General features: G+C 45.0%; 1 protein-coding gene across 1 annotated transcript; it reads right to left on the minus strand.

The window, feature by feature from the left end:
• Positions 1 to 3072: 3072 nt before the first annotated feature.
• Positions 3073 to 28495, minus strand: mxra5a (matrix-remodelling associated 5a; the record flags this gene model as incomplete). Its single annotated transcript, XM_084314341.1, has 7 exons — positions 3073 to 5738; positions 8611 to 8937; positions 10242 to 11172; positions 15070 to 19359; positions 19825 to 20215; positions 25844 to 25973; positions 28293 to 28495. 7 exons carry the CDS (start codon positions 28493 to 28495, stop codon positions 4145 to 4147), a joined length of 7866 nt encoding a protein of 2621 aa, XP_084170467.1. The 3' UTR covers positions 3073 to 4144.
• Positions 28496 to 72089: the final 43594 nt, after the last annotated feature.

A 72089-nucleotide genomic window follows, 5' to 3' on the forward strand; every position in this document is an offset into this window, starting at 1 on the left:
TTCGCAGTGAAAGGGTTAACCGTTTTGGTAGCACGGCAGTGAATGGGTTAAAGGAACATACCGCCATTATGGGAAATTTTTTTTATTTAAAAGAAGCACTGATGGACAAATACAGAACTGAGGAACTATAGACAGTTGCTCTCAGGGAATGTATTGATTCCTTAAAAAATTGAATGGTTGTCTTGTTATTTTTTAACCTTGTTTTATTTATAAAAATTTTTTCTCTCTTTTAGGTAGTAAGAGTTTTATCATGATATTGTAAGAAAGGGGCAGGACTAGATAAGCTGCTTCCTTCTGCCCCTTCTCAAACTCATCCATGTTTGTTTTTATATGGATGAAGACACTCATTTGTATGTTTACATTTAGTCTTTACTGTGATTTGATTTGTTTGTTGTGTGCGAGATGAATAAAGATCCACCGATCAAGTGTTTCCCGTGTCCCCAGAAGATACCAGCTGCTCTTTTTCTTCTTGCTTCAACACTTTGAAGAATGTGTTTCTGTTTGCTGGAAGAGAGAGGAGAGAGAAAGAGAAAGAGAGAGAGAGAGAGAAAGACACACAGAGACAGAGATACACATGCTCACACAGATAGACAAAGAGAGAGACAGAGAGACACACATAGAGAGACAGAAAGACAGATAAAGAGAGACACAGAGAGAGAAACACACAAATAGAGAGAGAGAGAGAGAGAGAGAGAGAGAGAGAGAGAGAGAGAGAGAGAGAGAGAGAGAGAGAGAGAGAGAGAGAGAGAGAGACAGTTAGTTGCTCTGGGTCAACTATATCCCATTCTTATTCTCACTATAAGTCAAAGAGAGAGACCATGCCTGCATAATAAATACAAAAATGCTTGCTTAATTTTTAAGGAACACATCTGACGTTATGTGAAATGTGCTTTACCGTCTTCTCCAGAGATACCGATCAGTATCTAATCTTCTTGTCTGAAGATTGACAGTCTCGTCTTGAACCCTCCCGGTCCTACGTGTCTTCTCTTTTGGCCGCTGTTATGTCTGTCTGCTTGAGTGTTTGGAGGCGTGTCTCCTTTGGCGTGGCTGCGGGTCCTGGGGCGGCCTGTTCCTCAAAATCTTTTCACTATCACTACCTCAGCGCAGGGGCGGACTGGTAACAAAAAGCAGCCCGGGAATTTGCGGTCCGCTAATTTACCTTTGTGTCAAGTTAATATGCAAAACAATGGGTCTCATTTTCAAATGTTTTTCTTTTCATATATTTGTGCGTACAGAACATATGCTGCAATTACTTACTCTGTTGTGCAGTGGCACTGGTTGGTCGTCACACACACCTCTTTCCATATTAGTCCCTGCAAAGGCTTCTCCCTCCTCAAACCTTTCCCTGTCTTTATCTGCCTCTGGTTCACCTGTTTCTTTAAATTGCATAAAAGTTTTTTTTGATAATGCGTTATCAGATCTACAACAATATGGGACCGCTATGCTATAAGGCCGATTGCGGCATCGTTACACTAACAGAGCTCAAAGAAAGTGTTACAAAAGAAATTGTTACAAAGTGGCGGAATAAATTCAACCACATCGTCTATGTTTGGATTCATTAAACTGGAGTCCACATATCATATTGCATGATGTAACAACAAACGTTAGATGACAGTCACAGTGTAACTCCTCTCGGTTCGACAAATAATGCAGACGTTCAGGTTGAGCTCAAGTGCATTTAAAACATCCTCTTCAAATCACAGAATAGACTGCCTTACAAAATGCTTTAAAAAAACGTATTGTTACCAAAAAGCATTTCAATAACAGCAGTGTGATCGTATAGTATGCCCATTACGGTGCCATCCATGCAATACAATGATAGCTCACACAAAAACACAGAATATATTTCAACAGCACAATCAAATACAAGGTAACGTTTTTGGATTAAAGTTACAAATCACAAGCCTTAATGAATCTGCAGAATATGCCCCCCAGTCAAGGCTAGCTAAATATCCTTCCTATCCCACCATGCCTATAACCATCAGTTTGAGTGAAGATGGAAGAAAACATAAAATAAACTGAGCTAAAGCACACAGGTGTGTGTGTGTGTGTTTAAACAAATTTCAATCACTCACCCCATCCTACTAAGAAGGAATGACATCCTTCTCTCTTTCAAAATAGCAAAATAACGTCCCTTGCTTAGCCGATCCAGTTAGCCATTCTGTTTGTAGAACTTTGTCCCTTACTCCCTCTCGTCTGAACAATACACAATTGCGGTGTTGGCCTTCCATTTTCTTTCATTTTAAATTGTTGTTCAAAATCTTAACTTTATGAAATCGTTCACTGTCAGAAACTCTACATCAGTACATCTCCGTCACCATCCATAGATTGGCTAGTTAGAACGATTGGTCTGAGGTCAAATCTCGTCTGCTTCCCTTGGTGGGCTTTTGATGTGCACTGGCGAGGCGGAGGCATTGGTGGAGGCGTTTCCTGTTTCATAATAAAAGTTCTCTGTACTACGAATTTCATAATAAAAGCGATTATTTTATTTTCCGCGTTTGATTAATAGAACCCCTGATATAGACACATCATACATAGTAACCACCAATAAATAATATGTCTGTCCACGGCCCTCGCAAGTGGAGATGGACCGGCCGGCCCACCGGGAATATTCCCGAATTTCCCGAGGGCCAGTCCGCGTCTGTCTCAGCGTAAGAAAATACATGTTAAAAAAAGAAGAAAGAAGACCACAAGCTTAAATGTAGGTAGAAAAATCTTTATTAAAATATGTCAAATTTCTCCTATACACCAAGTCTGTCAGAGACAAATAATTTACAAGATGAGGATATGGCAGAAAGGCCGCGTCAGCATGTGTAATAATCTGATCCAGAGATGACGCACACAGGGCCTGTGTAATAATCGCAGTTATTAAACAATGTGAAAATGACTGAAGCTGGGAGGTTTATGAACTGGTTATGAGATGCCAGGAAATGTTGTGATGAATTAGGCTCAGTAGAAGGAGGCCAAGCCCTTCATCAAGAGAGAGAGAGAGAGAGAGAGAGAGAGAGAGAGAGAGAGAGAGAGAGAGAGAGAGAGAGAGAGAGAGAGAGAGAGAGAGAGAGAGAGAGAGAGAGAGCAAGAAGAGAAAAAACGAATAAAAAATATAATTTGCAGTTTCTGCTTATTGGATCACTTAAAAATATCTCATCTCAGCAATATTATACATATTTCCAATCAAAATACAGTTTTGTATTATATAAATTAAAGAGAATATTTCCTTAATAAGAAATGGCAATGCAATGTAATGCAAATCTATACAGTTTGACATAGACTGTCATTGTCAAAAGAGAGGGAATGGAACACTGAACTGTAAGAGCAATGCACTCAACTCCTTGTATGTACAGTACGATACAGTCTTTATGAAGCTACCTATATGGTCTTTAGGAAGCTACCAGTATGGTCTTTAGGAAGCTACCAGTATGGTCTTTAGGAAGCTACCAGTATGGTCTTTAGGAAGCTACCAGTAGCCTATGGTCTTTAGGAAGCTGCCAGTATGGTCTTTAGGAAGCTACCAGTATGGTCTTTAGGAAGCTACCAGTAGCCTATGGTCTTTAGGAAGCTGCCAGTATGGTCTTTAGGAAGCTACCAGTAGCCTATGGTCTTTAGGAAGCTGCCAGTATGGTCTTTGGGAAGCTACCAGTATGGTCTTTAGGAAGCTACCAATGTGAGGCATAAGTTGTAAAACGCTTTGGATAAAAGTGCTACATAAATGCAGTCCATTTACCATTAACCATTTATAGCCCATAGATAGACACTCAGGCTGGGCTGGATGCAGCATGGCTGTAGCCCATAGATAGATACTCAGGCTGGGCTGGATGCAGCATGGCTGTAGCCCATAGATAGATACTGAGGCTGGGCTGGATGCAGCATGATTGTAGCCCATAGATAGACACTCAGGCTGGGCTGGATGCAGCATGTGATAGATACTCAGGCTGGGCTGGATGCAGCATGGCTGTAGCCCATAGGCTCGGTTATGAAAAAATAGCAACAGGGATACAATTTAACAATGTTAGATGAATATGTGCAAAACCGTTTACAGTTTCGGGGACGTGTGTGAGATCAGTTGAACTCTTTAAGCATGAGGGTGAACTTGGCAGTGCCTCTGGCTTATGACTGATGGGATATTTCTGAACGGATGTTCCCCTCAGAACACATTGAGGTATGTGGCTTTAGAGTCCATTCCTATGACGTTCCTCGCTGTGCATCGGTAGAGGCCGGCGTCCCGTTGCGTGGGGTTCTGGATGATGAGGGAACCTTGCGGGTGCAGGTACTTGTTCCCAAAAAGGCGCGGCTGCGCGCCAACGGCCAGACGGGTCCTATCGGGTGTTTCCCAGGCCATCTCCGCCCGGGGGATCCCGGTCGCCACACAGTTCAACTGGACGGCCACGCCGCGTCTGGCGTACGTCACGGAGGGAGGGGCGTTGGTGATCCGAGGCGGGTACGCAATCACGACGACGGGCACGGAGAGGAAAGCGCTGCCGTACTCGTTCGCCGCTTGGCAAACGTAGGAACCCCGGTCGTAGACTGAGGCCTGCTGGATGGCCAGGGTCCCGTTGGTCAGCACGGCGTAGCGCCCCGCCCTCTGCGGCCTGCCGAGGATGACCCCGCTGGGCAGCGTCCATGTGAGCCGGACAGGGTCGGCGCTCGAGAGGCAGTGGAGCAAGAGGGTCTCTCCGTTCATGATACTAACGGGGGAGTTGTACCTGTTGCTGATCTCCGGCTTCCTCCCCGGGGACAGTGTGATGGTGCGTTCAAGCAGCCCGGCGGCGCTGCGCCCCAAGCACCGGTACACACCGGCCTCCATCACGGAGGGGTTGCTGATGATCAAAGATCCATCCGGCCGGTGGAAGAACTTTGACAGCCGAGCGCCGCTCAGGAGCGGCGTGCCGTCGGGTAGGATCCAAGTCACGAGGGGTACCGCAAAGCCCTCCAACGAGCAGTTCAGAGTCATGGCATTCCCCACGGTCAGGGACACATTGTCCAGTTTGGGGTCTCTGATCGGTGGCCTCTCCACAACCTCTCTCACGTCCAGCTGAACCGCCAGCTTGGCCTCCCCTCCCTCGTTACGAGCGATACAAGTCAACTGGCCCGAGTCTGTTCTCTTGGGGAATCGGATATCTAGGGTCCCATTACGGTGGACAGTCATTCTACTACCGTAGTACGGGGCGGGGAGGATTACGTTTCCGGGTAGGACCCACATGATGCGGGGCGGCGGGGTTCCTGACACTTCACAGTCCAACAGCTTGCGCTGATCCCTGATCGCCGCCACCCTGATGGTGTTGTCCGCGCCACGAAACCCCTTGATGCTGGGAGGGGTGACCAGAACCTCCACCCTGGTGACTTTGCGATCCTGGCCCGCGTGGTTCCTGGCTGTGCAGGTGTAGTTCCCCCCGTCGTAGCGCTGCGCCTTATGAAGCACCAGCGTGCCATCGTTTAGGACCTGGTATTTATCGGAGGCGCTGGGGATGGCTCGGTTGTTCGGGGACATCCACGTGACGACGGGCGCTGGCTCCCCCTTGGCACGGCATTTTAGCGACGCCGTCTCACCATAGACGACCCTGACGACCTCGTTCAGGGATTTGTCCTGGATCAGCGGCGGCACGGCTGCGACCTTGACCTTCACCCTGACCTTCATCTCGTCCTTGCCCAGCTGGTTCTCAGCGTAGCAGGTGTAGTCGCCTTCCTCTCGCATGCCCACATCGTTGAAGTACAGCGTGCCATTGTCAAACACCACATACCTAAGAGCCATGCAAGCAAAGACAGGAGATAATTTATTTTGCACATAATCTCACACATATCCTGAGGCTCTAAACTGTTTTGCACAAATACATTTAGTTTGAATATCTCCTTCTGTGATGTCATCAGAGGACACTGAATCATTGTGTTGTGTTAAGTACAGCTCAATGAGATTATGTAGATGAAAAGATAGCAATCCCCCTAGGGAGGTGTAGTGGTTATGTCATTGCCGTTTTTTCCTGTTCCACCCTCTGTTCCACTTAATGTATTTCCCCATTGACCATTTCTAAATCGGCTCGTTTTAGATAAATAAAGCATTAACGTTGGCATGGTGTACCTTTCTGTGCGTATTCATCCACAATCTATAGCTTGACATGAAAATATTTGCAATCAATCGCAAAGGTAGCAAAATAACAACGCTTATGTTTTCGTTAGCTGGGAAACTACACTGCTATTTGGCGCTGCTGACTGACGTCACCACAGCGTAGCCTGCCTGTAGTACTAGTCACAGACCTAGGATCAGATTTCCCTTACATTCCATAAGCTTAACAATTCGTACAATGGGAAAATAACTGACCCTGAATCTGTGGCTAGTATCTCTCTGGTGGTCATAACCATTAATCTCTAAAGCCAACCACCATTTTTAAAAGCAATCAGGTTACCATATTTGTATTTATATTTTAAATCGTATAACGTTATTTCGCTGCATATTAACACTTTGGCTGCCGGAAAATGCCTAAACACGTCATTCCCGGCCATGCTCAAGTTGCCGAAGACGCTTTACAGCGTCTTTAATATCAATATTTCAAAAATCTGGGATCGGATTCATATTTCCCCTCCGCTGGCCTGAGATCCACCAGGAGGACCCACTGAGCTCTCTGGCGGTTCAGGAGCGCCATCTGGTGGCCGATCGGCGCAATCGCTTAACAGGAAGTGCTATGGAGATTGTGCTGGTCGGCCGTATTACTTACGGGCACTAGCTATAGGTTCCGGGACTCGATCTCGACACACTACATAGCGATCGATTGCCAATAACTCGATAAACAACATGATTTGGACGTATATACCATTATACAAGCTGGAGATGGACCGGGTAAATCGACATCCCATAATGGTAAAATTTCTACTCTACGATGATCGCCCAACAGCGTGCGGAGACTGGGGTGAGTTTTAGCATGTAAAGTTACCGTCTTCGATACTAACTGCTATTATCAACATTTGACCCACATTAGATGATTGGTATAACGCTGCCCACGGAATTATAAACGCCCCCTAGCCCATCCGGTCAACATCAGATGACGTGTAGTAACTTCTAGAAGTACGCGCTGATTGCCATAAAACTGTATTGCATCATCAATATAATGTATTTGGGGCTATAGATCACGTTCTGGAGAAAGCTGCAGAAAGAGATGAAAACATACTTATACATTAGACCATACTTTACTATGAATATGTGAATAAAAAAGTTTAACGTTGCTACACAATGAACAATACATATAGGACTTTGAATGGGCCCTAATAATGGCAATGTAGCAATAGAATTTAAAAAGTTATAGCCCTGCAAAGAAGGGGACTTTCTCTATAGACAAATAGAGCCGGCAACCTACGGTTGATAATGAATTTAACCCATGGCAGCCAAAGTGTTAAATCACTGTAAATACTCATGTAAATCATTGTTTCGTTGTACAAATTGTGTATAGTTTATAACGTTATTGTTTTTTTTACATGACGTTAGTAGCTAGCTAGCTTGCTAGCCGGCACCCGAAACTCTAATATGCCCAGAATTAAAATGGTTCTCTCCTCTTTGTATACATTTGTCCTCACAAACAAAGTATTCTGCCAGGGAACTTATGGACACGACAGTAGTAGTATAAGGTGTTTGAGCTTGTAATGTTAACGTTAGTTAGCTATCGTGGTAGCCCCTTTCGTGACTGTGATGCACCGAGTGCATCACAGTCATGAAAGGGGCTACTATCGTGCTATCAGCCGGCCGTGACATGTAGCTAGCTAGCTTGCTAGCCGGCATGATGCGTGTGCAGTACAGGTCTGAGAAGAGGACCTGCACATTTTACTCGTTCCCGAAACTCCTCTACATGCCCCGATTTCAAATGGTTCACGACAGTAGACATAATGCTAACGTTAGCGGGTAACGTTAACGTTAGCTAGCTAGCTTGGTACTATCAGCTGCCCTTGACGGGGAAAAGGCGACAGCCTAACAGACCAATAGCGGCTGTGTACTGAACAACAGGCTGCCTACTGGTAAGTGTAGTTCTTTATTTATGACAAATTAAAAACCTTATAACTACCTTTAATTCAACCAAAAATGCTTAAACAATCATGTTAGTGGTAGAAGGGAACTCATTTTGTGCAAAAATGGAAAGCTTGCCAATGTTCATGCGGCAGAATTGTTACAATAGCCGATAATCCATTTTCCCAATGATAAATCCCTATATGGGTGGAACAACCAGTGACGTCAGACTACACCTCCCTATTGCAATCCTTATCTCTATTATCTACATAATTTCATTGAGCTTGAATTAACACAAGGATTCAGTGTCATCAGTGTCAACTCTCAATCTCTGTGTGTTCTATTCGTCTGTGAGCTAGCATAGTTTAGCACAAATTAATGGAAGCGGATACGGACCAGCTAGCCTAGCTGTTTGCCAAAAAACACCTCTCCCGGAGTTTTAAGCTAGGCTAGTGGTCCATATCTGCTTCCATTGATCTGTGCTAAGCTAGGCTTGCTTGCAGCCGGATAGAACACACAGAGAGGAAATTGTTGGTGTGTTCCTTTAAGACTTGAGTGGACTTAAATGGGGCATTTGGCCCTGCCACCGTTCTCTGACAAATAAGAGCCACGCGGCCACACTGTACCTGCGACTGCGTCCCCTGCCGACCCAATCCGTCTGCTTGTCGGGGTTGACCATGGTTCCATCCGGCAGGGCCCAGCTGATCTCCGGGTCGGGGAGGCCGGACGCCACGCAGTCCACCTTCAGGTTTCCACCGTACGCCACCTCCTGGCTGGAGCGCGCCAGCTTCTGCTCGATCTTGGCCGGCCGGGTGAGCACGTTGACGCGCAGCAGCACGTAGTCGTCCCCCATCTTGTTCCGCGCCACGCACAGGTAGTCTCCGCCGTCCTTGTCCGTCATGGTGTGGACGGTCAGCGTGCCGTTGGTGAACACCTTTATTCTGGGATCGAAACTGTGAGAAGAAAAGCACAGAGAAGAGGTTGTGTTTAACGTGTGAATGATGTGCTCTAGTTGTTATTTCACTCTAAAATGAAATATTAAAAGGATAGTTTTTTGGAACCCCTTTTCTTACTTGTCAATCATGATGTTGATCGATAAAAGTCCTTTGGTAAATTAACTGCATTTATCCAAAGCGCTTTAAAGCGTATGCTTCACATTCACTCATACACCGACGGCGGAGGCAACAATGCACGGCTCATCTGGAGCAGTTACGGGTTAAGTGTCTCAAGGACACTTCGACACGCTGCCGGGAGGAGCCAATGAAATCTACTCCACGGTGCACACAAAGTAGATTTCAGTGAGCCTCAGTCAGCTTGCACAGACAGCTAGGAGTTCGACCCCCATTGACTTTGCATTGGTCTGTGGCTAACTATCCGGAGCTGGTATGAGGAACAGCATGGATTGTGCTGAGAAAGGACTCTACCATCAACATGTTCATTGGTAAATAGGAAATAGGTAAGTAAGAACTCAGAACTATCCCTTTAATAGTTCATCTATCTACCATCTACCGAGTAGTTGTATCATTCTCTTTCAAATTAGTGCTTTTCTCTTTTCTATTTCAAAAACTGGTTTTAATGCAATATGTTGTAGTATATACCTGCACACTGCCATGACTCACTCAGTAATATTATGAATGCAAAAGTATTTTTAATGCCTGAGATCCAAGATTGAAATGTTGCATTAAAGGCTAAATTCCGAATTCTGAGCCCTCTTTCCTACTATGAGGGCAGGGTGTGGAAGGGTAGAGTCATTTCTCAGCACAACCCATACTATGCTTCATACTGAATACCCAGTTCCTGCTGGTTAGCCACAAAAAAGGCACACATCAATGGAAGTGCATAACCACTCGGAATTACCCACTTCCATTAATTTGTGCTAAACTAGACTAGCTTGCAGCCGGATAGCTTTCTACTGAACACACACTGAGAGGAAATTGGTATCTATCTCCTTGTCTGACTCTGGAGAAGACGGTAAATGCATGTTCCTTTAAATAATATTATTATGGCCAATAAGTAGGTGTACTTTGTGTTTCTTGTTCCTTCAACACACAAGTCACAAAGTTATTCACGTGTGCAGGACACCTCTATCAACCATTAGTTATATGAATGTAAATAATGCTTTCAATTGTATTTTGACCATTTCTTTACCTGCCTAGTACCATGTCCTGGTCTCTATTATGTTTTCAGTTGCTTAAGTGAATGATGACCACATTGACCAACTGATTGAACCAGTAGAATCAAGCATCTACATCCACACCTGTACTGAGAGTCCACCAGCTTCTTGGACGGGGTCCTCCAGATGATCCGTGGCTCTGGGTCCCCCGTGGCGAGGCAGTCCAGCTGCAGCTTCGCCCCGTAGATCACGTCGGTCCGCTGGGGGGAGGAGGAGCCGATGTTGGCCTTGGTGGAGGACGGGCCCCTCCGCGCGCTCACGATGACCGTCCTCCGGACCGCTCCCACGGCGTTGCTGGCCGTGCACTCGTACCTCCCGGTGTCCGCCTGGCCCAGACTGCGTACGTAGAGCGTCCCGTTGGGGAAAACGAGAAGGTTGCGTCCGCTGACGAACTGCGAGGCCACGAGCTGGACGGCGTCGGGTGTGATCCAGCGGACGGCAGGCGGAGGGGCGCCCCTGGCGGTGCAGTGGACGTAGGCTGCGCTGCCCTCTGGGACGGTGATGTTCTCGTGGCGCGCCTGCTGGATCACAGGGGGCAACGCCGACACGTGGAGGCGGACCGAGACCGCGTCGGCCCCTGCTGCGCTGCTCCCGATGCACTTGTAAATCCCTCTGTCTGTGTAGCCGGTCCGAGTGATTCGGAGGGTGCCGTTAGCGAGGACCGCCACCCGCTCTTGAGATGCGAGAGAGGGAGGCGACGCCGGCGGGGCGGCGGCCATGTGAACTCGGTCAGGGAGCACCCATGTGACACGCGGGGTCGGGTGCCCCTGGACCTTGCAGTCCAGATGGATCTTGTCCCCCAGGTACACGCTGGCGTCTCGGTAGCGCGGCTGGAGCACTCGGGGGTGCTGAGACAGAACCACCAGATTGACCACCATCTTGTCGGTGCCGTACTGGTTCTGGACGGTGCAGAGGTATTGGCCACGGTCCATGGGCTGGGTGTTCCGGATGATGAACGTACCGTTGGGGTGGGCCTCGAACCTCTGGACCCTGGTGTTCTGGGCAACACTCGCCCCTGCGTACAGGAAGTAAACAAGACAGGTATATTTGAAAAACATAAAGGACTATTCTAGTTTTGTGTGTGTGTGTGTGTGTGTGTGTGTGTGTGTGTGTGTGTGTGTGTGTGTGTGTGTGTGTGTGTGTGTGTGTGTGTGTGTGTGTGTGTGTGTGTGTGTGTGTGTGTGTGTGTGTGTGTGTGTGTGTGTGTGTGTGTGTGTGTGTGTGTGTGTGTGTGTGTGTGTGTGTGTGTGTGTGTGTGTGTGTGTGTGTGTGTATTAGTCAGATGGCTCTTTCACCTGAGACGAATGTATGTATGGCCCACATTGTAACCGTCTTGTTATGGCCAGGGATAACTGGCCTGACAATTTATACAATACACAGTGATGTGTGGGGGATGAGTTACCTGTATGTGTTACTAATTGTAAAGCAGCATGATATACTGTGTATAAAGCACATAGATGAGGCATTCATATATAAAATATCCCCATAATCCAACATAACCTCATGACTATTATTAGGTCAAATCACTGCCATCATCACATGGGGGAAAAGGTCTTATTCTTGAAGACTTCAGGGTAAATGTTCCCAATGTCCACTCTCTCTTGCTATAGCAGTGTGATTCTCAACACACCCCAGGCAACACTGTCTCATCAGAAAACGTAAATAAAGTACTAATCAACCACAGGAAAAAGGGTACATAATGTACGTTATGTTAAAGTCACAAGTAATACATTTCCATTTCATATCAGCAAAAGTCCAAAACAAACCCCATGACCGGGAGACGAACCAACGATGATCATGGGTGAGTGCTCTCACCACTAGATTAAGCCACCCACCCTGATACAAACACAGCATTACTTTATTTCTCTTATTTTTTTTTTAATCCACTTTTTCTCCCATTTTCTATTTTTCTCCCATCCCAATTTCGTATCGTCCAATTCAACCCTCCCCTGTCTCGAACGCTGTTTCTTGCCTCCCACAAGCCGGCTGCAATGTGGACGAAGCCATATATACAGATACAGCACTCAAAACTCAAACCTCTCATGCCTCTCTACCACTCTCTACCACTCCTCTATTGTTCTTGACCGGGCCAGATTTCACACCTCCACTTCCTCCCACAGGCTGGGCAGATTTTCATCTTACATTTTTATTCGTCCCAAATGTCCCAGCCCCATCAGATTTCTTAGCTTTTTTCACTGTTTACTTATCATGCATTGCAACACTAATATATGGTCAGTACCCCAAGTCAGACTGCCCATATAAAAATTATTTTGGGGGTCTGAGGGCAGTAGCCCCCGACCCCCTCCCTGGGGAAGCACTTAAGTTAACTACCCTCCCTTTGTTCCCACAGCCAACACCCCCGGAAAATTAACACCTGAGTAGACTTAAGTGGCACACAAGCAGCAACAAGCAGCAGACAAGCAGCAGAATTGGTTTGATTTTTGAACGCTGCGTCTGTAGCACAAGTCGGAGTCCCCTCCGATACTCGAGGTAGCAGCCGTCGCATCTTTTCAACTGCGCGGCGCGATGTTTCAGCGTCAGGGGTCTGCGCTTTGGAGGGACGCCGCCCCCATCGCTTCTTGATTCTACTGCGCAGGCGCACCAACCGACCTGTAGGAGTCGCTGTCCACAACGTCCGATCCCCACCCCTCAGTTTACCCTCCCCTAATACTGCCAATTGTATTAGTACGGACGACCAGCCAAACTGAAAACAATGTGGAGAGCTGGGCTCGAACCCAGCGTCTCCAGCATTGGTGGTGAGTGCCTTGCCCACTGCACCACCTAGCCGCCCTACAAACACAGCATTACTATGATGATGGTTCGTTTTAATGTTTAATGGTTATGGTTAAGATTGATTTGTTCATTTTCATTTTCATAAAAAAAAAGAAAAAAGGGTTAAGAAAGATTTATGGCAGTTTTAATATAACAAGAAATTGGAGCAGAAATGTGAGAAAGTAATTGTTGCTGATTGGAGAGAAAGTAAACCAACACTGGTATTGGGACTCTAACTCTAACTCTATTTCAACGTTATTGAATTTCATGTCCATTTCATATTTTTCATAATAATTGGAACAAAGATTTGAGAAAGTAATTGCCACTGATTTAAGGGAGGATTTTTAGAATGAAACCAGCATTGGTTTTGGAACTAAGTAATTTCATGTCCTGATCCCATGTGTTTTCCTAGATAATACAGCTATGTCCTGTATAGGAGGTGATGAGGTAACAGAGGAGAGAGTGAAACCTGTGGCCAGAATGGCCATTCTTATATTCATTCCACTGTGCAAACGTACAGTGAATAAAACAGCAGTGAAATCAAACTATTCCTTATTTTGTAAGGACCCCTGGGGGTCCCCACTTTGAGAACCACAGATTTAAAGAATGTAGAATAATGTATTTCTAATATTAAAAAATATATATCAGTCATTACATCCATAATCTGTGAAGGGAATATCAAAACCTGAAGATATGGGTAGCCACATGAATGTGAAAGTACAGGATTTGATTTGTTCAAAGAGTGCGTAGATAAGAAAGCACACTCAAAAAAGCAACACATTTCAAGCCAAAAAGCTCTTCCTCAGGCAGCAGTTTGGAGTCTACTGCCTTTAAGCTGCTTCCTTATCAATTTTAGCAACAAAAGTCTTGTTGAATCATGTTGTTTCCCTCTTCAATCTTTTATATACTGTACATGTCTGGCCTCTTTGGAGCCTGTTTCTCTCTCACTGTTTACTAGTGGAGCCATAATCTCTGTGAAAAATGCTTCTTTCTTGTGAAATAATGAATATTTGTCGCCTCTAGACTTTGCACCGAAAACGAAACCCTTCAGACAAACCGTATCCTATCCATCCATTTAGAATGTTGAGTGATATATCATTATCTAAAGATTTGGAAGTCGGAGTAATGTGTGAAGTCGTTGTTAAAGACAGACTAGGTTGTGCTATGACATACACATTCCAAATCTCACAGGATGCCTGTACGGCTGTAAAGTAAACTGCGTGAGCGGACATGACTTGGTTATGTGTCAAAGGTGAGAAGCCTTAAAGGGGCACTTCACCAAAAAACAATGCCGATCTATTTTGCACATAATCTCACACACATCCAAAAACTCTGAACAGTCTTGCATACGTTAATTTAGTTTGACAGTTATTGAGAGAACATTTGTTTGGATATGGCCACCAGTGACGTCATCAGGGAAATTGAATCCTTGTGTTGTGTTAATTAATGATAAGGTAGCAGTCCCTATAAGACAAGGTATTGCTATTTTCTCATCTACATCATTTCATGGTGCTGTAATTAACACAACACAAGGATTCAATGTCCGATGACATCACTGATGGCCAGATTCAAACGTATTTACTCTCTATAACTTTCAAACAACTGAGTTTTTGAATGTGTGAGATTATGTGCAAAATAAATCTGCATTGTTTTTTGGTGAAGTGCCCCTTTAAGTTCACTGCACTGTATACACTGAGGTATAAATTACATCATAACCATAAACATGACAATATGTTAACCATATAATTAACCATATTGTAAACAAACAATGTAGGCTTTATAGAAATATAAAAAAAGATACGTATGATATGATGTTATAATAATAATAATAATAATAATAATAATAATAATAATAATAATAATAATAATAATAATAATAATAATAATAATAATAATAATAATAATAATAATAATAATGAACTCTTGAAGGGACTTGTAGTCCATAGTCCATTGTCTACAACTCTTGAACAATTTTATATTAATAAATAACCAATTTGATAACAAAAATACTACTTAGAAAATGACTATCAGACCATTTTCTCTCCAGAATTGTATACTGTATATGTTATGTTATGTTATACACACATGAAACTCTTCCAAATGGAAAACATATTGGTGAGATTGAGTGAGTCATACATACCAGTGGAGACTTTAGTCCATGACAGGAAGGGCATGGGACTCCCCTCAGCCTTGCAGGGAAGATGTGCATCTGCCTCCGCATTCACAGTGATCGTCTGGCCGTCCGTGTTAGTAATCCTTGGTCTCCCTCTCGGCGGTGCAGACACTACGCCGGGTAGCTGGGACCCTCCTGACACACCGTGAGTCCAAGTCCTTGTATTCTGTCCCTCTCTAGCAGGGATGTGAGCTCTGGATGCATCGGTCTGCAGCGTAGTCCTAGTTGTACTGCTGGTTTTGGGGGTGCTAGTTGTTTTCCGCTCCACTCTCTGCCCGTCGGGTGTCACCGGCGCTGGGGTGGTTAATTTGGCACCGCGGACTTGATCTGCATCTCGATGGAGTGTGTGTGTAGCAGGGCGAGAGGCTATCGCTGCTCTGTCGGGTTCTGATCTGCTGCTGATTATAATGAGGGGGTCTCTGTTTGGGGAGAAGGGACTCCTGTGGTATGGGCTGCGGGCTCTCTCACTTTGGCTGTCTGGGATGTGGTTGAACTTGGGACCATCTTGGGGGGTGGTCCTCGGTGGGGGTCCTACCCTTTCTCTTGTGGATGAGGTGTTGGGGACCGTGACATGAGGCCTCACTCTGGATGGACTGACGGCAGCGGTGGTGGCAGCTGTTGTTGTTGTAACAGCATTTGTACTGGGAGCAGCAGCATTTTCTCCTGTGACAGGAGTTTCTTTGTCTCCCTCTAAGGTAGCGCCCGCTGCTTCAGCATGACTGGATTCCTGATGAGAGCTTTCAGATGTCACAGGCCACTTTGTGGCAAGCCGTTCCGTCTCTGAAACTTCATCATGAAATGAGCCTGCTGCCGGTGTTGTTTTCCTCAAGGTGCTCAGCATGTGTGTGCCAGAGAGTGGGGTGATTTCATGCTGGGTTGAGGGAGAAAATGAGGAGGACAGCCGCGGTGGAAACTGCCCACTGATTTCTTTGAAAGGCACCTTTTCAGCCTTTCCTGCGGGCGTGTGCAGACGCCGCGATTGGTTCCGCTCAACATCTGGTTGCACTTGCTGCGGGCTGCCAGAACTCTCGTGGGACTTGTCAGAGTGTGGCACGGGTCCAAGGTCTCCCGTAACGCTTCCTCTTTGTGTCTCATCTAAGGGTTTAACAGGCGGAAGAGGGCTGCTCGTATACTCCTGCTGACTAGCTGACGCAGCCCTGTCCGAGTGCTCTGGAGGAGACGTACTCTCTGAGACTTCCGAGGCCGTCGTAGGACTTGTCTTTCTGTGGCCCGCTCCTGGAGAGCTCATTGGAAACGATGGTGCAGCTGATGTGCTTTCAAAAAGTGGTTTGGCGTGAGGTAGAGGACCGTCTTCCGATTTGGCGTGAGGTAGGGGACTGTCTTTTGTTTGGGGGAGAATGGTAGTTTGGGTGGGGAGTTTGGTGGCTGCCCTGTCGTCATGCCTGGAGACTGTACTCTCTTTGTGACTCAGTCTGCCTGATGACGTCACTTGGCCACCGGTGAATGGAACAGTGGTATTAAAGTTGGCTGCTGTGGCTCTTGCCTTTTCTGACAGTTCTATTTTTAGCAGCGTGGGAGCTGTTTCTGTCGTTGCTATGGGAGCATACACAGGTGTGTTGGAAACAGACTGGATGGTTTGATTCGGCCTATGTTTCCTCCTGTTGGGTCTCCTCCTCTTGCCCCCATTCTTCCTCCTGGAATTAGGGTTCCGAAGGCGAGGAGGCCCCTCGGTTCCCATCTGCTTTCTCACGCTTGCAGCGGTCAGAGGCGTCGTCACCGGAGACGGCATCGTGAGCAGCGCTTGAGAGTGTAAGATGTGGAGCGTTGTATGCTTTGGCCGAGTGTGCAGAGGCAAGGTCGTCACCGCGGCAGTCTCTGTGTGATATTTGTCACGTTCTTCTATGGCTGTTTCCGGTTTGGTTGCGGTTAGCCAAGGGTTAAGTTGAGTCCTGTCTACGGAGACTTCTCTCTCCTCGTTGGAGCCGTTCATGATGCCGGGGTCGTTCTCTCCCCGGTCCGTCTCAGATATCTGGGAGATGTCAGATGCTGCGACATCTGTAGTAGAGCTCTGGTTCTCTTGTAAAGAACTGTCACGCAAAGTGCTGCTACTCCCGCTCTGAGTGATGTGAGTGATGTGAGAAACAGATGTGGGCTGCGGGAGGGGAAGAGTACTTTGTGACATTTTGTCGTGAGTTGTGTCGTGAGTTGTGTCGTGAGTTGTGTCGCGAGTTGTGTCGTGAGTTGTGTCGCGAGTTGTGTCGTGAGTTGTGTCGTGAGTTGTGTCGTGAGTTGTGTCGTGGGTTGTGTCGTGAGTTGTGTCGTGAGTTGTGTCGCGAGTTGTGTCGCGAGTTGTGTCGTGAGTTGTGTCGCGAGTTGTGTCATGAGCTGTGTCGTGGGTTGTGTCATGAGTTGTGTCGTGAGCGCTGTGTGTCAACTGTGTGATGTGTGTGTTTGGCGTCATGCTGGCTTGTGAGTTAGTTGCCATGGGCGTGCTTTGTGTTGTGTCAGCGTGTTCAGCCAGGGTGAGCGGTGTTGTGATCCAGTGCACTGCTTCCTGTTCCCCCTCTGTCGTCCGGCCGTCTGACGATCCCTCCGGGTACGTTTCCACCCTCTGCCTCCTCTCTGTAGTGTGTTCCGCTGGCTTCGGCGTTGCGCTTGTCTGACCGCTTCTATCTCGGATTTTTGCCAAAATGTCTGCCCACTTCTCTGGGTCTATTTTATTGTTCAACACATTAATCCTCCTCCTGGTCTCGGGCGTGTTTTTCCTGTCACTGAATCGCGCTGCTGTGGGTTTCCTCCGCCATGTATTCCTAGAGGGATGGCCGCCTCTCCGGCCTGCGCTAGGGCCTCTCCTCCTCATGAGCTCCATGCGGCTCGTCGGAGCCTCCTTGTGAGCGTCTTCCTCGTCCCCAGACGCCTCCTCTGCGTCCTCCATGGGGACTTTTATTTGGGTATTAACCCCGGAGGCTGACTCAGGTCTTGCAGGAAACTTTCTCAATGGCCTCATCACTCCCGAGCGCCTAGTCAGGGTGACTTTGGTAGCCAGAGAATCCATGCCATGCTGATTTATGGCCACGCATTTGTAGTATCCACTGTCCGACAGCTGACCCTGCCGAATTCGCAGAGTGCCATTGGTGTAGACCAGCGCTCTGGAGGAGTTGGCCCTGAAGCTCACCACATCGCCATCGGGGAGGATCCAGTTGATCTCAGCGTCCGGGGAGCCGGACGCCACGCACGGCAGGGCAACAGGCTCTCCTGCAAAGCCCTCGACGGGGGGAGCAGACCCCTCGCCCCCGGGGGGGGGACTGGAGGAATCCTCTACGGTCAGACGGAATGGCAGAACGGCGAAGTCCCCGTGGGTCTTGGCAACACAGTAGTAGATTCCCGTGTCCGAGTGGCTGATGTCGTTAATTGCTATGTGTCCGTCGCTGGACACAGACATCCTGTTGTCCGGGCCGCTGTACGGTGCCTCCGCCCGGGAGCCGTCCGGCAGCATCCAGTAGATAACCGGATCGCCAGAACTCCGCACGTTACAATCCATTTGGACGTCGCTGCCCACTACAGCACTCAGCGCTGTTCGGGTAGCGTTTGTGGATTCAATCATGACCCAATCCCTCCCCTGTCTCCGCACCAGCTCGGCCTCCACGGTCTGCGAGAGGTGCGTGCTGAGAATCAACTTCACGCTCTTCCCCGTGGACTGGGGTCTGTTCAGCTGGAGGCCCACGGAGGTCTGCATGAGCCACGAAGGCCGGGCCACAATGTTGGCCTTGACGCCTGTGTAGTACAGGGCATCTCGCTCCAGGTCCTGTCTGTACCTGTAGCTGGGGTGAGGCTCCTTGGTCAGCATCATCTCCCTCTGTAAGTGTGCTGGTGCATCGCTGTAGTAAGCGATGAGCCTCCAGAGGCGCTCATAGTCGTCCCTGTCGATGGGACACTCCAGATCGACGGACAGAGTGAGGTTGGAGGCCAGCTGAAGCGAATTGAGCTGCTCCCAGGCCATCCTCCCGGTCTCCCTGGGCTCGCCCACGACGCACTCCAGGTCCACCTTGTTGCCGTGCTCGTCCGAGAGGCCCAGGGAGATGTTTCCCAGCGGGTCCCGGAACTCCTCCGGGGTCATGACCTCGCTCTCCGTGTCTGCCGTCGGGGCGGCCCTCTGAGGGGAGCGGATGACGGGGCCGCCGCAGGCCATGTTCTCTGCGCCCTGGAGCTCCTTCAGGCGCAGGCGCTGGGGGGAGGAGCACATGGCACACAGCTGCCCCCCGGGGTATGACCGGTCCTTCTTACACTTCACAACACCTGGAGGGAAAAAAGGCAAATGTTTATTAAAATATTGTTAGTTATTATTAATTTTATACAATGTTATTATTATCATTGATGTGAAGTTACTCAGGCTAAATTCAAAGAAAAAGATTATTATTGAAAAATGCATTTGATTGATTGTTGTTGGTCACAATTGACTCAAGAACAACAAAGACAAACAAAGATTTAATATAAAAAAATAAAAATAATAATAATAAAAATATAAAGATATTATTATTTCTTGCTGCTCCTTTAAATATAACTGATGGGCTCCCATTGCATTGCAGTCTGTGTGTGTTTTTTTTTTGTTCTTGTTTGTCTTATTTCTTTGTTTGGTTTGGTTTTGTAAAACTATAAAAAAAATTTAAACAAGGACACAAGGAACAAAAATAAATGTCTGAATGACTACGCTGCACAAAAAAAGTAAAGAAATAATAAGAAAAAAAAGAAAAGAAAAAACACCTGGCGAGTTTCCGTCCCAGTCGCGGAACCAGCTCATGCGACAGTCGCAGGTCCAGGGGTTCCCATGCAGGAAGAGGGTCTCCAGGTGAGGCGCGGTCGCCAGCAGCCGGGCGGGCAGCGACGTGAGCCCGTTCTCCGCCAGGTAGAGGTGCCTCAGGGTGGAGGCGTGGAAGTGCCCCGCCAGGGAGAAGGTGGCAAAGGTGGCCGGGTGGAGCTGCCGGAGACGGTTGCCCTCCAGCTGCAGCAGGCGGAGCGAGGTAAGGCCCTGGAAGGTGTCGGGGTGGATGAACTCCAGACGGTTGTGGTCCAGGTGGAGCCGAGCCAGAGACCACAGGCCCTGGAAGGTCTGCCTGTTGAGCTCCGTCAGCTTGTTGTAGCTCATCTTCAACATCTGAAGGAGGAGAGTGGGCGTTACTCGTATTGTTTGTTAATGGACCTCTCATGTGGTCACGTTGGTTTATTTCTCGCCCATGACAGGCAACTGTGTTTTTCCTTTCCCTTTAACCAGTCATTTTGTCCTTGATGCTGCATGTGGTGTTAATGGGAAAACTGTGTTTCACCAAAGAACTTTATGTTTTGTTAATGTTCCAATTTTTAAAAGCCAAATTGCTAACTAACCCGTAATGACCCGGATGTTGCAGAGACCTGACCTGAACTGCGATGCTAAGCTATAGTTTTGGCAGAGAGATTTTTCCTTTTTTTAAACTGCTGTGTAAAATTCTAAATCCCCTGCCTTATCAGAGAGAGTAATGTATATCAGGAGGCTTTGTTCACGGGACCACAGCTGCATGGACCACAGATGAAGCTAGGAGCGATCTATTAATAGTCCATTCATTTCCCTATAGCTGCAGCAAAGACTGGAGACTCGGGAGCAGACAGAACACATGTGAGAGATCTATAGTTAGAAGTCTGTAGTTAGAGGTCTATAGTGAGAGGTCTATAGTGAGAGGTCTATAGTGAGAGGTATAGTTAGAGGTCTATAGTGAGCAGTGATGCCACTAACGCGTTACTAAGTAACGCGTTATTGTAATCTGATTACTTTTCCGCGAAAATGGTAATCTAACGCGTTAATCTTTAAAAGCCAGTAATCTAATTGCAGTTACTTGTCCAAGTGGCTGTGCATTACTATTTCGTTACTATCTCATCATAAATTCATAATTCAGGCGGAATGCAGTATTTTATTTCGTTTTCGACAGTCAAAAATACGCTTAGAGCTGTTTACTTCTCTTTGGGAGTGACGTCACATGTCACGTTTTCAAAGCGTGTCTGAGCACGTAACCTCGCGTGTTGATCCATGCTGGTGGGCGCGGCTGTTATTGTTATTTTCAGCCTGACCTAAACTGCGCGCTAGCAGGGAGAAGCTCGCGCTCGTAACGCTTTCTTGCAGCACTGGAAGTTCACTAGTCTACTTAACGTTTGTTAAGCCGGGTGAAAAAAACATTCACTTTGCGGAGGAAACAAAATACTGTCTACCGCATATGGAATATACAGCAGCTGCACAGCACGACCATCGACTTCTACAGGACTCGGAGCTGCACCACCAGCCAAACAGTAAGTTCCACCTTTGAGTTAAACATATTTTGCATTGCACTATTCCATGAACATGGAACACCATACTGCAGTATGTAGGTTGTCAGTAGCACACTGACAACACTGCAGTATATATATTCCCTCCCCGCCGTATATATATTTCCCTCCCACCCACCCACCCCCTCCTAATGTACAGTCCCCTCCCCATCATATGTATATACTCTGTCATGATCTAGGGGTAACAGTACTGTATATTTGAATACCGTTTATGTCACAAATGTATCAGTACTAAATACCTATATGTCCCTATGCCATAAATGTCATGTATGTTGTGTATGTCATAAATGTCTATATGAATTGAAAATGGGGGACCCTGATGGAAACAAGACAAACGTCTTTCTCTGGTCTGCATCCCCTTAACAATTGTGTGTATTGAGCCGTACTGTATTGTACCCATTCTGCAATCTGTTAAATAAAGTTTTCATTCATTCATTCATTCATTCATTCATTAATTCATTCATTCATTCATTCATTCATTCATTCATTCATTCATTCATTCATTCACACAATAATAAATAATAATAACGTAGAACCATATCTGAATGGGGCAGGCCTCAAAGGTAGGCTACATATCAGCCTACATGTGGTGTTATTGACCATTTATCTTTTGTGAAATCTATAGATCTATAGATAGCAAGATAGGCATACCTGCCCTATTAGTACATTTTACTCAAATTGAGTACATTTTACTAAATTTTTTTTGTCATTCTTATGTTGTGGCAGCAGCAGGGACGACGACTTCGTAACCTAGTTACTTTCAAAGTAACTAAGTTACTCTGATAATCAAGTAATCAGTAAAGTAACTAAGATTACTTTTTAAAGGAGTAATCAGTAATCAGTAATCATATTACTTTTACAAGTAATCTGTGGCATCACTGATAGTGAGAGGTCTATAGTGAGAGGTTTAGTGAGAGGTCTATAGTGAGAGGTTTAATGAGAGGTCTATAGTGAGAGGTCTATAGAGAGGTCTTCTATAGTGAGATGTATATAGTGAGAGGTTTAGTGAGAGGTCTATAGTGAGAGGTCTATAGAGAGGTCTTCTATAGTGAGATGTATATAGTGAGAGGTATATAGTGAGAGGTCTATAGTGGGGGGTCTATAATGAGAGGTATATAGTGAGAGGTCTATAGTGAGAGGTCTATAGAGAGGTCTTCTATAGTGAGATGTATATAGTGAGAGATCTATAGTGAGAGGTCTATAGTGAGAGGTCTATAGTGAGAGGTATATAGTGAGAGGTCTATAGTGAGAGGTCTATAGTGAGAGGTATATAGTGAGAGGTCTATAGTGAGAGGTCTATAGTGAGAGGTATATAGTGAGAGGTCTATAGTGAGAGGTCTATAGTGAGAGGTATATAGTGAGAGGTATATAGTGAGAGGTCTATAGTGAGAGGTATATAGTGAGAGGTCTATAGTGAGAGGTCTATAGTGAGAGGTATATAGTGAGGTCTATAGTGAGAGGTCTATAGTGAGGTCTATAGTGAGAGGTCTATAGTGAGGTCTATAGTGAGAGGTATATAGTGAGAGGTCTATAGTGAGAGGTCTATAGTGAGAGGTCTATAGTGAGGTCTATAGTTAGAGGTCTATAGTGAGAGGTCTATGGTGAGAGGTATATAGTTAGATGTCTATAGTGAGAGGTATATAGTGAGAGGTATATAGTGAGAGGTCTATAGTGAGAGGTCTATAGTGAGAGGTCTATAGTGAGAGGTCTATAGTGAGAGGTCTATGGTGAGAGGTATATCGTGAGAGGTCTATAGTGAGAGGTCTATAGGCCCATTTGACCTTTTCCCAAGGATCCCCATCTGATATTAGATATGATTTAGTTAAAAAATTACAAAGTGTGTGCAGGTGTGGAGATACCAGGAGAGAATGACATATATCAGAATAATCGTTCTTATATATTTCAAGTTCTAGGAATTATTAGTGACATAAAAATTCAAGATCTTTTACATAACTTTTTATTTTGCACATAATCTCACACACATCCAAAAACTCTTTGATACACATTAATTTAGTTTGACAGTTATTGAGAGTAAATTAGTTTGAATATGGTCACCAGTGATGTCATCTGGGACATTGAATCTTTGTATTGTGTTAATTACACATGAAATTATGTAGATTAATGAATAGCAACACCTGGTCTTATAGGGACTGCTACTTTATCATTACGTTGAGCTGTAATTAACACATCACAAGGAATTATTATTATTATTTTTTTTTTTAGATGTGTGTGAGATTATGTGCAAAATAAAGCAGCATTGTTTTTTGGTGAAGTGCTCCTTTAAGGCCCTACATGGCCTTTCCCCAGAATATCTATATGGTTTGGAGTTAAATCGTAAGTAGGGTGAAAAGTAGAAGCGTGCACAGCTCCAAATCCTGAACACTGTATCGGGTGCACGGTCGCAGGAAAGGATCAAAACAAACAGAATTGCCGGCACTCACGGATCAATCTGTCTCCTATTTATTATCAACAATGAACGCGCTTCAGCTAAAAGCCATCGTCAGCGCAATTGAAGTCATCGGGTTCCTGTTGGTTTTCATTACACTGATGATGGCCATTAGCTGCAACGCGCTCGTTGTTGCCCACAATAAATAGGAGACTATTGATCTGTGAGTGCCGGCATTCTATTTGTTTTCATCCCAGGTGAGGGTCCTTCACTCCTCAAGATACGGTGAGGCTGCCTGCACCTCAGAGCCCAAAGCTCTGGAGCAGCTCTACCTGAACCGCTGAGGACAACAGACTTAAGAGTCTTTTTAGTCTCGCTATTAATAAAAGAAGCCATTTCACTTTGTGTTTTCCCATTTATTCTATGTTGTTATTACCCTTGAATGAACACGCCAACATTATGGGAAAGGCGTCTTCTCCAGAGTCAGACAAGAAGATACCAGATACCAGTTTCCTCTCAGAAAGCTATCTGGCTGCAAGCTAGCTTAGCTTAGCTTAGCACAAATGAATGGAAGTGGATTTATTGCAACTATATAAATAAAGCGAGATTTAATTATTGATTAAATGATTGATCGGTCAGTCGATTAATTGTTTGATAAGCACACGTGGAAGCATGTATATCTGTGTGTCGTGTCGTTATATGAGAAGCACGTGCCTCGCGTGTCAAACTAAATGCGTCTTCTATCTAAAAGACAATGATACTTTAAGTGTATACTTCTTCCCACTCCTTTTCAAATATGTAATTGTGTTTTTTTGTTAGTTTTCTTATACACATTTATTATTTGAATGGCTTAAGGCTATATCTGTACTTGTTGTTTGTTTGTTGTTGTTGCATATTTGAAATAAACTTCAATCAAATCAGATCAAATATGTGATAAACTGTTTGCAAAAAAAGTGACCAGGAGAGGATAAATGTCATAGAGTCTCTGTCCCAAAGTAAAGCACTGGAACATACATATATAAGACAACAACGTAGTGGAAGAAGACTACTATTTTGGCCTACCTGCCTCTTCATCAGAGAGCTGTACGACAGAGACACTAGAGAAGAAACACTTCCACACTCTAACATCCCTGTGTTGAAAGTTGAGCACATCAGCTGCAGATCTCAAACGTTTCCAGAGAGAGAGAGGACACCTGAATGAATACACCTTTGGTGTCCCATAAAATATGTACTGTACATGTTGCAACGGATCCAATTTGAGAAATTGCCATTCCTGGATTTGATTTCATGCCAAATGGTGTGTGGTCTGTTGCAGCCTCGAGACGGGGAGACGACGACAGAGACAAGGAGACGGGAAGTCTGCTTTGTGAACCTCTGATGAAGACAGTAGAGGCCATGTTGTATAGGATGCATTGCTTTCTGGACAAATGAATAGCAGACAATCATTCATTCATTTATCCATCCATTAATTTGTTCATTCATTTATCCCTCTATTCATCCATTCATCCATTTATCCCTCCATTCATCCATTTATTCATCCATCCATTCATTCGTTCATCCATCCACCCATTCATTCATTCATCCCTCCATTCATCCATCCATCTATCCATTCATCCCTCCATCCATCCATCCATCCGTCCGTCCGTCCATCCATCCATCCATCCATCCATCCATCCATCCATCCATCCATCCATCCATCCATCCATCCATCCATCCATCCATCCATCCATCCATCCATCCATCCATCCATCCATCCATCCATCCATCCATTGTCTGCTTGTAGTGTATAGGGGAGACAGTGACTCAGGAGGTAGAGCGGTCGTCTGGTAATCTGAAGGTTCCTGGCTCGATTCCCGCTCCCCCCGGCAGCACGTCGAAATGTCCTCGAGCTAAGACACGTAACCCCCTAACTGCTCCCGGTGAGCAGGTCGGCACCTGGCACGTGGCCTGCACCCCGTGAGTGAATGGGTGAATGTGAGGCATAACGTTGTACAGCACTTTGGATACAAGCTCTATATATGAATGCAGTCCATTTGCTCCAGTTACCTGCAGGGAGGCGAGGTCTCTGAACGCTCCGCTGGGCAGGCTGTGGAGATCATTCCCGTGGATCATCAGCAGCTCCAGCCTCCTCAGACCAGCCAAAGATCTGTCTGTCATCTTGTTGATGGTATTAAACCTGGAATATAAAGACATTAAAAAACTGATTGGACAACGTAGTTTTCTTACAGTACAAAGGGCTGACCCATATTAGTCGATTAGTCGACTAATCCTGTCGAAAGGAGCCGTAGTCGACTGCCAACCTCTTGGTCGAATACATTTTTTTTTTTTTTTTTATTACGAAATGTATACAAATATATATATATTTTGTATCATTCTTTCCAAAAGAAAAGAGGCCTAGAAGCGTGGCTAACGCTAATGGCACGCATACCAGAGGCTAACTGCCTACGAAAACAGGCACAGAGGCACTGAAAGAGGATTTCACCCATGAACACACTAGAGTCGACTAGACAAATATCAAGATGTATCCATCAGTGGCCATGAAGTGCTTTGAGAAGCTAGTAAAGGGCTACATCTGCTCCTCCCTCCCCATCAACATGGACCCCCTGCAATTTGCATACCGCCCCAACAGGTCCACGGAGGACGCCATATCCCATGTGCTGCACACAGCAGCATCACACCTGGACAAGAGGCAGGGGAACTATGTGAGAATGCTATTCATCGACTACAGCTCGGCATTCAATACCATAGTCCCCTCCATACTCATAGCCAAGCTCAGGGACCTGGGCTTGGGCTATGACCTCTGCCAGTGGGTCTTGGACTTCCTGACTGGCAGACCCCAGGTGGTGAGAGCAGGCAACTGCACCTCCTCATCCATCACCCTCAACATAGGGGCCCCCCAGGGCTGTGTTCTGAGTCCCCTCCTCTACTCCCTGTACACACACGACTGTGTGGCTCAGCGGAGTAGCAATACAATCGTCAAATTTGCTGACGACACAGTGGTGGTGGGCCTGATCTCTGCCAACGACGAGAGGGCCTACCTGGAAGAGGTCAAGGTCCTGGCGGGATGGTGCCAGGAAAACAGCCTCTCCCTGAACGTCAGCAAAACAAAGGAGATGATTGTGGACTTCAGGAGGTCGGGGGTCAAGGACTACAGCCCCCTCAGCATCGACGGGGCACCGGTTGAGAGAGTCAACAGCTTCAAGTACCTCGGAGCCTACATATCCGAGGACTTGACATGGACCATACACATTAACAGTGTGGTGAAGAAGGCACGACAACGCCTCTACTTCCTCAGGCGCCTAAGGAAGTTCCAAGTCAGCCAGAAGATCCTTAAGAACTTCTACTCATGTACAATAGAGAGCATCTTGACCGGCAACATCACCTCCTGGTTTGGGAATAGCACTGCAAAAGACCAAAGCAGACTACAAAGAGTGACACGTTCAGCCGAACGCACAATTGGAGGGGGGCTCCCCACCCTCCAGAACATTTACTACAAGCGTTGCAAGGGGAAGGCTAAGAGAATTATTAAGGACTCGAGCCACCCGAACAACTGCCTCTTTGAACTGCTGCCGTCAGGCAAGCGATACAGGAGTCTCAAGGCGAGCACAGAAAGACTCAGAAGTAGCTTCTATCCCCAGGCCATCAGGCTGCTAAACGAACAATGAATGAACACTACACAACAACAACCACCAAACACACATAGCACACACATCCACACGCACACACTCACTTTAAACAAACACACTGTAGCACCCACTACACACACTTTATAGCACACACCCACTTTAAACAAACACACTGTAGCACCCACTCCCCACACTTTATATTTATGGATGAAGGATAGCACTACAACTCGTACACCTTACTGTAAATTGTACCTAAAATTGTACCTCATCCCATTTCTGCTTTGCACTAGATAGTACTGTACATTAGTACACTGCATAGTATTGTGTATTGTATATTATATGGTAACTCAGAACATTGTACATATGTCTATACCGAACAACTGTGACCTCATTTTCTTCTTCTAAATTCATGCTATATTATGTTATTATGTTATTTGATACTATCTTGTCTAGCACAGTCTCTGGAGCGTAACAGTAAGAAGCATTTTGTATGAAAGTATTCTGTACTTCTGTATGACAACTATTAAAGAACTTGAACTTGAACTTGAACAGTGGACCAATTGCATGCTTTTGCAGAGGACAAGAAGCCTTCAGTCGACTCCTTCAGACATTAAGCACCCCCACTGGCCCCACAGCCCAAATGGAATACAAAAATATATATACTTTTTTTTGTAGTCGACTAATAGTCGACTAACGGCAAATTTCGTCCAATCCGACTATCCAAATCCTCAGTCGAGGACAGCCCTAAGTTAAATCAAAATGTGTGTGTTCGTTTAGGACAATCGACCTACATGTAGTATACCTCTTCAAAAAGGTACATATGGCAGCATGCTCAAAATACAGAAATGCAGTCAAATGTATTGAGATACCCCAAGTTCATGCGTTCCACTTGTTTGTATATGCCCACGGGGACGGTGACCAGGGAGCGGAAAGTGCAGTGCAGCTCCGTGGCTTGGGGGCAGGAGCAGGGGCGGGGACAGGGGAGACCGTAGACGAGCGGCGCAGCCATCAGCATCACCGCCAGTGTCCAGAGGATGCGCGCAGCGGGACGGTTCCCATTCAGCGGAGCCATGACCACCGCCACGGGACGCGATCACAGTATAGCTGGCGAGGAGAGAGGAGCCTTAATTAATGATTAGACTTCATCCTATAAGCACACAGCAGTTTCCGAAGCACAAAGGCAAACCGCACTGTCAGAGAGAGAGAGAGAGAGAGAGAGAGAGAGAGAGAGAGAGAGAGAGAGAGAGAGAGAGAGAGAGAGAGAGAGAGAGTGCATACTAGGCTAAATTGATGAGGCAGTATTGGGCACATGATGGGATATAAATGTCAGTGTTGAATATGAAAATTAAAATAATGATCCTTAATTGCTAAAGATATTTTCTAAAATAAATAAATGTAGAAATGGCGACTTGGCACCACAATGAGAGTTTAAATAAACTTTTGATGGCCACTCCTTTCTCCCCTATTGCGAACCGAATGAAAGAACCCATCCAAATTACGCACGCGGTGCGCACGGGACAATATGTGATCGTGTTAATCCAAACACCAAGTGTGGATTAATGACATAAAAACCTCATATTACCTCAAAATCCTGATAATCCTTCCGTTGAAGAGAACTCGTCATATTCCATGTTGACGGGTCCCTGGAGTCTATTCCGCAAGGCGCGTAATCTCCAGAGGAGAGGGGAGACAAAGTTAACCTTCCACGAAAAAAAAAAAAAAAAAAATTAAAGTGGAGACAACGACTGATTCTGATCCAACGTCCTAATAAAATAAACCTTCTGATAAAGGGCCTTCATCCAAAAAGTGGCCAGTTATGTGCGCTTTCGAGTCACCGCGAGGAGCGACTGGGAGAAGTTGTTCACTGTGCGCGGTCCTGCAGAGTAACAGGAGGGGCCACGGTGGACGACAGAAGAGGTAGAGTTACACCGCCGGGGCTCGAGTAGCAATATGATACCAGCTGCTACTATACTGTACTACTGAACAGACATCAGCTACGGTATTAGGAGTATATTTTTATGAGTCATCACGCTTGCCGGGTCATGTTGTAAGTATGAGGGATATCTCGCCATGAATCAAACCTCCTCCACTGATGCGCCCTACACTCGGAGTGACCTCCGACTTACACTCTAAAAGTCGAAGGTTGTTCCCAACGTTTACATGATGGGCCCCAACTTTAAGAGGTTTAAGAGAATGATTTCCGATCAGTGTGTCAGAGTTTTGTATGTGTTTTAACTGATTTGTGTTGTTCGTTTTACATCTGAATCTACTATCAAACCCCATGAGTCACATATACAGAGACTAGTATTAGATTCTATTAGATTCAAATGTATTGTCATCATACAGCAGCACATATATAACGAAACTAAGTTGGCATCTAACCAGAGTGCAAATGTAAAGTGCAATAGCAATATAGCCTATGTTGAGGAATTTACCATGAGAGGTGTGGGAGGAATAATAAGAATGGGAGGGGGGAGGGAATCATTATTCCACACCTATAATGTACAAGTGACTAAACTGGAGAATATATGAGTACTGAGTAATGATGCTAATCTGATGTAAGTAGGCTACAGATATACTGACCAGTGGTATAACTATAGGCAAGCCACAAGGGATATATACAGATATATAATATATACAGGTAGCGTAGTATCTACACCTGAATCTACTATAAAACCCCAGTCACCTATAGCCTGTTGTAGAGTATCTACATCTGAATCGATGTGATAAATTTCAAAGACATTTGCTGACATGGCACCTCTGCCTCATGCTTTGCAATCACTGCAAAAAGCAGAGTGCTCAAGGAAAAAGGTTAAGGTCTGTCATTACACACACACACCCACACACACACACACACACACACACACACACACACACACACACACACACACACACACACACACACACACACACACACACACACACACACACACGCACGCACGCACACACACACACTAAACAATGCATGCATGCACTAATGTACACACACGCTCACACACACTAAACAATGCATGCATGCACTAATGTACAGCACGCACCCTCACTCACACACACATACACACACTAAACAATGCATGCATGCACTAATGTACACGCACCCTCACTCACACACACACACTAAACAAAATTTAGAAAATGTGCATGAATGAGGACATGAGTTGTCTGGTGAATATACACGGCTGATTTCCTCAAACATGTCCCGCGCCTGACAGCACATTTCATTCATGGTCCACAGTCTGACACACAGTTGATGACATTGCAAAGATTTACCATTTAGAAAATCACACGCTTAAGACGCATAGCTTCGAATTACCATTTACAGTAATACATGCAAGACTGTGGCTGAATTTCTTTTAAACGCTTTCTGCATGTTCACACACTGTAGATATAGAATAATGAGACATTATGTTTTATTTCTAAGGCACACATGCTCACACACCTCAGGGCAGATATATACCATGTCATATCATATCTCTCATATCTCATCATATCATGTATCATATAATATCCTACATCTCATATCATATCATATCATATATTATATCATATTATATCATATATCTAGGGGGGAACTGCAGCAGTCCAGAGGCTGCAGAGCGCTAGCTATGGGTGTGTGTGTGTGTTGGCGTTGGGAGTTGGAGGAAAGCGGAGTTCAAGGGTCAGGGAGGTCCAGTGAGCAGGGGGGGAACACCTCGCTGTCCGACTGAGAGCCTCCATCCATCACTATGTCCCCTCCAAGCCGCTGGCACACATGCATCAGAAGGCACATGTAGGGTGAGGTGATTCAGCTGAAGATCACCATGCATCATACGCTCTTACCGGACCATGAGCACATTATGAAACATTTATATTTCCGACAACCCCTATCTGTTTTCTGTAAGAGCAATAACTCAGTGGAACAGTCTGCCAGAAGAGATGAGGAGTTGCAGCTCAATTGTCACCTTCAAAGCTCACCTGAAAGAACGGTTGCTAGGTGGCCAATCCTGTTCCCACTTTTATTAGGGTACCCTTAAGGGGGGGGGGGGGGGGGTTATTGTATTGTTTTACATTGTACGTTTTTATTGTATTGTTTTACATTGTATGTTTCTATTGTATTATTTCATATTGTATGTACAAGGGACTGGAGATGTGAAATAGCAAAAGCTATAATCTAGTGCAATGCAAAAATCTTTTCTCTTTGGAGACTAATGTTTTTATTTGTACGTTGTCCCTGAAATAAACTTCTATAATAATAATGTTTTGGGACCATATATTCACATACATTCTGCAGATGGAAAGTAGCCTATATAGGCTTTTTGGAAATTCCTAATTTACTAATTCCTTTGTAAACCAGAATATAGTCTGTTTTTGCTCCAGTGTTTGCACACACGACTGATGCAAACAAATATTTCACAGCCACAAAATACAGCGATTACAATTAAAGGAACACGCCAACATTATGGGAAATGTACTTTACCATCTTCCCCAGAGTCAGACGAGAAGAGAGATACCACTTTCCTCTCTGTGCGTTCAGTATTTTAAGATAGCCTAGCTTAAAACTCTGGGAGAGGTGTTTTTGGCTAACGTTAGGTTATGACTATAACCAAGTTCTGTTAGTTAGGGGCGATGCTTGGCATCGCCTTCTGCACTATCTCGCGTACGTGCACGCGTACTGAATAAACCACAAATGTACCTCTAATACCAGTATTAGTCTGACCACACCCCTCATCAGCTTACCTTCATAAGCAGGTGTGTGGTCACCTGCTCTCCTCCTTCCCAAGCTTTCACCACAAGGTGAGGACAAGGGCTGCAGCGGCGTCCGATGCCAAGCATCGCCCCTAACTAACAGAACTTGGTTATAGTCATAACCTAACGTTCTGTATCGTTAGTGGCTTAGCTTGGCATCGCCTTCTGCACAAGGGAGGCCAAGCGGAGCCACTTGGCTGACAAATACACCCCGCTGACAGCCCCCCAAAACCATCAGAACAGGGAGGGCCGAGCCCCCCCGACCCCCCCTAATGGAGGGTAGCCCCCCTATTAGGGACGTCACGGGAGGGCGACGGACCCGACCGTGCGAAGAGGCACTCAAGCAACTCAACGCACAGGGTGAGCAGACCGTGGCTTGACCCACGACTACACACACGCACAACCCGCATGCCACCCGGGAACGAACGGAGGAACAACCTCGTTACTGCCCCCAGAATCACGGGGTCAAGGGCAAACCCAACCCCGTGGCAAGGCCGTAGCAGCGGAGCACGAAGGAAGACCCAGACCCACCAAAAGGACTGGACTCCCTGGAATGGGGGCCCGGAGAAGTCCATGATGCCAGCATCAAGACCCCACCAGGTGGGCACGTAGTGCCCCGCCCCCCACATCGCCAGCGTATTCGGACAAAGGCCCCTCAGTTACTGCACCTGGTATTCCCAGGCGGAACCAACCAGGCCAGTAAGCCGAGCGGGCCCCGTCCCCCCAATAGTACACCGCCTGGCACACTGACCCTGCAGAATAGGCAGTCAGCATGGCCGTAAGCACACAAAAAAGGTTAACCAACGGAAGCAGGCAGCGCACCGGGGAAAAACCAGGCAACAGGCTGTTAACCCTAGCCTGGAGACTGCGGACGAGACAGGCGCCAGAGGGGACAGCTGAACACAGCCGCCCCGGCGGAAGGAGCGTAAGCTGGCGGTGTTGCATGACCAAGCCTCCATTTAACAACCCCCACCCAGAGGGGTCGAGGCAGAGAAGGCTGACACGATTGGCAGACGTCATGAACGTGCAGGGGCACCCTCAACCGGTGAACCCGGGAGTTGACACTGCTCCAACACACCAGGGAATCAACCACCTCGGTGTTACCCAATGCGGTGGTTGTTCCTATAACCCCTCAAGAAAAAACTCCAAAACACACCTGCGGGTATACACCGGCTATACCGCAGTACAAGTGTTTCAGTTTCCAAAAAGGGTTAACCCAGGCCTACGGGTCGCAAACATCACTTCGGACCGGGCCTGGCGGTACGGGAAGCACAGGGTCACCAGAGGAGGTCAAAAAACCACCCCCACAGGCCCTTCTTCGCCATGCGTGAGAGAGGAGCGAAAAACAATGGAGAACCAGCCCCTAAGCACACCGTACCTGGTATTCCCCGGCGGTCTCCCAACCAAGTACTAACCAGGACCAACCTGTGTAGCGGCCGAGATCCGACGAGATCGAGCGCGTACAGAATGGCATGGCTGTAAGCCATGACGACAGTGCTGAGTAAAAACATACCCAACCAGGGTCTCCATAGCGCTTAACCCTGTGACACCCAGACCGACCTGGCATTTTTCCCCCTGAAAAAAGCCCAAGTCCCTCAGGGTACCAGAACAGCAGATCTGCATCCCCGGCGGACAACGGGTTCAACTGATCTGGACCAGCGTGACCAGAACCAGTCCCGTGCCCTAACCACGCCGACATGCCTACTCCAGGAGAAGGGCAGATATGCGTGTTGATCTTAACATGAAAAGAAGGCGCCACCCAGACGTCGGGACGAACCGCGCCTGGTGGCCCACCCCAAGGGCGTGAGACCCCACTACATATGTTCAGATCCATCCCGTCATCATCCCCCAGACATGAACGAGGATCCGTCGACAACCCACCCAGGTCATGGGATGTGGTCGCCGGAAGAGGAAAAACCCCCATCTCAGTTGCTTTATAAAAACGCTGTTTCAACCACAAGCAACTAAGGCGTGCCAGTCAATCGCCTGTTTACAGCGAGCTAGCACTATACGTGCGTCGGGACACACCCCCATCAATGAACAGGCTATTTAGACCTGTCATTGAATCCCCAAGGCGCCCAGGGGAACGACAAGAGGGGTGTGACACTCCCTAACTCCAACACTTCTGGAATAGAAAGAAGGAAGCATCAACAGTATGTATCCCAGTCTACACAGCCGGGGTAAAAAATGTTCACATTTTTACATCCCACCACCCTCCCATAGGAAAGAGACGGGGATCCCCAGAGAGACTTCCCACGCGAGCTGTACAGATTGAAAAGAATATATTGCACCTTGAGCCATGTAAAAAACTGGTTTTAGGGCCTCCGGGGAAGAGGCACCGAACCCATACACACTCAATAAACGAATTGAATCGAATATACATACAATAGAAAAGGACCCTTCTAGAGGGTCCACTCACTTTGACAATCTGAGGAGGAAGGCTCTGTACTCTGATGGAGGCTTCCTCACATGGATCACATGGAAGAAGGAGTCCGAACTCACAGAAGGCCTGAGTAGGCGCTTGGTGAGGAGGAGCCCTGACCACCCCCCCTGAAAACAGATCCATCACATGGACCTGAACAGCACACGGAAGTCCTACCAACAGAGACGCGCACGGTGACGTACTCTATGGCGGGGGAATTCCTGCGGTGCACACGCCCAATATACCAGGCCGTGGGACCAGGAACTCCCTCCCCCCCCCCCCCCCCCCCCCCCCCGTAACGTGCCGAACCGCCACGTGATGGGAACCTTGAAGGACAGGGGGTGTACCCCTGACCGACAGAACAATGGGGAGAGGAAAGGTTACCAGTTCACCCCTTTACGACCCCACACCCATGATACGACGTAACGACAAAAAGAGAATATGACACAGTCATAGTCAGCTCTATGAAGCGTTTCACAGCTCCACACAGCGCACGAGCTAACCTGCTATCTGATTTTTACTAAGGAAAAACACAGAATAGAGAGGGCTCTAAGAACCCCGGTCCAACATACACATGTGCTTCTGTGGCCAGTACAACCCAGTTGTAGGTCACATGACACACACAACCCATCATCATCACAATGAGAGAATACATCATTCTTGATTAGTATCGACCACAGGCCTTGCTAAGCACACATGACAGCAACCAAACCAATTTCCCTTTAGGAAATAAGTTTCTCCAGCAGATTTAGCACAACCTCAGCAATCAAGCTGAGAGTTACATCGTATCCCTACCACACAAAAGACACAATTAATGCACAACATGTCTGATAGGAGGTGATAAAGTCCCCAGGGAACCGGGGGGGGAAAAACACAATCCTCCTATTTTACCCTCAATACGGCCAGTTAAAACAGGAAAACCTGTTAATGTGTGAACTCACTGTCCATTGTCATTACAGTCTGAGAAAGAACATTCTTTTACTCACTCGTCACCAAGCATAGCTTCATAGGTTAGTTGCCTTAGTAGTGAGTACACGGTACACATAAACACCATGATGTTTCTCACACAACAACCAGATCAATACATCACGACCTGCACGGAGAAGCTACTGCCAGTGACAAAAACAGCTCACACACAACCCGCAACGTATCTCAAATGCATTGCAACAACACACGTTTTGGGAAAAAACACCGTCATTCACAAAACATTTAGCAAGGTAAAACCAGAAGACGTGTTATGAGGGTCTGGCCAACCCCGTACCTGCCCGGAACGCAGATCAGCGAAGTGCAGTCACAAGCCACCGTAGAACACAGCCCTCTTTGTTGACGCAATCCCCGTCTAGGCTCAGGCAGGGTTGACGAACATCCCCTGTCAAGGATGACGTCGTGGTCAAGAGTGTAAAACATGTTAAAAATCAAAGCACGTTCAACAGAATAGCATCAAGCTAACGGCTGCTCCAACCGTTCGGGTGCTATCGCTTCCGCTCGCGAGACGCCGATCTACGACGCACGCGATCAGGAGCGAGCTCCCGGCGGCGCGCGAGAAGCCAAGCTACCCCGCGCCAGGCCACCGACCGGCTAACCGTAAGCTATGAACATGTAAACAATGACATAACACTCACCCAGACAGGCCGCCGTTCTGAACCCTCCTCACTTTTTAAGAGAAAAGAGAAAACAAGACGTCAACACCGCTTCACAACGGTGACAATAACACGTCCGGCGGAATCAGCACAGTACCAACTGGCCTGTATAGCTGACTTTGAACATGAATCTGCCGCTATCGCACATTACATGCACATATCCCCTCGTGAAGGAATACTCTCATTTGGATATGAAAGATGGGGTCTTAACACGGTGACAGAGAGAATCCACTCGTCCAGAACACACAGGGATCACCAGTGTCAATGGTCGCGGCCCACTAGTTAAAACTATAATGGTCGCCAGACCAAGGCCTTCTGTCGCCTAGACGGCTAAACAAAGGACCCTAGCCTGGGGCCGGTTTCCATAAACTTTGTCTAGTAGCCCCCATAGCACTAACAGACAAGTGGAGCCCGCCAGCAAACACTACTCACCCAACCTGGAACGCACCGCTCCTCACAACAGCGGCATGTCCGACAGTTCAGCTGTGGCCTGACAGGTTTCACCCCAACAAACACAGCAAGGAACTGCAGTTGAGAAGCATGCAGCGGCGTGCTCCCAATACGAAAACCGGTGGAGGGTTTGTAGAATGATCATCATCTTCTAGACACTCCAGTACGAAGACAATATCGCCGTATTTTCTCGAAAATAGTGAGAGAGAAAATAAAGATATGATGTCAACGTATCCTTGTTTCCCAAGCTGTTCCTAATCCAATTTCTTCCATCATGGTGTCAAGTGTGGGGATCTACCGAGGCACCTCTTCCTTGTGGTGAAAGCGAGAAGGAGGAGAGCAGGTGACCACACACCTGCTTATGAAGGTAAGCTGATGAGGGGTGTGGTCAGACTAATACTGGTATTAGAGGTACATTTGTGGTTTATTCAGTACGCGTGCACGTACGCGAGATAGTGCAGAAGGCGATGCCAAGCTAAGCCACTAACGATACAGAACAGCCAGGCTAGTGGTCCTTTAAGAACTTAACTTAAACTTAAACTTGCCCAGGACAACTTGCCCAGTACAACCACAGTCTGCCACTGTTGACCACTAGGAGCTGCCCCGTACAACCACAGTCTGCCACTGTTGACCACTAGGAGCTGCCCAGTACAACCACAGTCTGCCACTGTTGACCACTAGGAGCTGCCCAGTACAACCACAGTCGGACACTGTTGACCACTAGGAGCTGCCCAGTACAACCACAGTCTGCCACTGTTGACCACTAGGAGCTGCCCAGTACAACCACAGTCGGACACTGTTGGCCACTGAGCAGCTCCACTGGAGCAATTGGGGGTTTAGTGCCTTGCTCAAGGGCACTTCAGTACTGGGTATTGAGTATTCATTCACTTTTCCTGCTGATCTGGGGGATTGAACCAGTGACCTTCCGGTCACAAGACATAGACCACTGCTGCCCATCTATTTCTAGCTATCATTTGGGAAGGTGTTGAAAAGGTACTTACTCACGATGGGGTCATAGGTCAGGGTCATACAAAACGTTATTGAAGCCTTCAGATGAACAACCGTACACCAAGTAAAGCAGACTTGTGGTGTATGAGTTCTGACCTTTCAACGTTTGAATGTTTGACCTTTCATTCTAGCATGGAATGCACCACTGGACCCTGTCATACACAATCCAGTGATTGACTTTACACTTAGAGTGCCTAGAGTTTGTACTGAACTTGGTAGATCTGATTTTGGCTTCTCTGCCCCCTACCTCGTGGAATACCCTGCAGGAAACTCTGAAACTAGACACTCTAGTATCTATGGGTCAGTTTAGAACCTTGATGACCAATCAGGTCACCACAATATGTAATTGTTACCGCTATTGTTTTTTAAATGTGCTCTTAATTGTTCTGATTGTGTGATGTTTCTGTATTTATTAACGCATGACGACACTTGTGAATGTAACATCTCTACAACACTGTCAGTTTAACTACTCAGTGTATTTATCCAGTATAAATAAATAAAGATTGAATGAATGGGAAATATATATATATGCTGTGAAGAGTTTACACACCAACATCTGTCAAGATGTACTGTCTGTCTTTATCACCATCGTACAGCAAGTGACAGACCAAATGACCTACAGCAGCTGGTCACGGCTCAAAAGATCTATCAAGATCAACCACAGCACAATATATAATTATGTTTGAATTAGATTGTAGGCCATCTCTCTATATTGTTGTTGAAACATGTGAAATAAAGTGTTACTCCCAAGTGATCCATATTTCACACTGATCCACATTTAATATGACACCAGAGCCAGAGGATAAAGTATTTATATTCTCAAGTAAGTCTGTGCCAAAAGAAGAAATCCATGCCGGTTTGATCAAATTTAATAGCTTTTCCCATTTAATGGGGAGGAGATGAAAATCATTTAAATTTTGTTTGCCTTATTGTGTTCTGAGAATTTAATCTTCACATCACAGGGCTCCCTTCCTTGCTGTTTGGTGTTTGTTGAGAGAGCAGGAACACTACTGCCGTTTGGTTCCATCATTAACGCTGCTTCACAGCCTGAGAAGAAATCTATAGAAGGCCTCAGAAGACAAAAAAAGATATACAAAAAAACCTTTATGGCTAATTATATTGAGTGAATAATTTGACTTTGGTATCAACTGGATGGTAGCTAAGATATCAGAAAAACAGATATCTGGCCAGGCTGTGGGTGTCCCTGCAGCGGCATGATGACAAATCAAGCTTATGACTGAGGCACATTTCTTAGTAATGAGTGCTGTTACCACAGAATTGGAACAGAAAAGGGCGGCTAAGTGGCGCAGTGGGCAAGGCGCTCGCCACTAATGCAGGAGATGCTGGGTTCGAGCCCAGCTCTCGGCATTTCTACCAGCTTGGCTGGTCGTTCATACTAACACAATTGGCAGCATTAGGGGTGGAAAGCTGGTGGGAGGGGATCGGACGTTGTGGACAGCGACTCCTACAGGTCGGTTGGTGCGCCTGCGCAGCAGAATCAGGAAGCAACGGGGGCGGCGTGTCCCTCCCACGCAGACCCTCGCCGCTGAGAGATCGCGCTGTGCAGGTGAAAAGATGCGACGGCTGCTTCCTTGAGTACCGGAGGGGACACGTGATGCAAGGCTTCGTCCACATTGCAGCCGGCTTGTGGGAGGCATGGCCTAACAGCGCCTTGCCCACTACACCACCTAGCCGCCCTGATTTAGATTTCTTTGTAAAGTCCTTTTTATTTGGGGAATGTTTGTTTGGAGTTTTTGATTGTGTTTATGTTAGGACAATGCTCAGCCAAAGCAGTTGTAACTACAACTGTAAAAGATCCATCGAAACCATTGGACCACCCGAGCCTTGCATCGTGGATCATCAAACCTGTGAGTAACTAATCAACCATGTCTTCAATCAATCATGTTAGAGCGTCTGTGGGCAGCTATTGAGATCTTGTTCCCATTAACACTTTCACTGCCCAAGCTTAATTCCTTTTACCTCCTTGAATGCCCAGCACCACTTCAATGTTAACGTTAATATCGCCTAATCTATGTTTTAAATTATGGCTATGTGTCTAATCTGCCCGTCGCTTATCAATGACTCATTTTCCAGTCAACATTGTCATAGCAGATTGTTTTTTTATCGCTTCATTTCCGTTTTCTAGCATTTTGAAAAGCACTCGTTTTCATGGAAAAATTAAGACATTTCATGATAATCGCCCTTTACTGGAATATTCTAGAACGTTGTCATTTTTCGGCCTATTTATGAATCGTTTTCAAATAAACGCTAGATTGTCGATAGTATATGTGTACACATGCACGCTCTGGCCGCGAGCTGAAAATCGATTCTCCTATTTCCTGACCGCTCGCACAGTCAATCAGCCATATCACATAATCACATAAAAGCTTATATCTCCGTGAAAACGAGTCTGATTATCCTAAGACTGGTAACATAGATTCCTTACCTGAGATCAGATGGTATCCAAATGGATTATTCCAATTCCTGATCGCCATTCGAAAAAATCTATCCTTTTATTGATTCACAGTGTATACTGTAAAAACACATAATCCCGCTGCTCTGAGACTCACTAGTGGAGCTGATTGACCCCGGCTGCGTGAGTGAGAAGTCAAATGTGGAGTCAGGGATTTTTTTTCTCATTAATTTTCATTGAGTTCAATCCAAAAGGGTGAATTACCATCTGGGAGACGATAGGGGGCGCTTTTTTCACATCTGAGCGCCTGGAGTGGCTGAATTTCCAACGGTTGACTCGGTTGATGAAATATGATTTCAGATCGCTAATAAAAAAAAACGAGAAAATACGAGAATTCTCGTGAGTGGGCATTCAACCCGCGGGGGGTAAACCCGAGAAAACTCGGGTTGGGCAATCAAAGTGTTAAGCTTACAAGCTGCAATAGGTATATGGTCTCCTTACGAAGAAAATATAGTCGGTTTACTTCTCTGATAACTACATCACTGCATAACTCATACATGTTCAGACAAACTTAATATTTGTGATACTATGTATACACGCAATTCAAAGTATATTCAAATATATACTAAAGATATATCATACTTTATTTAGACTTTTCAGAGAAAAAAAAAACCTGGCTCACTTTTAACAAAATATAAGGACTAAAGCTATAGGCGGCGTTGCTTTTGGGCAGAACTTTTAGAAATATTTTCAAATTCTTAAACCGAATTCGACAACGCCCTTCCCAATCAGCACGTATCAGGATGTCTCCAAATCCACGCCTCGCTAGGTAGCTAGCAGGCAGCTATGTGTTAGCCGCAGGCCTTTGTGTATGCACGCTTTGTGTAACAAGCATGCATGTCACTAGAGAGTTTGATAGACAGCTCGCTCATTCCAATCATTTAACTTTAGTTTGTTTGATTGGATGTCGTTGTTTTAGCTCTTGCCCCTTACCGGAACAACGGATTGTTTTCAGTTCATTGCTGTTTCTTCAACTCTAGAACCCCTGTCCTCCGCTCCTCAACCTGCACGCCCTTCAACTCTAGAACCCCTGTCCTCCGCTCCTCTGCCTAGACATCCTTCAACTCTAGAACCCCTGTCCTCCGCTCCTCTGCCTAGACATCCTTCAACTCTAGAACCCCTGTCCTCCGCTCCTCTGCCTAGACATCCTTCAACTCTAGAACCCTGTCCTCCGCTCCTCTGCCTAGACATCCTTCAACTCTAGAACCCTGTCCTCCGCTCCTCTGCCTAGACATCCTTCAACTCTAGAATCCCTGTCCTCCTCTCCTCTGCCTGCACGTCCTTCAACTCTAGAATCCTTCAACTCTGAGATCCCTGTCCTCTGTTCCTCTGCCTAGACATCCTTCAACTCTAGAACCACTGTCCTCTGCTCCTCTGCCTGCACATCCTTCAACTCTAGAACCCCTGTCCTCTGCTCCTCTGCCTGCACATCTTTCAACTCTAGAACCCCTATCCTCTGCTCCTCTGCCTGCACATCCTTCAACTCTGAGATCCCTGTCCTCCGCTCCTCTGCCTAGACATCCTTCAACTCTGAGATCCCTGTCCCCTGCTCCTCTGCCTAGACATCCTTCAACTCTAGAACCCCTGTCCTCCGCTCCTCTGCCTAGACGTCCTTCAACTCTGGAACCTCTGTCCGACAGCTGTGCGCCGTCACTCACCCATGAAACCGCCGGAACAACTCAGTTTACGGACCGTAACGGTGCACCTGAAAGAAATCTCCTGGTTGGGATTCTCCTCTTCCCCCCAGAGACTGACAGTGTAGAAGAGTGCAGGGAGAAAATAGCCCTGCTGTGCGTATTGCCTGTACATCCTGGAACATCATCCAGCAAACTTTAAAACTCAATACTTTGGTCAGTTTAAATCTTTGATCACCAACCATTTCACCATAATCTGTAATTGCTTTAATTGATTGCACACATTTTTATGATTGCAGTTATTGTATATTGTATTTTTTATTGTATTTATCATGTATGTATGTATTTATTATGTTTGTATGCTCAATGTCATTGGAAATGAGGACATGCCCTCAATACATTTTTGAGTTGAAATAAAGATTAAATTAATGAATGAATGAACATTCTGCTCAGACCAGCCTTCTTCTTTGGCCAAATAGGGGACTTTCTAAACACTTCACCTGGAAACACAACACTGCTTAGCTTACGCCAGCGGTTCCCAAACCTTTTCATGTCAAGGTCCCCAAATCGATACGTACCAAGCCATGGACCCCCAAGATTTTGTCCCAGGGACCCCCATCTGAGAAGATATTTGTTGTGTTATATTATGTACTTGAGAATTCCACAACTGTCTGTAGGTGTGGAGTGAGAGAGAAACCAGCAGGTCTATAGTAATTCATATAAATTCCTTCATTGTGCTAACAAAATTATTTAGTGAAATTAAAATTCCCCATCTTGCTGCGGACCCCCTGGACCCCCCTTTAAAGTAGCTATGAGAGCCCCTTCTAACCATCAAGTCCTCTACGGTTTCTTTCTTTCTTTAATGCAGCTGCCTTATCATGTGAAACTAATTCTACCTACATAGACAAGCTGAACGCTAATCATTTTGTAAAAACTAATTTCAAGACTGACTGTATCAAGGACTGCCTGATATGTCGTGATGCATATTTTGATGTTGAAAGATATTACAAAGCCTAAGATAGTCATCCTTATGATCTAGGTATATTTTCATGAAAGGCAAAACTATATCTACAAGTAGACGCATTTTGTAATAAACCTGATGGCAGCTGGATGCAAATGAGAGCTTCATCTTTTACCTCTTATGCCTGGTACATTGCTGTCGAGAGCTTCCTTTCTGTTATGCCCGGTACATTGCTGTTGCAAGCTTCCTTTTCTCTTATACCTGGTACATTGCTATCAAGCTAGCTAGCGGTGGCGCTATGGTGATGGTATTGGTTACCAGAAAGCTAGCTAACATTGGATCAGTGAGTTTGCTCTAGTGCTAGTTCAATAACATAGCATAACAAACCTTCCATATATTTCCTGTTATTCTGCCCAGCTCTGTTAGTCGGCTGCCTTATGTCAGCTTTTTATCAAAATATTAGTATGATTTCAAGCTCTGATCATATTCTAAATCTAGATGTTGTTGCACCAAAGTTAGCAGCTTCTAATTGTCCAGATAAAACACATTTTCTTCATGTATTGTAGTCACGTACTATCCGGTAGTAAATTCTGTTTACAAAAAGTTTAAATATTGTAACATTTGATGGCAATACCGCCACCATTGCCAGTGTTCTCTGCTGGTCTCACCAAATTTTTACAGTCTTGCTTTTGTCTGCTAAAATGATATCCAGTTTGCCATCTACCATCTCTGCCTGAATCCATTACGCAGCATTAGTGCAATGAAGCATGACTGTGATGGTGGATGTGCTAAGAATATACTCCTTGTTAGGATGTACACTGGTGACCAATGGAATGAAACCCCTGCTGCTTGGAGATGTGTCCGTCCAGCCAGTGACTTGTCCCAGACCACAAACCATGACGCACCTGAAAATAAACTAGCAGGCTGTGTGAGACATGGTCTGTCTGTCTGTCTGTGTGTGAGCCGACGTAAAAGAAAATGTCTTTCCATACTGAAAGTAAATTATTAGTACTGTATATAAAGCGTTGAAAGTATATTTCTACCCATATGTACTTTTCTGAGAGTATATGTCTTATGCGCTTTCATGTACTAATACAAAGCACATCTTTAGTATGATAGACATTACTATGCTGTACATTTAATCTAAGTTATCTAAGTACAGTACACAAAAATACATGAAAAGCATTTCAATATATTTAAGCACATCTTGTGTTCAAGTTCTTTAGTTCAAGTTCAAGTTCTTTAATAGTTGTCATACAGAAGTACAGAATACTTTCATACAAAATGCTTCTTACTGTTACGCTCCAGAGACTGTGCTAGACAAGATAGTATCAAATAACATAATAACATAATATAGCATGAATTTAGAAGAAGAATGAGGTCACAGTTGTTCGGTATAGACATATGTACAATGTTCTGAGTTACCATATAATATACAATACACAATACTATGCAGTGTACTAATGTACAGTACTATCTAGTGCAAAGCAGAAGTGGGATGAGGTACAATTTTAGGTACAATTTACAGTAAGGTGTACGAGTTGTAGTGCAATCCTTCATCCATAAATATAAAGTGTGGGGAGTGGGTGCTACAGTGTGTTTGTTTAAAGTGGGTGTGTGCTATAAAGTGTGTGTAGTGGGTGCTACAGTGTGTTTGTTTAAAGTGAGTGTGTGCGTGTGGATGTGTGTGCTATGTGTGTTTGGTGGTTGTTGTTGTGTAGTGTTCATTCATTGTTCGTTTAGCAGCCTGATGGCCTGGGGATAGAAGCTACTTCTGAGTCTTTCTGTGCTCGCCTTGAGACTCCTGTGTCGCTTGCCTGACGGCAGCAGTTCAAAGAGGCAGTTGTTCGGGTGGCTCGAGTCCTTAATAATTCTCTTAGCCTTCCCCTTGCAACGCTTGTTGTAAATGTTCTGGAGAGTGGGGAGCCCCCCTCCAATTGTGCGTTCGGCTGAACGTGTCACTCTTTGTAGTCTGCTTTGGTCTTTTGCAGTGCTATTCCCAAACCAGGAGGTGATGTTGCCGGTCAAGATGCTCTCTATTGTACATGAGTAGAAGTTCTTAAGGATCTTCTGGCTGACTTGGAACTTCCTTAGGCGCCTGAGGAAGTAGAGGCGTTGTCGTGCCTTCTTCACCACACTGTTAATGTGTATGGTCCATTTCAAGTCCTCGGATATGTGGGCTCCGAGGTACTTGAAGCTGTTGACTCTCTCAACCGGTGCCCCGTCGATGCTGAGGGGGCTGTAGTCCTTGACCCCCGACCTCCTGAAGTCCACAATCATCTCTTTTGTTTTGCTGACGTTCAGGGAGAGGCTGTTTTCCTGGCACCATCCCGCCAGGACCTTGACCTCTTCCAGGTAGGCCCTCTCGTCGTTGGCAGAGATCAGGCCCACCACCACTGTGTCGTCAGCAAATTTGACGATTGTATTGCTACTCCGCTGAGCCACACAGTCGTGTGTGTACAGGGAGTAGAGGAGGGGACTCAGAACACAGCCCTGGGGGGCCCCTATGTTGAGGGTGATGGATGAGGAGGTGCAGTTGCCTGCTCTCACCACCTGGGGTCTGCCAGTCAGGAAGTCCAAGACCCACTGGCAGAGGTCATAGCCCAAGCCCAGGTCCCTGAGCTTGGCTATGAGTATGGAGGGGACTATGGTATTGAATGCCGAGCTGTAGTCGATGAATAGCATTCTCACATAGTTCCCCTGCCTCTTGTCCAGGTGTGATGCTGCTGTGTGCAGCACATGGGATATGGCGTCCCATATGTGTGTATAAAAGTGTGTGAGTAGAGGGTAGAGGGAGTCAGCCCAATCTGAAACTGTTTGCACCAGGACTCTTGTACTGTATGTATTCTATGGTAATCATAAGTCACGCGGGGATTCAACTTGGATTCAAATGGCACATTTCTTATTGGTTATGTCATGTGTGTCGGAAGCTAACAGGCTGTGTGTTACAGTAGGCGTGGAAAAACATGTCTTCTGAAACCTCTGTGAGAGAGTGGCCACATTAATTTATATCTGACGAAAGTAGGAAATTAACTTGTGATGTGTGAGTCTGTGTGTGTGTGTGTGTGTGTGTGTGTGTGTGTGTGTGTGTGTGTGTGTGTGTGTGTGTGTGTGTGTGAGAGAGAGAAAGAGCAAGAGAGGGAAAGCGATAGAGAAAGAGAGGCAGAGAGAGAGAAAGAGCAAGAGAGAGAAAGAAAGAGAGAGAGAGAAAAAGAGAGAGAAAGAAAGAGAGGGAAAGGAAGAGAGAAAAAGAAAGAGAGGAAGAGAGAGAGAAAGAAAGAGAGAGTGATAGAGAAAGAAAGAAAGAAAGAAAGAAAGAAAGAAAGAAAGAAAGAAAGAAAGAAAGAAAGAAAGAAAGAAAGAAAGAAAGAAAGAAAGAAAGAAAGAAAGAGCCACATAGTGAAAAAGAAAGAAAGATATGAAGAGAAACAGAGACAGAGAGAGGAGAGAGTATGAACAAGACAGAGAGAGAGATGGAGAGACTGGAGAGCTTGCAGCCTTCATGTGTGTGGTGTGTGTTCCACTGGGACATATGGTCATCGTATGTTGGCTCAGCTGAGTCTCACTCTGTGGTACAAATACACCCATAGGCTACTGATGACTGATACTAATACAGGGTTCCTGCAGGTTTCAACAAGTTACATTTTTAAGACTTTTATAGACCTCTTTAAGACCACTATGAATAGAATCTAATACCTATTTCACGGCCATGCTGGCAAAAAGGTATGAAGGAAAATGACTAATGAAGTAATTCCATACAAATGGTTGTGGGGGAACTGTTAGTCTATTACCGTATTGCTTACTTTGCAGCCAGACATTTCCCGCAAACACATTTAAACAAGATACAGAGAAGTTATCGCAACATAGAAGTAACTTCCTAATCCAATACATTTTTAAAACCTACTGTATCAAAGGCATAATACCTTTGTAAGACCCAGCAGGAACCCTCTAATATTTAATGGGACATATAATGTATCTTTTCACCAATTTTATACCACTGCCTTGAAACGGTGGAACATCTTTGTTATGCTTTTTTTTTTATTGTTATTGTTTTTTTCTTTTTTACATTTAATTGTAATGATTTACTGTCCAGCACCTCTTTCTTCTTTTCTAATGCAGTGTTTTTGGTGGCTGTAGCAACACACCACATTTTAAATGCATTATTTCCTTCCCTGCCTGGCAACCTCACACCCAAGCGTAAACAACCTTTACAAACTGGGCAGTACATTAGGTACATTTATATTTACCTTTACCTATATTTAGTCATTTAGCTGACGCTTTTATCCAAAGCGACTTACAAGTTCTGTATGACAAGTCATCAGGAAGGGCACAACTCTATCAGCTGAGTAACAATGTTCATCAAAGTGTTGAGTGCTACAGTGTAGGTTTGTTTATTAGGACAAGTGCATGCAGTGTCGGGCGACATGGGGGGTCATTCGCGGGCCATGCCCCCCCAGATGGGGCACTGTGCCCCTCCAACCGGCATGGTCAATTATTATAAAAAAATAAAATAATTAAACATTTAATCTTTTTTATTATAGTAAAAGTCAGATGTTTTCCTTTATAAATAGGCTATTTAGCCTATTATTAAACGAAATTAAACAAAAAAAGTCTTAAAGGAAGTGTATGTTTGATCTCACGCGGCACGCCACGGCTCACGCACCGTTATTATTGGTCACGTTGAGTTGACGGCGGGTAGGGCGTGACTGCATTTGAATTGATTTTGATATGGGTAGGGCGTGACTTGAGTGAGGTCAGTGAGCGCGAAAGTCAGACTCAGGTAAAATATAATAATCACTTCTTGGAGACGGACATACAAATAAAATGGATATACGAAAATGGTTGGCTGGGGCAGGCGCACCTAAGGCTTCTTCACGGCCTCCTCCAAGAATGCCTCCTCCTGGTGAAGGCCTTCCAACATCTAACGTGGTTGAAGAAGTCTGCCAAGAAGCGCCAGGCCCAGGCCCCCCCGCCGGTGCTGCACTTGGAGGTGCTGCATCTAGTGTTACAGCAGAAGCTAACGTGGTGGTTATAGGCCATCATGATGATGATCCACCAGATCCACAACCGTTGGCGGTAACGGTAAATGATCTCGGGACTGAGCATCCCAAACAAATGGTGTTACAACCATACCCTGCCAGCATGTTTAGCGGTAGGAAACGGTCATTTGTAGCGACGTGGTTCCAAAACAGAGACTGGCTCGAGTACAGTGAACATGCTGATGCAGCTTTTTGTTTCTGCTGCCGGAATTTTTGTTCTATTGGCAGTAGCACCAATCGGAGAGTGGATGGTTTTGTGAATCTTGGATACCGTAATTGGAAAAATGCCACAGAGAGGGACAGGGGATTTCATAAACATGAAACATCAAAGGAGCATCTCTCTAGCTACACAATGTGGAAGGAGCGAGTGAGACGTGTCAATACCGGCAAGGAGATTTCGACACTTGTCAACACAGACCAGCTACGAAGGAACAGGTACTACTTCTCGGCTCTCGTGGATGTTGTCGGGTTTCTGGTAGAAAACCAGTTGCCTTTACGTGGAAAGCTAGATGCTTTTGGTGACATGTCTGAGGGGGGAAGTGGTCTTTTCCTGTCCTTATTGGACTACACAATTAAAAAGGACCCAGAATTGGCTGACATAGTGAAAACTATCCCTCGAAACGCCACATACACTTGTCATGACATGCAAAATGAAGCATTAGCATTATCGAGTCAGTTGTTGGAGAAATGGATCAAAGGTTTAGTGAACGCAACACTCAACTGGCTAGGGCACTTGCTGCACTCGATCCAAAAAGTGACACATTTCTAGATGCTACAGCTGTGAAGCATATCATGGACCTGTCACGATCACCTATAATTGAGGCAGAGTTTGTAGTAGCAAAAGAGTTTTTCAAGACTGAAAAGGAATCACAGCCAATCGAGGAGGGGATCTGGACCACAAAGTACATTTTGTCTCACTACCACAAAACTCTTGTGGCAATGCCCAGTGTATTGATTGCGTTCAAGCACGCATTAACTTTCGGCGCCTCCACCGCAATGTGCGAAAACTCGTTCTCAACGCTACGGAACGTTTTTTCGGATCACAGACGGACAATGCTCCACAGACGAAAGGCCCAATTGGTTCAGCTGGCGTTTGAGAAGGACCTCACGCGAAAATGTACCACGGAATGGAAGGACACCGTCCTGAGGAGGTTCAGTGCCACGACTCGCCGCCTACAACTCTTTTAATCGGTAAGTCATATATTGTTATTATTAATAATACTTGAATGTGAAGCCCAGCCTCGGTCGGGCTTATTTCATAGTGTTTAATTTAAGCTGCCTTGCCCCTTGGCCCAATTATTATTATTAATAAGTTGAATGTGAAGCCCAGCCTCGGGCTTATTTCATACTGTTTAATTTAAGCTGCCTTGCCCCTTGGCCCAATTATTATTATTAATAAGTTGAATGTGAAGCCCAGCCTCGGGCTTATTTCATACTGTTTAATTTAAGCTGCCTTGCCCCTTGGCCCAATTATTATTATTAATACGTTGAATGTGAAGCCCAGCCTCGGTCGGGCTTATTTCATAGTGTTTAATTTAAGCTGCCTTGCCCCTTGGCCCAATTATTATTATTAATAAGTTGAATGTGAAGCCCAGCCTCGGGCTTATTTCATACTGTTTAATTTAAGCTGCCTTGCCCCTTGGCCCAATTATTATTATTAATAAGTTGAATGTGAAGCCCAGCCTCGGGCTTATTTCATAGTGTTTAATTTAAGCTGCCTTGCCCCTTGGCCCTTGTCAGTATTAATAATACGAAAACGAAATACGTGATCTTTCACTTTGTGTGTGCGCAAGACGCCAGTGTGTTTGTGACGTGACGTGCGAGAGAGAAAGAGAGAGAGAGACTGTCTTATCTCTTATGCCTGCAGTGCGCTCATGTTTTGAAGAAATGCGTGTTGGTTTGCGGGAAATGCCTTTTCTGAAGCGTATATTTTATGCCCCCCCCACAATTACCTGTGCCCCCCATGTCAATTCGCTCTGGCGCCGACTCTGAGTGCATGACAGTAAGGTTAGTTAGGGTTAGATATTTTTTATAATTTTAAATTTTTTCAGATAATGGTTGAAGAAGTGCGTCGACGGCGAAAGATTGGACGGGTTTCGGCTGTCCTAACTGGGGTGGGTAGTTCATTCCACCATTGTGGGGCAAGGACTGAGAATAGGCGACTTCTCTTTGATGACCCTCCCGGAGCTTGGATAGGAGTATAGGTCTGAGGCGGCCAGAAGATGCAGAGCGTAGGGGTCTTGAGGGTGTGTAGTTAGAGACCATTGACCGGAGGTAGGCGGGAGCGGTTCCCTTTGCCGCACGGTATGCTAGGTCGAGGGCCTTGAAGCGGATTCGTGCAGCAATGGGGAGCAAGTGCAGGTCCCTAAGAAGTGGGGTGACATGGGCCGACTTCGGTAGGTTTGAGATCAGGCGGGCCGCTGCATTCTGAATGAGTTTCTTTTCTTTTATTTTTTATCTTTTCCCCCCCTCCTAATTGTGTTAGTATGAACGACCAGCCAAGCTGATAGCAACGCTGAGAGTTGGATTCAAACCCAGCGTCTCCAGCGTTGATGGCGAGCGCCTTGTCCACTACACCACCTAGCCGCCCACATTCTGAATGAGTTGAAGAGGCTTAATGGCAGTGGCCGGGAGGCCAGCGAGCAGTGCGTTGCAGTAGTCGAGGCGGGAGATGACTGTTGATTGGACGAGGAGTTGGGTGGCTTCTTTTGTCAGGAAGGGGCGGATCCTTCTGACGTTGCTCTGGAGGAATCTGCAGGTTCTGGTTGTCGCTGCGATGTGAGCAGAGAAGTTCAACTGGTCGTTGAGGACAACACCAAGGTTCTTGGCGGTCGGGGACGCGGTCACAGCTGCATTCTCGACTGTGATGGAAAGGTCGGTCAGGGGGGAGGATTTGGCCGGCAGGTGGAGCAATTCTGTTTTGCTTAGGTTCAGTTTGAGGTGGTTGGTCGTCATCCAGGCGGAGATGTCGGACAGACAGGCCGAGATCCGCTCAGAGACGTGGATATCTAAGGGAGGGAAGGAGAGGAAGAGTTGAGTATCGTCGGCATAACAATGATAGGAGAAGCCATGAGACGTGATAATGTTACCCAGTGATTTAGTGTAGAGGGAGAAGAGAAGGGGTCCTAGAACCGAGCCCTGGGGGACACCCGTCCGCAGGGGGCGGGTGGCCGACAGGGTCCCTCTCCATGACACTTGGTAGGAGCGGTCATTGAGGTATGATGTCAGCCATGTCAGCGCAGAGCCAGCCACTCCCATTCCTGCAAGGGCCGCGAGGAGGATCTGATGGTTGACTGTGTCGAAGGCTGCAGATAGATCTAGGAGAATCAGGACAGAGGAGAGGCCTTTCGCTTTTGCTAAGTGAAGTGCCTCTGTGACCGCAATGAGGGCCGTTTCTGTGGAGTGGCCAGTCCGGAAGCCAGACTGATTAGGGTCTAGGAGGTCGTTCTGTAAGAGATAAGCAGTAAGTTGGTTGGATACAGCACATTCAAGTGTTTTAGAAAGTGTCGCTGTGCAGTGTGCAGAGGCAGTGTTCCTGGCCAAAAAGCACATTAGACATTAGAACACTGTTTGAAGGTGTACTTGGTTATGTAGGACTAGACATTGAAAGACTGACATTTTATTTATATATATATATATATATATTGCAATAAAATGCAATATCTTCCTATTCCTTTTCGGACATGTTTATTGTTTTATCTTAGTTTATCATTTTTCTTTCACAGCAAATTATTTATTTCATTGTTATTTCTTGATTATTTTATATTTTCATTGTTATTTCTTGATTATATTTTGTATATTGTTAGAAATAAACCATTGTGTGTTGTGTTTACTTTATTTATTTATTGCTGAGGCCCTCGTTCGGTGGAATTCTGTCCTCCCACGGACTGAAACACTGATTCACCCCCCGTTAATGCATCCGGACTAAAATTTACTGGCGTCGGCGTCTCATTATCAGAAGAAGGATGTTTATTTGCATAAACCAAGGTTCTCGTACAGAATGAACAAATTGAAAGTCTTTAGAGGTATAAGAAACTAGATTAAATATCCACTCGGTGGTTCTGCGGCCTGTCTGTTAGCATGCTAGTTCTCTCTCTACCTTGTGGTCTCCCCCTCCCCCTCCAGCCTCAGAAGAAGCTGGAGCTCTCTGCTTGATGTCGGTCCGTCTCACTCGCTTTCCAAACTCTTCTGTTCTGCTCACTTTCTACCACTGTCTACATTTACATTTACATTTAGTCATTTAGCTGACGCTTTTATCCAAAGTGACTTACAAGTTATGCCACACTGTATGCCAGGTCGAGGGCCTTGAGACAACGAGAGAGAGAGAGAGAGAGAGAGAGAGAGAGAGAGAGAGAGAGAGAGAGAGAGAGAGAGAGAGAGAGAGAGAGAGAGAGAGAGAGAGAGAGAGAGAGAGAGAGAGAGAGAGAGAGAGAGAGAGAGAGAGAGAGAGAGAGATACTTAGATAACGGGTTGGGACCTTCCTGTCTCCACATGACAACAGCAGTAACACGTGTGTCCTGTATCTCAATGTTTAGGGTCTTAGAAACATATTGACATTTTAATCTCAGAATATCATTCAGATGATCTATTTTAAAAAGGAATTTACGTTGTATTTTGGGTGCAAACTGGTGACGTATTTCACCCTTTTTGACGATTTACGCACAACAACGAGGGTGAGCTAGGCTAACGATTTGGCTAGTTTTGACATCAAATTGAGAGAATATTTCAGTTACAATATCTAAATTGACATTCCTGATATTTAAGCAGTTGATTGCTATTCAGCACAAGTCCGTTTCGCTAATGACATGAATGACATGTGTTGAGTTCTCAGTGACACATGGCCTCCCATTAATTTCCCCACCTGTCTTCCCTCTTCCTGTATCCAGCTTCATTGGTCAGAGTCCCACAACAATAACAACTAACTGACTTGAGCTGTTACTTACAATGATGATAGGTAGAATCCTTCTCAGCACAACCCACACTGTTGGTGGTGTAGTGGTTAACACTGTCGCCTCACAGAAAGAAGGTCCTGGGTTCGATTCTCGCTTGGGGACCACGTTGCCGGGTTGCCAGTTACCCAGGTGGTCGCTTTCCCCCGTGCTCGCAAGGGTTTCCCCTCCAGAAAAACAGAAAAACCCAATGGAAAAACACGCAGAACAGATTGCCCTGACGAAGACGGACAGGAGCACTTGTATTGGTCCCCGGGGCGCGGCCCACGCTGCAGCCCGCGTCTGCAGCCCGCGTCTGCTCCTGGCTGCCCTTGGGGGGAACGACGATGGGATGGGTCAAGCGCAGAGAGGTGTTCCTTCTTCTTCTTACGAGCTCCGACTGGTTAGTCACAAAACAATGCAAATTCAACGGGGTTGAGCTCCTGTCTGTACAAGCTGACTGAGGCTCACTGAAATCTACTTTTAAATCTACTTCGTGTACACTACTTTGTGTACACTACGTTGAGTGTACACATTTCAGTGAGCCTCAGTCAGCTTGTACAGACAGGAGCTCAACCCCATTGACTTTGCCTTGGTTTGTGGTGTGGAATAATGATCCCCTTCCCCCTCTCAAACAATCTCCCAGTCATGTTCCAACCCCCCTCCCATTTACCTTTTGTCTCACCTGATACCATTCCCATAATCCCCCCCCTTTCTAACTCCCCCCTCCTGGCCCCTCTCCAATCCAATACATCAGCCATCCTAGCCAGAATCCCTTTCTCTCCACTATACTATACTATACTATACTATACTATACTATACTATACTATACTATACTATACTATACTATACTATGTCTCACTGGATTCTGGGAGCTCTCTGGGGACACATCAAGCCAATGTCTCCATTGAGTCATCCGCCGTAACCCTTTTTTTTTTCTTTCTTTTTTTTTTTTTTCTCCATTTTCCTCCGATTTTCTCCCATCCCAATGTTAGTCGTTATGCCAATTCCCAATCCCCTTCCTGGTCGCTGCGCACTTACCCCCCACAGTCGGTCTGGGAGAGTGGAGGCTATCACGTGCTTCCTCCGACACACGTCCAGCCAATCAACCGCTTCTTTTCACCTGGCAGCGCGGATTCTCATTGAGAGGGCGTAGCGTGTGGAAGGATCCCACTATCCCACTCAAGTCCTATCCGCGCTTAGCAGGCGCCCCGACCGAACTGTAGGAGTCGCTGTTTACAACGACCCGGACCCACCCCGCCAGCTTCTCCCACCCTCTAATACTGCCAATTGTATTAGTGTGAACGGCCAGCCAAGCTGGTGACAACCCCGGAGCTGTGAGCTGGATTCGAACAGGCGAATCTAGCCGCTCCGGGGTTTGGTGACGAACGCAATCTCCGTTACGCCACCTGACCGCCGCATCCGCCGTAACTCTTGATTTACTTGTACTTTGATACTCTGTTTGAGCTAAATAAAGTTGTGTTCTACATCTGACCGAGTACATCCTTACTCGTGGTCAATTCCTCTACAGTGGCTAACCAGCCAAAGCTAGTACGAGGGACGGCATGGATTGTGCTGAGAAAGGATTCTACCAATAAAATAAAATAAAATCAAATCAAATCAAATCAAATGTATTTGTAAGGCCCGACAACACACGCTAATATCCCCATGGGACGGACACATCTTCTTTAAACAAGTCAAGAAGAAACATCACAATAAATCAAGAACAAAACAAAAACACTATGAAGTCCAAAAAAATTTAAAATAAATAAAATAAACGAATGAATGCAACACTCCCAGACATAACATACCCCACACAAAGGTAAGGAAAAACGCACTGAGAACCTAGCAATAGGAAAAAATGCACCACAGGCAATGTGGAGGAGAGAAACCTTAGAAGGGCCGTTCAAGGGGGGATCTCCCTTCTTAGATGTCGGTGATGATAGTAGTGTTACAATAAAACAGGCAAAGCAGTTGCTAAGTGTGTGTCACATCATCGTTGGCAAGTAAGAAAAAGGGCCAGGGTTCCAGAAATCACAACCATCCCTTTAGGTTTACTGCTCTCTAACGGTAATGCTCGGTATCTGCCGGTACTTGGGAGTTTAAGGATCTGTGTAATGGACAGTGACAAAGTCTTATTGGTGCCTACCCTAGTAATTCCTAAATATGTGGTGTAGCCAAAGTCTGCCTGGAAAAGGCCCCCAAATCCCTCTCCCTCGTTTCAGGAGACCGTGTGGCTCGTTGTATCAACACCTGAGGGAAGCCTGGAGCCTGATGCCTGGAAAGTAAGGATCCCTCAACATCTGCAGATGTGCCTCTTGGTTCCAAAACGCGCAGGGTTTTGACGGGAGCGACAGGAGGCAGATGGATTAGTGTTGTCTACGACTGTTCTCGAGCAGCGCAAGGTGAATCACCCTCCCTCGTGATTTACCTCCACACAGAGACAGGCAGGCAGGGGGCACGCATGCACTCTCTCTCTCGCTCGCTCGCTCGCACGCACGCACGCTCGCACGCACGCACGCACGCACGCACGCACGCACGCACGCACGCACGCACGCTCGCACGCACGCACGCACGCACGCACGCACGCACGCACGCACGCACGCACGCACGCACGTACGTACGCACGCACGCACGCACGCACGCACGCACACACACACACACACACACACACACACACACACACACACACACACACACACACACACACACACACACACACACACACACACACACACACACACACACACACACACACACACACACACACACACACACACACACACACACACACACACACACACACACACACACACACACACACACACACACACACACACACACACACACACACACACACACACACACACACACACACACAAACACACACACACACACACACACACACACACACACACACACACACACACACACACACACACACACACACACACACACACACACACACACAGAGATAAGTGCACCCCTCTCTCCCACACACACATTATCTAATGTACTGTAACCTCCCAGAGCCACCAGAGTATTTGCTAAATAAATTTTATTTGAAGCTATCAGGTAAGAATGCATTCTGTATGATGAATGTGTTTCTTGCACGTCATGAGTAAAAGGCTTCATGGCTTCAGGTTCATGTCGAGGTGAAACCCATCATGTTTGAATGGTGGCCCTACAGTGTACCATCACAGATGCCAAAAAAACCCAAAACAACCTCAAAACCTATCGTTGGAGCGGAAAATCCATGACGACCTCCTCACCTGCCAACATATTTTCCGATGTATTTCACCTGGTTAACATGTGTTAGCAGAGCTGACCTGATCCGCGCGCGTCCTTCCTCTCTCCAGCGGGTCGTGACCCTGTGTAAGAACGTGAAGGTTGACGTGTGCCAATCAACATGTCAAGCGGACAAGGACCTTTTTGTGTTTTAACCTCGGGAACGATCTTAAAGGGATAGTTGTGATTTTTGGAACCCAGCTAGTCCTGTTTCTTTACTTACCGATGATGCTGTTGATCTGGTTAGTTAGCCCTTTCTCAGAGTCAGCAATCATCCTAGCTCCGGCTAGTTAGCAACAAGCCAATGCCAAGTTGATGAGGTCGAGTTCCTGTCTGTATGAGTTGACTGAAGACAACTGAAGACTTTGTATTCACTGTGAGTACATTTCAATCAGCTTGTACAGACAAGAGTTGGACCCATTGACTTTGCATTAGTTTGTGTTACAACGATCTCTAATATCCTTTGAGTGAGGAGGGACACATTCAGGGGGTGATATCAGACTCAAGAGGTGTTGATCTAGACTGTTGATTTATAATCTGTTAATTTATAATCTGTTTATTTAGATTATGTTGATTTATAATCTGTTTATTTAGATTATGTTGATTTATAATCTGTTAATTTAGACTCTGTTGATTTATAATCTGTTGATTTCGATTATGTTGATTTATAATCTGTTGATTTAGACTGTTGAATTATAATCTGTTAATTTAGACTGTTGATTTATAATCTGTTGATTTATAATATGTTTATTTAGATTATGTTGATTTATAATCTGTTTATTTAGATTATGTTGATTTATAATCTGTTAATTTAGACTCTGTTGATTTATAATCTGTTGATTTCGATTATGTTGATTTATAATCTGTTGATTTAGACTGTTGATTTATAATCTGTTAATTTAGACTGTTGATTTATAATCTGTTGATTTAGACTGTTGATTTATAATCTGTTGATTTAGATTATGTTACAGTGATATCGTATAGAACAGAGGTGGGCAACCATGTTTTTGAGTCGATCTCTGGATGATTTGGAAATCCCAGCCACTTTCTTCAGAGTCCAATCAGCCACGTTCTTCAACCGCCTATCACGTTCTTCAGCCTCTTATCAGCCTCAGCTACTTTCAGAATGTACAGTCAGAACTGAAGCGACAAGCCAAACCCTCCTCTACTATCAGAATGTACAGTCAGAACTGGAGCGACAAGCCAAACCCTCCTCTACTATCAGAATGTACAGTCAGAACTGGAGCGACAAGCCAAACCCTCCTCTACTATCAGAATGTACAGTCAGAACTGGAGCGACAAGCCAAACCCTCCTCTACTATCAGAATGTACAGTCAGAACTGGAGCGACAAGCCAAACCCTCCTCTACTTTCAGAATGTACAGTCAGAACTGGAGCGACAAGCCAAACCCTCCTCTACTTTCAGAATGTACAGTCAGAACTGGAGCGACAGCCAGCGCTCTTTTTGTAAAGTCTTCTGCTTGGGCTCTTTTTTGCCTCTGAAATAAGAGAGAATGACTGCAATATATAGATGTAAACATCTCAAATAAACATCTGGACAACTGAGGAAGTTGTCTTCTTTCTTTCTTAATCTTGAATTTGAAAGCAAAGTAGCCAAAATGTGAATGCAATCAGCCATACAATGGGGTTAATTATTAACTGTTAAGAAGTAATCATTAGCAAGTGCTATCATCAGCATTTGAATGGTTGCATAAGTCTTTTTATTATTATTATCATTATTGTTTGATATCAATGTTTAAAACACTTCTCTCCCCAGTGTTTTTGTATTATTATTATTTCATCATATAAATGTGCAAACTGCTTTTCTCAGAATATTATTATTAATATTAAATGATTGACTCATTATATGTTTGCATTATTCTGATTAGCAGCGTATAATAACACTACAAAGCAGTGGTAATTCAGGGCAAAGTCGATCCTAAAAAGGCTGCCCACCCCGATTTAAAATCTGTTGATTTAGACTCCATTGATGTAAACTCTGTTGATTTAGAATCTGCTCTTATTTTCACAACCTGACAAGAGGAAATAATCAAACTTGAAAGGAGAAAAAACGAAACGCCTAATTCAAACACAGTTGACATGCTTACAAGGAGCAAGCAGAGAGGAGATCATCGACACAAGTAATTTCCTTCCATTTATCTCGGCAAAGTGCAAATGAGACTTAAAGAGGACCTATTGTGAAAATTGCCATTTCCTGTGTTGTTTTTAGAGAATGAGGGGTGGTCCCAACACTGAGAACATGTTAGACACGTGCATGGTGCCTTTTCTGCAGTTCAGCCGTGACAAGAACCCGCCCTCTTGAAATGAGCCGTTCAGAATTGCAGCCACAATCACCATAATTGCACAATTAATAATGTGCTTGTGAAGATATCGTGATAAAATGTGCGTGTACAAGATGGCGGCTTGTGCGTAAATTCTTTCTACCTGAAGTTGAAATTTTTTATTGCTGGATCTTGAATCGTATTTGATCTGCAACATCTAGTCTGAAAGTTGGATCTGCCCATTGAGCCCATTGAGAACAGCAAAACAATTAAAAGATATGTGTAAGGGACCTCAAATACTTCCACTTTTTGAAAAGGACTCAAATACTGTATGCCTCCTTTTAAGAAGATAAATGCAGTTTGCTTTGTGAAAACACAGAAAATGTCCTCCTTCCATTGAGTGATGGACTTCAGGTCCCGTGACTCGTAACCTAATTTCCCATTATGCATCTCTCTGGTCCAGTTCAATATGTTCTTCACCACCCACTCCATTAGAAAGACAATGGTGGAGTTTCCACAGCCTCTGATGTAGAGCGAAACTCCGGCCAGACCGGCCCCTCTGAAACAGACACACACACACACACATCTGGTCCTACAGTCCACCAACCAACCCGCCACAGAGCCATAATAAACATCACTGTCTCTCGGAACCACGCAGCATAAAATAAATGGCACTAAAAGTAAAAACCCAAATACAACCAGACAGAGTCGGAACAGAATCAAATATCCCAATGTGTTTCAGACAGAGGACACGCGCATTGAAACAATAATTTTTATTGAGCATGAATATAAACAGTTTTATTGTGGCGTCAAGGCTCCATTTCAGAATCACTCCCCGCTGAGCATTATTTAAAGCCAGCCAACGAGAGCAGGGAGAGGGATCAATTAAAAGTAAGTCCTAGGGGGAAGCATTATAAAGCCAGGTCCTTCTTGAATCACAGAGCATGACGTATAGGTAGAAAGCAGCAGCAGGTAGAAAGCAATTCAAAGAAGCTAAGTGAGGTGAGCATCAACAATCTGTTGCTTTTTTTGCAAGTTTTATGGTGTTAGTCTGTATGTCCTAATCTTAAATGTCCACCCTGTTAGGCAATATTATGAGGAAAGTAAACGAAAAAAATTAATAAAAGTAAAACGTGTTTGATATATATACTAAAGTATTGTTTAAGTCTGGAGAGCTAGCTAGCTAGTTTTTCTGTTTCACAGAGCAATGGCTAATTTAGTTGAAAATGTTCCACCCTGTTAGGTTTCCCCCTGTTATATACACCTAACAGTGTGGAACATGCACCTCACAGGGTGGAAAATATATTACAAAATGTAAGGAAATACATATAAATGCTGATACATATCCAATTGTCATGTAAACTGTATTTTACCAATATGTATATACAATGTAACACGTTATTATATATTTTCTTTAATAAATTGGTTATAAAGCATTATTTGGCTTTATACCTCTGTCCTGCCGCATCACACCCCATGATCATGTATCAATTGATCACTCTCTTGTGTAAATATACATTACACAGTAATTGATCATTATTATAAAGTGTTATACCTTTTCATTCGAATTCCATTGCTAGGGGAACAGCTTTGTCCTATGTTTACTTCGTTACTTCCTGTCAGATACTGTATTATCAAACATTGCAACAGGAACACAAATGGGGCCATTTAGAATGTTTATATTGTCAAGTTGAAAAGGTATATTATTTGCATTATAATAATTATCTGTCTCTGTCTCTCTCTCTGGCTGTCTGTCTCACATTCTTACATTTTGTTTCAGGTAAGTATGAGAAGATGTCATGTAATCGGGTAAGTATAGGATACTTTGTATTATCTTTCAGCATTCTATTGTCTTAATAACTGTCATTCATTGCAATACTTGTCTACATTTTAGGTAAGTATACAGTTATTTAAGGTTTTTGTTACATTCATCTCTCTGCCTGTCTCTGTCTCTGTGTGTCTCTGTCTCTGTCTGTCTCTCTCTACACTGTCCAGATAGATTCCTCAACGTATCTCCATGTTGCTATATCTAATTGCACCGACCTTTTGTTTAGTGCTTGAGGCTCTTCATCTTCAATCAGGCGCAGTACCTAACTGTCAACATACCAGCTGAGATCTCTGCGAGGCATTTTGGCCAGAAGAATTTGTTGACACCATGGTTTTGTCTGGCAGAGATCTCAGCTGGTATGTTGACAGTCATGGTACTGGGCCTGATTGAAGAGCCTCAATCTCTAAACAAAATGTAAAATCCAGCACCGGGTAGTAACAGGTGGGCCCAGATGGCCTATGGGTCGTGCCTCCGAGAAGGGGAGATGGAACAAAAGCTCAGAGGGGACTGGGAGGATGTGTACAGAACATCAATGTGGTGGGTGGCTTGCTGATGGGATCCCCCAAAGTGGACAGACTGAACCTCATTAGTGTACTTGCAGCCATAATTCTCACATGAATAATAGTGGCGCGGCATAGCTCAACATATCAAACCAATTGTTCATTTTGTGATAAAAGCACCAAATTTGGCAGATGTGTTGATAGATATATTGGGAACAAAACTGGATATTGGGGCGTTACAAACTAGCACCCTGGTGGCCGTGGCAGGCATTTTTCAAAATGGCCACCAGCGCTTGGTCAAACTTTCCTATCCCATTGGATTTGCATGCAATAACGGGTATAATCTAGATCCCACTAACCCTGATAACCAAATAAAATACTCACTCACCATTCTAAGGACATTTACAAACATTTTTGTAATTTCATTATATTAATAATATATAGTGGCATGAATCAGTAAAACAGTTATCGTAGCAGGCTGCTTAAAGACGTAATTTCCATATTATAGCATACTAAAGTGCAAATGTTATTTATTTAAGTACAGTGTATGAGGTATAAGCTGGCCCCAAGCTTACATAGCAAAAGCAACGAAAGAATTAAAATGTACATTTTTTTTTTATATATATTATTATTATTATATATATTTTTTTACCACATGGTGGTGCTGGCGATGAAGAGAACTCTGTGAATCAGAGTGTGGACAAAATGTCCTGGGCTGCATACCATGCAAGTCAACAGCTTGCTGGAAGAAAAGTAATCTGCCCAAGTGCCCTACTACCCCTGTTCTACGAGAGTGCCCACACTGTAGTGGCAATGATCAAATACTCCATGGATGTAGTCAGAAATGCAGTTCAACGTCTGAAAAATCTGCCAGATTTTTTTTTTTATTTAATGAACCTGTACGTGCAATTTCCTGCAATATAGAGCCTTCAATCTTGACCAATAAAGCTGCTCTTTTCACTATAAAACTCAGTTTATATTGCAGTATGATAGCCAATTACCATAATAATAATATATTAATATATATATATATATATATATATATATACTGTATATATACTGTATATTGATTTTTCGCTCATTTATTTTTATTAAATCAATCTCCTTTCAAATAGGCCAAGTTTTTAATAAGAAAGAGAAAAAAGATATATTTCCATTACCTGTAACTCTTGTGTCTCTTTCTCTCCTTCTCTGCCTCCTCCCTGAGTCTGCAATGCACAGTCATGACATCGATCTCCAAAAAAAAAAGTAAAAATAATAAAAAAAAAAGTAAATTTTTTTGAGGCCCCTCGTCACTAGAGGCCCACGGGCCGCGGCCGTCGTTAATCCGGCCCTGCTCGTCTGCCATATAGATAGCGAACGTATTTTGCAAACTAAGTCATGTCATCCAGCTGACACCACATATCTAGATAAATATGACAACGTTAGCTAGCAGCTAGCACTAAAGCTAACGCCAACCAGGGGGAAACGTTGTTATTATTTATTATTATTATTATTAGAGGATTTACGGTATGACCAGATGGCATTTCGGGACGTGAAACACTTTTATTGTATTGCGTGGTAGAAGTTCTACCACTCAATAGTAAAGACATGTCTAACATAATCTTTTGTTACTTTGAACAACTTACTGGAAAATCCTGCCACTGATAAGAGACTCTGTCGCCTGTGACACACACAAGCACTCAGCCTGCGCGCTACTGACTGCTGGGGGAGGGACCGTGGTATGCAGTGGATCAAACCATTCAAATGTGGAGGGCAGGGGGGGACAGAATCTTTGGAAACTTAAAAACTCGCTATTAAGTGTCATTGCGTATTATTAATTTGATTGAAATTACGTAGTTATGGTTAGATTTATATATTGGGGGGGGGATATATCATATTTTTCATATGATCAAAAAGTGGTGGAGCAAGAGCATACCTTTGCTCCCCCAAGTTCAATAGTGGGAGAGCAGATGCTCCGAATGCTCTTATGGCCAGGCGTCTATGGTAACATTTGATCAACCCCTGTATGCTATTGCCAAGCAGATCCAGTGGAAGTGGCCAGAGATGTATGGGGAAGACAAATTTGTTGTGATGTTTGGCGGCCTGCATATAGAGATGGCAGCTCTGAAGACCCTGGGTGATTGGTTGAAAGGCAGTGGCTGGGTTGAAGCACTGGTACAAGCAGAGATCACAACAGCATGCACTGCTGACTCCTTGCGTGCAGCACATGTTGCTCGCACCTGACATGCCCACCAAGTCACAGTGGCTGCACTATATGTCCTGCAGTATCGGGCCTACAATAACCGTGATACAGATACAGAAGATGCGCCTTTGGGGTTTGATGAATGGTGCTCAAGGAGGGAGGAGAGCTGCGCTCAATTCCAGTACTGGGCAACAGTCATGGCATTGGAGCTGTGTTTACTGGTCTATGTGAGATCCCTGCGGCAGTCCTTCAGCATTTACCTCGATGCTCTGACAGAACTCGTCCCCTGGTTCTTTGCTCTGGACCATACAAACTATGCCCACTGGATCCGTTCATCTTCGTGACATGACTGAACTACCAACAAGACACCCAGATGTTGCCAGAGAATTTAATGTAGGCAATTTCACCATTCAGAAGACCAATCAGGTATTCTCGCCAATCCCCATTGATCAAGCACATGAGCAAAATAATGCTTGCATCAAGAGTGATGGAGGGGCGTTAGGTCTTACAGACAACCCTAGTGCCCTCTGACGGTGGATGGTAGCTGGCCCTGAGGTTGCAGTGCTGATTGAGGACTTTGAAGATGCTCACCAGCTCATGGGAAGACAAGATGGGGTGTTCCACCATGATCAGACAGCAAGTGTGCAGAAAGCATTTAGAAAAGATGTCTGCTTGCTCGTCAATGTAATGGAAGAACTGGGCAACCCATTCGAAGAGGAGAGTGAAGACCTGCTTGTCCTTTACAGCAAAGAGATTGCAGATCCATCGGCAGTGGAGACTGTTAAGAACGCACAGAAGATTGGCCAACAACAGTTCCAAGCATTCACAAAGGAATGTATTGTGGAGAGAACAAAACCCATTGATGACACAATCCACCGCAATCGGTTGAAACTGTTTGTTGGCTCAACGCCAAAGACGGCAAGTAAGGAGAAGCAGCAGCTGACATCAATGAAAAGTAGGGATGTCCGATATTATCGGCCGACCGATATTATCGGCCGATATCGGCAGTAAAATGTGATATCGGAAAATATCGGTATCGGTTTAAAAACAAAAAAAAACAATAACAATATTTGTTATATATATATCCAGTGACATTATTAGTTACCTGAAATTATTCAGTTTTTTGGACAGGGAAACCCTGCATATATCGGTATCGGTTGATATCGGTATCGGAAATTAAGAGTTGGACAATATCGGAATATCGGTATCGGTAAAAAAGCCAATATCGAGCATCCCTAATGAAAAGTGATGTTGAGTTGTTTTCACAACTCTACATTAGCTGTCAAACAAGAGATGGAAACCTGGAAGACTTCTTCCAGCATGAGAACCAAGCTGTGAGAATGGGTTTTAAGCAGAGCCCAATCGCTGAACACAGGAGAGGAGAATGGAGCGTTTCAGGTTGTTTTAATGGTATTCCCAAGTAGGCAAGAATTACATCCAGAAATGTACAACAGATATGAATTGGGGATAAAGGGAGCAGGTGCACTCCAGTGCTACTGCAGACGGAAGACACAGGTCCGTGTTGAGAGAGGGAGCAGGAACTCCTTGGTAGGCTCCAGGGGGTCCAGACAGGGACACGCTGGCACGGAGGTCCTGGGCACAAGAGAGGAAAGTTAGAACAGGGAATAATCACACGGGGATGCCTAGCAGGTCTTCGGACTGAGGCGTCGTACCGAGGTAATGATACTAACACCACAACGACTTCTGGTCAGCGTCATCCGGTTGAAGTAGGGTCCTCATCATCAGGGGATGGGATACAGCTGTGAGGAGTGAGGTGCCTGACAGCGTGTGAATCAGGGGATGAGGTGCAGCTGGGTTGAGTGATGGGAGGTGAAGGGATGCTGACCATAAGAGGGCGTGAGGCTTCCGTGGTGGATGGAAGGGAGGATGAAGAGGAGTGCGTGGTGAATGTGAGGGGAGAAGGAGGAGGGGTGAAGTACGCTCTCGCTGTGATTATGACACAAGCATGGCCACCAGCACTCTCTGATGGAGGTAGATTACGACTTGGGACCAAGAGTGACCTTCTGAAATGCCTGGAGGACCTGTCTCCAGCTCAGACTAAAGCCCCTGCTGCTACCTGTGTAGTTCTTGATGGAGCTGCCATGATTCAGATGATGAAGCCAGCAGGTGCCAAGACATTTGATGAATATGCCCAGCAGGTTTTCATCCCATATATCTATTCTCAGCTGTGCAGTGTTTCACCCCCCCCCCCCACCCCCAGCCCACCAAATGGACCAAAGGAGATCCCAGATGATGAAATGCACATTATTGAGAGGTTTGTCATACTTCTATTTGACAGAACCAGCACCTGCACCAAGGTGAACCAGGCAAGAAGGAAACTCTTTCCACGTAAAAGCTTGGCACAGAAGATTCTGCCTACCTGGTGGAGCACGTCAAGAGAGCAGTCTACCAGGGTGGTCACATCTGGGGGAAGACACTGCTTCCAGACTCTGTGCTGCCATCACCAATTGACTGGGGGTGGGTGAAGACAGAAGGAATGTATGAGCCCCACTGGACGACATTGCCACAAGCATCACAATCCTGCCATGAGCTGATCTCTTGTGGCTGCAAGAGTGGTTGCAAAAAGCGCTGCAGGTGCAAGAAGGCTGCACTTCATTTATATATATATTACATATTTTCATTCAATGGTTCTTTCCCACATCACATACTGTTTGATAACCTGGTCCAATTCACATTCCACCATTCTGAAACCACTTCAATCACTATACAAACAAGCAATACAAATTCTAGACAAGAAACCATTCAGGTACCATCATTGTCGCATTCTAAAAAAATATAATCTACTCAGTTGGGAAAACCTGACTATATCAAAACGTCTGTCTAGTTTTTAAAATAAAGTGTGGATTGGCTCCTCCTCCTTTGTCCGGTTTCATCAACCTCAAGTCTGCCTCAACCAGGAACACTAGAGGTGCGGCAAGGGGGGACTGTACAATCCCTTTAAAAAAAAAAAAGTGTATTTGGCCAGGCCGTCTTTTCATACAGAGCATCCCACCAATGGAACTAAATTCCTCAAACAATTAGTGTCCACATCATACCATTCATTCAAGTGCAGGGTTAGGGAATGGCTCATTGAAAACCAGCACTGTCAACACTGAGGTGTCTGTGTGTGTATGTGTGTGTCGATATGGTGCGTCTGTCTATGTCTGGCCCTGTCTGGGTCTCTTAATATGTCATGATGTGCTCTGTCCTTGTGTCCATGACTGTATTGTGACCTGTATCCTGTAACACTTGGTGTGCTATTGAAGTTGAGAACACAGTTAGCAGACAAGGGAGAAGGAACGTAGGCAGAGACGAGGAGCGATGCTTGAAGAAGGGTGTTTACTTCTTATCCAAATGTAAATACAAAACAACACTACTAATAACACAACAACGGAAAACAAGAAAACGACAGAAGTATACAGGACTCACTAGACATCAACGGGGAAGGCAGGCACGACACAGGGAACACACAGGATACTGGAGGAATGTCGCCACAAGGAAGGGAGGACAGACAGACACCTAAATACCCACACTAATTGATAATCAACAACACCTGGCCAACACAGAATCACAACATACACAATGACAGTAAAGCAATGACAAACTAAACAACAACTAGACACTAAAGGCCTCTGCATGCTACAGAAACTTCAAAGCAACTGCAACACAACATCGACAAAGCAACGGTGTTTTAGACACTCTGCCTTTATGCTTCTGCAACATCGACGCGCAAAGTTAGTTTAACTAAAGTTAGTTTAGGTTCGTGTTAACGTTAGATAATGTACAAAATAAACGTATTTCCGGTGATTTTAGACGTCGCTCTTTTATTTTGAAATCCCCCGACCGGAAGTGTTATAGTGTCTGTTGCTAGCAGCTTAACTTTCTGTGCTTTTCGAGCTAACGTTACCGTAACGTCATTCGTTTCCAATGGAGAGGACCTCGGCTCACATGCAGCTCAAACTACCTGTTGGAATAAATTAATTGATTGATGTTTAACTTGTCCCTGTGTGTGTCCAGTCATTTCGACTAGCAAACGTTGTATTTAACGTTACCTCAGGACGGATACCATTGTATTTACTTGGTTAGCTATGTAGCTAATGTGGATAGCATTTTGAATAGACCCAATGCTAGCTGGCTGGCTACAGCTTTATTTACTAAATTATGAGGCTTTTTAATCGTCAAGGTAAGAGAGGATTTGTCATGATCAACTGAAGGCGTATGCTATGGAACAATATGTGCTTGGGTTTTCAGAAAAAGGCGAGCTATGTGACGCTAATTATTTAGCGTCAACGCTGGCTACAACAATCGAGGATGTTATTCTCTGCGGGACTAATATTATTCTATGACAGCCCCGCCCCCATTCGCTAACCAACCAATCACTGCTACGCAATATCAACGCAACGGTTGTTTAGGTTAGATTTGGGGGACATGTACGCAACGTCCAAGCAACACAGTCTACAAGACCCTCTAAAACAACCGCGCTGAAATCACGCCGATGTTGTGTTGCAGTTGCTCTGAAGTTTCTGTAGCATGCAGAGGCCTTAAGGCAATGACACACAACAACACAACAGGGGAGTAACATCACACATAGACAGGGGTGGCCCAAGACAATAAACAATTAGACACTATATCTATAACTTGGAACCACAGTAGAATGGCCACCTGTACCAACAGGTTAGTCTGGCCACTAGAGGGTAGGAGACCAATGTCAGGAGGAGAGCAATGTCCAATGTTATTCTCCTGCCGGTCAGCAGGACCGGCCCTTGGGTCGTAACAGTATCCCTATCGTATGTCTATGTGCTTTTGTTGTGTTTTTATTCTAATGTTATTTATCTTGATTTTATTCTGTTTTTATTGCTAACCCTTTTTTCACACAGGATTTTAGCCTGTACCTTCTGGCAGGGGGACTTTTGGCAAAAATTGGGTGCATTTACATCTGTAAAATGTTTTATTAATGTACACTGTCCCCCTTGAACAAATAAAGTAAACCTAACCTAAACCTTCGGTGTACAGGCCTCTGCTTCTGTGATTGAGAATGTGCCAGTTGAACCCTGTTGAACCATTCTTTGCTACAGTTTAATCGGGCAATAGGCCCATCACCATTTTGTGTGTGTGTGTGTGGGAGGGGGGGGGGGGGGGGGGGGGGGGGGGGGGGGGGGGGGGTAGGATAAAAAGGAAAATGTTTGATACTTTTTTGTAAATTGTTGTATTTTTTTTAATATAATAATTATGAAACAATATTAATAAAACATGTTCTTCACTTTAAGTTGTATGTAAATACTATTTGTGGTGTTAAAAACATGGAAATAATATCTTTGGTGGCCAAAGTGTTCTATGCCAGTAATCGCTGGCAGCCATTTTTGGAAATGGTTACCATGGTCACCAGAATGCCAATCTGCAATGCCCCAATATCCATATATCTTCTAAATATATTAAGCTAAATATGTACCAAATTTGGTGCTTTTATCACAAATTGAACAATAGGTTAGCTATGCTGCTCCAAGTTTCTCCCTCAGCTCCCTGTACGCCCAGTATTGCCATCCAATCTTGGGACTGGTCTACTGCTTTATCCTCTGTCAGCATCATCTCTTTTTTGACTGTCACAACATACTTTGTTTTACCTCAAACTTTATTGACCTCAGCAGATCACTGAGTGAGACCAATAGGATCTGTTGTCACAGACTCACAGGCATAACCAAAGGAACAGCAGTGAATTGGCAATCTCCATAAACACCATAGGCACAATCCTTCACATTGGGATTGCAGATGATGGTATCTGCCATCATCTCTACATCCACCCTGTTCCACTCTGTTAGGGACATATACATAGCTATTACAAAGTGTTAATAACACAGACAGAGATAGGTAGAAAGACAGACGGAGACAAACATCTGGGAGGGTCATCAAGAAGAAGCCGCCTTTTCTCAGTCCTTGCCACACCACAACAATGGTGGAACGAACTGCCCACCACAGTTAGGACAGTCGAAACCTGTCTAATCTTTCGCGGGCGACTAAAGACGCACTTCTTCAACCATTATCTGATAAATAAAAAATAAATAAAAAACCCTAACTAACTTTGTCCTAATATACTAACCTACACTGTAGCACTCAACACTTTGATGAACATTGTTACTCAGCTGATAGAGTTGTGCCCTTCCTGATGACTTGTCGTACATAACTTGTAAGTCGCTTTGGATAAAAGCGTCAGCTAAATGACTAAATGTAAATGTAAATGTAAACAGAGAAAGACAGATGGACAGAGACAAATTAAGAAAGACACAGGCAGTCAGACAGAGACAAACAGAGAGAGAGACACAGACAGACAGACACAAAGAGACAGAGGCATAGACAGAGAGAGACAGATAGAAATGCGATCGTCTGTCGCTCAACGACAATCGCCTGATATAGGAGGACGGACCGGATGTTAGTTTGTTGTGAAGCTAGCGTATTAGTAGGTAACTGTGTTGTGCTTTACGAGGGAATATTAACCTGTAAAACCCATATTGAGCTGGAATTAAACCACCATATATACGAATACAACCTCTCCTCATTCTTCCTGACATTACTGCATGACTGATCGCTACAATACGTTCACTACCACCGATTGGACAAGTATTATGCACAGAGAGAATGTTTTTTCACTGAAGATGCAAACTTCTGTTCTCAACCATCATTTTCTTTGGACAATAAACAGTATAAACTACATCAGCTGCAGCCTGGACATTAAACTCTGTTAACACCCACAACTTCTTTTGTTACCCGAGTATAAAAACACTAGTAGGTGCATCGTGGCGCATTGTTCATTTATTAGTTAACTTAATGACAAGCGGCCACTATAGCTTCTCCAACTAACGTTATTTATTTAAATTGTTCCTGTTAATAATAATGAACATAAGTAGCATGGTAATAATTAGGGATGTCCGATATTATCGGCCTACCGATATTATCGGCCGATATCGGCATTAAAATGTGATATCGGAAAATATCGGTATCAGTTTAAAAAATAAATAAAAATGTATCTAATTTTTTTACATTTCTATAACCTTTATTTACCCAGGCAAGCAAGTAAGAACAAATTCTGATTTTATTTATTGTCAAAAGTATGCATAATGTTGTGTTAATTCCACAACAAGAGCCATGCTTATTCTGCCGAAGATGCTGGACAGCGTCTTTGATATCAATATTTCAAAAATCTGTGATCGAAATCATATTTCTCCCCCGGAGACATTATATGTACTGGTGAGCCCCACTGGTGAGCCCCTCTCAACTCTCCAACGGTGCAAGAGCGCCACCTGGTGGCCGATCGCCCAAACAGGAAATGATGCGGATGAAGTGGTGCTCACCCATATTTTGTCCGGGCACTCGCTATCGTTAGCAGGACTCCATCTTGACACACTGGATGTCGATCGGTTGCAAATAACTCGATAAACAACATGATTTGGACGTATATACTATTATACAACCTGGAAATGGATCGGGTATTTCTACATCCCATAATAGGAATAATTCAGTTCCACGCTCATCGTCCAACGGCGCGAGGAAGATACGGTAAGATCCAGCGCTATTTTTCAACGTGTTCTTTACTAACTGCTCTAATGATCATATCACCCACACTAGATGAATGATATAACGTTGCCCACGGAATTATAAACGACCCCCCGCCCATCCGGTCAACATCAGATCATACTTAGTAACTCCTAGAAGCACGTCCAGTTGACATTTTTTTTATCTCGCACAGATTCCTATCAAACGGTATTTGATCATCAATATAATGCATTTGGGGCTATAAATCAAGTTCTGGAGAAAGCTGCAGAAAACGATAAAAATATACTTATATTTAGACCGTATTTTAGTATGAATATGTGAATGAAAAAGTATAACGTTGCTACACCCTGAACAATAGATATAGGACGTTGAATGGGCCATAGTAATGTCATAGCAATACAATTTAAAAAGTTATAGCCCTGCAAAGAAGGGGAACTTCTCCATGTTAAATAGGGCTGGCGAGGGATGATAAATTATGAATTTAACCCCGGCGATCAAAGTGTTAAAATGAATAATATTTACTCATTTTAAGTATGTTTGTGTTTCCAATGCACAATATAACGTTAATATATCAAATATAAATAATTGTTTTCATTAACAGGAAGTGACTGTCTGATAGAGAATCATACCGCGTCTATACTTTCCGTAGCCGCATTTCTCTCGGGCTAGACGCAATAGCGCTTACAGTGGGCGTGCACTGGTTTCATCGCTGTATCCGTCGCAGCCAATCAGTGCGTAACTCGCTGTGCGTTGAAATATGATGTATTATGATGGAAGCCGGGCGCGTTTTCAAGCGATCTATATCATCTACGCAAGCAGCGTCTATACTTTCCATAGCCGCATTTCTCGGAGACGCTCTCTGATTGGCCGACACCAGTTTCTACACTGTTAAGCTTAGCCACTCTTCGAAGTAGGTTAAGGTTAGAGTTTGTCTTAGAGCGTGACGGCAAGTTCTTTCGACGGTTAAGCTTAGGCACTCTTTCAAAGTTGGTTATGGTTAGAGTTTGTCTTAGAGCAGGGCGATAGAACGCCAGGTAGTTTGCAGGCTGTTCGACGCGGAAATGGGCAAAGACAGTAAGACACAGCTCATCAGTACTTGTGTTGTGCTAACAATAAGCTATTTGCTGGATGCAGTCTGGACAGTGGATATACATCAACAGTCTGTGGGACAGTGGACATATACACTTTATCAAGCCCTCCTGGACCACGTTTCAACTAAACAGTGAGTTAATGCGGTCTCTCTCTCTCTCTCTCTCTCTCTCTCTCTCTCTCTCTCTCTCTCTCTAATGAATGAATGAATAATGAATGAATTAATGAATGCTAACTTGTTTAAAATGACAAGATATATATATATATATGTGTTCATTAGTGGATTGATCATACGTGTACTAGTGTAGTATGAATCAACTCGACTTAACGTTGGAAACGTTGTCGAGTCAGTGTCCGCTTGGTCAGCTGTCCGCTTGCCCCCCCCCCCCCTTCACCCCCCCCGCGCCCACCCAAATGTAGTTCACACCGGCCGCCACTGGAGAGAATGGAGCGTTTTAGGTTGGTTTTAATTCCTTGGGTACCAGGCAGACAGGACAACAGTGTATATACAGAAATGTGCAGCTTTGGACGAGCAGGGGCGCTCGCTTGAGATTCCCAGCGACGTCCGAGCGGGCGGCGTGTCAGGAGACGGCGCGGGCCGGGAGTGATGGTCCTGGGCACAGGGAGAACAGAGGTTAGAGCAAGGCAGGCAAACAAAGACAGAGCAGCA

The sequence above is a fragment of the Notolepis coatsorum genome (genome assembly GCF_963971535.1).
Source record: "Notolepis coatsorum genome assembly, chromosome: 1".
Classification (NCBI taxonomy): domain Eukaryota; kingdom Metazoa; phylum Chordata; class Actinopteri; order Aulopiformes; family Paralepididae; genus Notolepis; species Notolepis coatsorum.